The following is a 72,089-nucleotide window of genomic DNA, read 5'->3' as shown; positions in this document are numbered from 1 at the left end:
ACATGTCGCCGAGGTTAACACGTGAGGAGCGGATAGAAATTGTGTTGATGTCTGGTGAACGCAGTAACCGGGTCATTGCAGCAGATTTCAATGCAAGACACCCTACGAGACCACCCATCTCCCATGCTAGAGTTAACAAACTGCTTGCTAAGTTTCGTGAAACTGGTTCAGTGTTGGATTTGCCAAAATGTGGACGCATGAAATCTGTCTCTAATGAAGAAACATCAGTGGCTGTCCTAGCTTCATTCAGCAAGAGCCCACAGCGTAGCACTCGCCGCATGTCACTGGAGAGAGGCATTAGTCAAACATCCCTTCAGCGGATATTAGCTACTCACAAATGGCATCCTTACAAACTCCAGCTACTGCAGCATCTCAACGAGGATGACCCAGATCGGCGCACTGAATTTGCAGAATGGGCAAAACAAAAATTGGAACAGGACCCTCAGTTTACGCAGAAGATTTTGTTCAGTGATGAGGCAAACTTTTATGTGAATGGTGAAGTTAACAAACAAAACCACCGCTATTGGTCTGACACTAACCCACATTAGATAGATCCCTCCAAGACTGTTGGAACAAAAAAATTGATGGTATGGTGTGGTATATGGGGTACAAAGATAGTGGGGCCATTCTTCATCAATGGAAACCTCAAGGGCACTGGATATGCGAAATTGCTACATGATGATTTGTTTTCCTCTTTATGCACTGAAGCTGGCACGTTCCCTGAGTTTTTCCAGCAAGATGGTGCACCACCACATTATGGGTGTCAGGTCCGAGCATTCCTAGATGAACAGTTTCCTGGAAAGTGGATTGGTCGTCATGGGCCAGTTGAATGGCCCCCAAGGTCTCCTGATCTGACCCCCTTAGACTTTTATCTTTGGGGTCATCTGAAGGCAATTGTCTATGCTGTGAAGATACGAGATGTGCAGCACCTGAAACTACGGATACTGGAAGCCTGTGCTAGCATTTCTCCTGCGGTGTTGCTATCAGTGTGTGAAGAGTGGGAGAAGAGGGTTGCATTGAGATTCCAACACAATGGGCAGCACATTGAACACATTTTATAAGTGGTCAGAAACTTGTAAATAACTCATGAAAGAATAAAGTTGTGGAATTCCCAATAAGTTTGATGTGTCACATGACCCTCTTCCTATTGAAAAAACAAAAGTTGAATTCAAAATGGCGACTTCAAAATGGCCGCCATGGTCACCACCCATCTTGAAAAGTTTCCCCCCTCCACAAACAGGAAGTTAATATCACCAATCATTCCCATTTTATTAAGGTGTATCCATATAAATGGCCCACCCTGTAGTTCCGTTACTATTCCCCCCACATATTTCTTTATAGTGTCTCGTAAGGGGATGACCTTCATATTTTCTACGGATGTTGTAAATATGTTCCCCTATCCTCTTACTCAATGTTCTTTTTGTGCGTCCTATGTATATTTTTTTGCATGGGCATGTTATTGCATATATGACCCCCTGGCTTTTGCAGGTGATATAGTCTCGTATGCTATATGTAACCAGAATTCCTGTCTTTTCATGTTTTATTTGCATACTTGTATGTTGTTTCCTAGTGATTTTTAATTTTTTACACCCCCCGCATGTTCCACATGGAAAAAAGCCTGCTTGGGGTGTCACTTTTTTTCCTCTTTCAATCTGACTCTTTTTTTATTATTCTGACTCTCACTTTTTTTGCGGACACATTTGTTTGTCGGGGGCCACTAAGCTACCCACATTTCTTGCCTTCGTGTATATGAATTTTGGATTATTTGGAACGTGTTGCCCTATAATTTTATCTTCTTTCAAAGTCTCCTAATGTTTTTTGATGATCTTCCTCAATATTCCGGTATGACAGTTGTATTGTGTATCCTTATTGCCATTCTCCTGTTTTTTTATGTGTTTCTTCATTAAATCTTGTCTGTTTAGTTTCCCTACTGATTCTTTTTGTTTTATAAATTTTTCCTTATTATAACCTCTCTGTTCGAATCTTTGTTGTAGTTTATCTGCCTCTATTTGATATTCCTCCTTTTTGGTGAAGTTCCTTCTAATCCTCATAAATTGGCTTTTTGGAATATTTTCCAGCCATTGAGGAAGATGGCAGCTGTCCCATGAGATGAAGCTATTTACATCTGCAGGCTTATTGTATGTTTTTGTCTGCAATTGTCCTTCTTCAATGTGGATTGTTAAATCTAAAAAATTGATTTCCTTGTTATTAAATGTTGGTGTGAATTCTAAATAAAATTAATTTTTATTTATTTCATTAAAAAAATATTTTTAATTCATCAGATTGAAAGAGGAAAAAAAGTGACACCCGAAGCAGGCTTTTTTCTGTGTGGAACATGCGGGGGGTGTAAAAAATTTAAATTTACTAGGAAACAACATACCAGTATGCAAATAAAAAATGAAAAGACAGGAAATCTGGTTACATATAGCATACAAGACTATATCACCTGCAAAAAAGTACAGTTGCAAGAAAAAGTATGTGAACCCTTTGGAATAATATGTAGTGATAGGCAGTTCGCATTGTTCGCCCGCCAACATATGCATGCTGCCATCTTTTTTCACAAGTCCGGCGAGGCACAGGAAAGCCCTTACTTGTGCCTGTGCACAAGCCGGTCTGAAAACAAGTGCGGTCAGCAGGAGCAGGCAGTTCCAAGAACAACCACCGGGGGCCTTCATGGGGGCTGTTCTCGGAACTGCCTGCTCCCGGTGACCGCATTTGTTTTCAGACCGGCTCGCGGCACAGGCACAGGTAAGGACTTACCTGTGCCTCGCCGGACTTGTGAAAAAAGATGGCAGCCCACATTTGTTCGCGGGCGAACAATGCGAACTGGCCATCACTGATAATATGGATCTGATCTTCATCTAAGTCACAATAGGCAATCACAGTCTGCTTAAACTAATAACACACAAAGAATTAAATGTTACCCTGTTTTTATTGAACACACCATGTAAACATTCATAGTGCAGGTGGAAAAAGTATGTGAACCCTTGGATTTAATAACTGGTTGAACCTCCTTTGGCAGCGATAACTTCAACCAAACATTTCCTGTAGTTGCAGATCAGACATGCACAACGGTCAGGAGTTATTCTTGACCATTCCTCTTTACAGAACTGTTTCAGTTCAGCAATATTCTTGGGATGTCTGGTGTGAATCGCTTTCTTGAGGTCATGCCACAGCATCTCAATCGGGTTGAGGTCAGGACTCTTACTTGGCCACTCCAGAAGGCGTATTTTCTTTTGTGTAAGCGATTCTGTTGTTGATTTACTTCTATGCTTTGGGTTGTTGTCCTGTTGCAACACCCATCTTCTGTTGAGCTTCAACAGGTGGACAGATGGCCTTAAGGTCTCCTACAAAATGTCTTGATAAACTTGGGAATTCATTTTTCCTTCGATGATAGCAATCCGTCCAGGCCCTGATGCAGCAATGCAGCCCCAAACCATGATGCCCCCACCACCATACTTCACAGTTGGGATGAGGTTTTGATGTTGGTGTGCTGTACCTCTTTTTCTCCACACATAGTGTTGTGTGTTTCTTCCAAACAACTCAACTTTGGTTTCATCTGTCCACAGAATATTTTGCCAATACTGCTGTGGAACATCCAGGTGCTCTTGTGCAAACTGTAAACGTGCAGAAATGTTTTTTTGGACAGCAGTGGCTTCCTCTGTGGTATCCTCCCATAAAATCCATTCTTGTTTAGTGTTTTACGTATCGTAGATTTGCTAACAGGGATGTTAGCATATGCCAGAGACTTTTGTAAGTCTTTAGCTGACACTCTAGGATTCTTCTTCACCTCATTGAGCAGTCTGCGCTGTGCAGGACGGCCACTCCTAGGGAGAGTAGCAGCAGTGCTGAACTTTCTCCATTTATAGACAATTTGTCTTACCGTGGACTGATGAACAGCAAGGCTTTTGGAGATACTTTTATAACCCTTTCCAGCTTTATGCAAATCAACAATTCTTAATCATAGGTCTTCTGAGAGCTCTTTTGTGCGAGGCATCATTCACATCAGGCAATTCTTCTTGTGAAAAGCAAACCCAGAACTGGTGTGTGTTTTTGTTTTATAGGGCAGGGCAGCTGTAACCAACACCTCCAATCTTATCTCAATGATTGGATTCCAGTTGGCTGACACCTCACTCCAATAAGCTCTTGGTGATGTCATTAGTCTAGGGGTTCACATACTTTTCCCACCTGCACTGATAATTTTTACATGGTGTGTTCAATAAAAACATGGTAACATTTAATTCTTTGTGTGTTATTAGTTTAAGCAGACTGTGATTGTCTATTGTTGTGACTTAGATGAAGATCAGATCACATTTTATGACCAATTTGTGCAAAAATCCATATCATTCCAAAGGGTTCATATACTTTATCTTGCAACTGTATACATAGGACGCACAAAAAGAACATTGAGTAAGAGGATAGGGGGACATATTTACAACATCCGTAGAAAATATGAAGGTCATCCCCTTTCGAGACACTATCAAGAAAAACATGGGGCAAATAGTAACGGAACTACATTCAGTGGAATAGAGATAGTTAAAAAAGACAAAAGGGGGGGGGGATTTCATCAAAAAAATGTCCTGAGCAGAGACCCGCTGGATCTTCAATCTGAATACATTAATACCACTAGGACTGAACTTAGAAATTGAATTGTTTGTATTTGAATGAATGAATGAATGAAAGTGAATATAAGATATGAGGGGGTTAAATGATGGAGGAGAAACTAACCTATATAAGCAGGATTAGGAGACTGAATCGGTATCCCTGACGAAGAATAACGTTTTATTAGAAACGCGTTGGGGTATTTTTGGTCCTTCTGACTATCCGTAACTCAAACTGTGACGTCACACAGGGCTCCGTGTGAGCGCGAGCAGGAAAGTTTGAATGAGAGCTGTGCCACCGGCCGGGGCAAGCTCAGTGAAAACAATAACAACAGCAACACTAATTGGGCATAGCCTCCCGAATCCCCCTCATGTCGATGTGAAAGCAAGAAGAAAAAAAATGCGAACATACATACAGAGGTTGAAGCGCCAGTGTAATAAAGTAGAACTAATTAACAATGATGTATTTATGATAAATAGCCAATTAAATGTGTTAATATGTGGTGAGTACGGTTGCTTGCTTTCTTGATTGGTATTCTAACATTCAAATTTCCATAAAGCTAGCTTGCTCTGCAATAATGGTGAACATGGACAAAATCCTAGTGGAGTAGGGTTTAGCAACTTTTGACCCCTTCCTGACATGTATCTTACATGTTAAACCTACAAAAAAAACTCTCTGTCAAACTAGACAGCTACAATTACCACTTGTACAGTCTCCAAAATAGACTAAAACAAGCAAGTGGAAGTAATGTATCAAAATATAATTTTATTATAAAATATAAAGTATGGGGAAAAGACAGGATGGTATACAGTATACAGAGAAGCAAAGGGCCTAGCGACACCAAATCATACACCTTTCAACCTATGCATGATAAAACACAGGGTGGTATAGCCAGTAAACCGGGGCATTAGCTCCGGGACAACCGGTATTGCGTAACACAAAATAATCACCACAATGGGGCTATATGCAGTTAGTGCAGAAAATCATACCTGGTTGACCATGAGCTATCCCACACATCCCAAAATACAGAGGCAACAAAACTGACCAGTATAAACAATGAACCCTCAAATAAAGTCAGTATCTAGATCTCAAAAAAGTGGCAAAAATAAACCTGAAATGTCAGGGACCCACTATGGATGTACAGTGGGATGCGAAAGTTTGGGCAACCTTGTTAATTGTCATGATTTTCCTGTATAAATCGTTGGTTGTTACGATAAAAAATGTCAGTTAAATATATCATATAGGAGACACACACAGTGATATTTGAGAAGGGAAATGAAGTTTATTGGATTTACAGAAAGTGTGCTATAATTGTTTTAAAAAAATTAGGCAGGTGCATAAATTTGGGCACTGTTGTCATTTTATTGATTGCAAAACCTTTAGAACTAATTATTGGAACTCAAATTGGCTTGGTAAGCTCAGTGACCCCTGACCTACATACACAGGTGAACCCAATTATAAGAAAGAGTATTTAAGGGGGTCAATTGTAAGTTTCCCTCCTCTTTTAATTTTCCCTGAAGAGTAGCGACATAGGGGTCTCAAAACAACTCTCAAATGACCTGAAGACAAAGATTGTTCACCATCATGGTTTAGGGGAAGGCTACAGAAAGCTGTCTGAGAGATTTCAGCTGTCTGTTTCCACAGTTAGGAACATATTGAGGAAATGGAAGACCACAGGCTCAGTTCAAGTTAAGGCTCGAAGTGGCAGACCAAGAAAAATCTCGGATAGACAGAAGCGACGAATGGTGAGAACGGTGTGAGTCAACCCACAGACCAGCACCAAAGACCTACAACATCATCTTGCTGCAGATGGAGTCACTGTGCATCGTTCAACCATTCGGCGCACTTTAAACAAGGAGATGCTGTATGCGAGAGTGATGCAGAGGAAGCCTTTTCTCCACCCACAGCACAAAAAGTGCCGCTTGAGGTGGGCTAAAGCACATTTGGACAAGCCAGCTTCATTTTGGAATAAGGTGCTGTGGACTGATGAAACTAAAATTGAGTTATTTGGCCATAACAAGGGGCGTTATGCATGGAGGAAAAAGAACACAGCATTCCAAGAAAAACACCTGCTACCTACAGAAAAATATGGTGGTGGTTCCATCATGCTGTGGGGCTGGGTGGCCAGTGCAGGGACTGGGAATCTTGTCAAAGTTGAGGGACGCATGGATTCCACTCAGTATCAGCAGATTCTGGAGACCAATGTCCAGGAATCAGTGACAAAGCTGAAGCTGCGCCGGGGCTGGATCTTTTAACAAGACAACGACCCTAAACTCTGCTCAAAATCCACTAAGGCATTTATGCAGAGGAACAAGTACAACGTTCTGGAATGGCCATCTCAGTCCCCAGACCTGAATATGATTGAAAATCTGTGATGTGACTTAAAGAGAGCTGTCCATGCTCGGAAGCCATCAAACCTGAATGAACTAAAGATGTTTTGTAAAGAGGAATGGTCCAAAATACCTTCAACCAGAATCCAGACTCTCATTGGAACCTACGGGAAGCGTTTAGAGGCTGTAATTTCTGCAAAAGGAGGATCTACTAAATATTGATTTCATTTCTTTTTTGTGGTGCCCAAATTTATGCACCTGCCTAATTTTGTTTAAACAATTATAGCACACTTTCTGTAAATCCAATAAACTTCATTTCACTTCTCAAATATTACTGTGTGTGTCTCCTATATGATATATTTAACTGACATTTTTTATCGTAACAACCAATGATTTATACAGGAAAATCATGACGATTAACAAGGTTGCCCAAACTTTCTCATCCCACTGTAAATAGAAGTGCCATATGGGGATGCCAGGCTGTACTAAACACAGGACTTACCTGAAGACATGGTGAATATGATGGATGCCAGACCCTAAGCGCGAGACCTCGACGCGCGTTTCACCTCAGCGGCTTCGTCGGGAGGTGAGATCTAGATACTGACTTTATTTGAGGGTTCATTGTTTATACTGGTCAGTTTTGTTGCCTATGTATTTTGGGATGTGTGGGATAGCTCATGGTCAACCAGGTATGATTTTCTGCACTAACTGCATATAGCCCCATTGTGGTGATTATATAGTGTTACGCAATACCGGATGTCCCGGAGCTAATGCCCCGTTTTACTGGCTATACCACCCTGTGTTTTATCATGCATAGGTTGATAGGTTTATGATTTGGTGTCGCTAGGCCCTTTGCTTCTCTGTATACTGTATACCATCCTGTCTTTTTCCTACTTTATATTTTATAATAAAATGATATTTTGATACATTACTTCCACTTGCTTGTTTTAATGTATCTTACATGAGCAGTGATTCGGGAAGTGAGTTCCTAGCACATGAAGCACATATACGGTACACTGTTCAGGCTGGCACAGGAGCTGTGTTGCACAATCAGAAGTGCTCTTCTTTTACTGACTTTCAGGCCAATGCTGTATTTGCCTATACTGCTAAGAACTCTGATGCTGGTGGATTAACCTCTTAGATGCCATTGTCAATGCTGACTGCCACATGTAAGGAGTTTAAAGAAGGGAGCTCACTCATTCAAACTATCAGGTCCCTACAATGTGATTTGTGGGGGCCTATGTTTGCCACGGCACCCAGAAGCTTAACAAAGGCCAGGCTGGGTCTTATAGACAACTGTCAGTGTTAAACTATAGTTTCAATGAAGTACAAAACAGCATATATTGCATTGAAAAAGTGATTAGAGCTTCAAATGTTGAAGTCTTATAGTGGAACTAAATTAAAAAGTTTAAAAAAAATTAAAAAGTGTTTTAAAGAAAAAAAATAATTACGTTTTGAGTGCAACAAAAGCCTCTTTTCCTCATTAAGCCATTTACTGTTATAAAAAAAACAATTGTGATGTAGTCCCCCCAAAAATCATAATATCAAGTAATCAAAAACTCATATCTAATATGGTACTAATGAAAATTTCAACTTGTCATCAAAAAACAAGTCCTTCACCAGAAAAAAAATCTAAAGTCAGAAAATAATATATCAAGCAATAAAGAAATCTTACATACTCAAAATGGTACCAATGAAAACAACAGGGTCACTTATTGTTTTTTTTTTTTTTTACTGTACTGATACCTCAAGGTCTCTGCAAATGTGATGTGGTGCCTGAAAATCATTCCACCAAAATCCGCGCTCCAAAAGCCAAAATACTCTTCTTCCCTTCTGAGCCCTGCCATGCACGCATACAGCAGATTATGTCCACAATTATGGCATTTCCGTACCCAGTAGAACCCGCCCAGGAATTCTAGTAGTGTGGTGTGAGCCTCGGATAGCATGAACTTGGCACAAAATAGTGTGCACTGCAATGCCATATCTGTTGAAAAATTGCAAATGTCAGTTTGCATGGTTCGCACTGCATTAATTCCTGAAAATTACCTGTCATGTCAAAATGCTCATTCCACACCTTATTACCTTGAGGTGCTGAGTTTCCAAAATGGGGTTACTTTTCAGGGATTAAATTAAATTTTTCACCCAGAGCATTTACATTTGTCAGCACGAGGAGTGTAAATCCCCACATTGGGCCTTTAAAATGTGCATGGTGCTTTTGTACTCTCTCATATGTTCAGGCAAAAGAATAGGGCCACATGTAGGGTGTTTCCAAAACCAGAAAACATAGCATGAAAATAAGACAGCTTACTTTTTACACTGGCACACCATATTGCGCACTAAAATGCCATATCTGTGGAAAAATTTCAATTATTACTTTGCACCATCTGCTGGGCATTAATTTTTGCAAAACACCTGTGGGGTATAACTGCTCACTACACCCCTTGGTAAATTTTGTAAGGGGTGTGATTTCCAAAAAGGGGTCACTTCTTTGCTGTTTCCTTTTTTAAATTTACATTTGCAAAATAATGCCAACATAAAATAGACATATGGGGAAATGTATTTAATAACTATTTTGGGCGTATCTGTCTTAGGCCTCATGCACACGGTCGTTGTTTTGGTCCGCATCCAAGCCGCAGTTTTGGTGGCTCTGATGCGGACCTATTCACTTCAATGGGGCTGCAAAAGATGCGGACAGCACTCCGCATCCGTTGCTGTGCATCTGTTGCTGTGCATCCGTTGCTCCGTTCTGTGGCCCCGCAAAAAAATATAACCTGTCCGATACTTGTCCGCGCTTTGCGGACAAGAATAGGCAGTTATATTAAAGGCTGTCGGTGCCGTTCCGCAAATTGCAGAACGCACACGGACGCCATCCGTGTTTTACGAATTCACAATTTTCAGACCGCAAAACACACAACGGTCATGTGCATGAGGCCTTAAAAGCAGAGAAATTAGAATTTAGAAAATTGCTATTTTTTCCAAATATTAAACATATCGACACAAACTTACCACTAATATGAAGCCAGATGGGGGAGCAAAAGAGTTTATTGTTCAAACTGTTGGCAGAGGAGTGACAGATTTGGAAAGTTCAAGGTGTCATCTACGTGGCTGTATGAAGCCCTTACTGCTCTTCCATCTCTGACTTCCCTCGTCCCCCACACACACTCACCTGGCTCCAAGGTGGCACTGGTGTTCAAGACCAGAGCCTACTTCAGTTTTATACATGATTGGGTGGTAAGTAGAGTTGAGCAGACACCTGGATGTTCGGGTTCGACGAGTTCGGCCGAACTTGAAAAAAAGTTAGGGTTCGGGACCCGAACTTGACCCGAACTTGACCCTGAACCCGAACCCCATTGAAGTCAATGGGGACCCGAACTTTTGGGCACTAAAATGGCTCTAAAATAGCCCTGGAAAGGGCTAGAGGGCTGCAAAAGGCATCAAAATGTGCTTAAGACCATGGCAACTGTTCTGCAAACAAATGTGGATAGGGAAATGACTTAAAATAACATAAAATACAGAAAGATTAAAAATAACAATCTGGATCTAAGAGTAGGAGGTTGAGGAGGCGGTGGATGGGTGGATGTGGCGGTGTAGGTTGACGTGGCAGTGTAGGTGGAAGCGGCGGTGAAGGAGGAATAGGTAGCCAACACTGATTTGTGTTATTTTTTATTTTTAAATTGGGGTATCCCCCCCAAAATATTGGGACATATAACAAAATAAAACAAAGAATAAGTGCACTTGAGTACAAGAATGGATGGTTGAGGCTGGTATAAATGTCTATTCTGCACAAGGTACGAACAAGTCCTGTGGGATCTATGACTGGTTCATTTTAATAAACGTAAGCTTGTCCACATTGGCTGTGGCCTGTGATAATGCTCTCTGCCGTGCTAAACACACATTCACACTATACACTGGCTGCAGGGCAGGTCAGCACCTCCATGGCTGACAAAGCTTTTCCACATTTTGGCCAGCCTAACCCTGCCTACTCAGGTGCTGGCGGTGCCCCAGCTGCGTTGGCGACCTCTTCCTCCTCCTCTGCCTTCGCCTTGTGCTTCCACTATGCCCCCGCTGTCAGGTGGGAATGCCATCATCAGCGTGCGCTTGTAGTCGCGCATCTTCCGATCAGTAACAGATGTTTTCACTAAATTTAGTTCCCTGTCAGCAATGCAGAGCAGGGGTTCATTCACGGCAAAAGGGGGTTCATGTCACCCAGCAATAGAACAGAGGATTTTGAGAGAATGAGGCCCATGTCACCCAGGCACAGCAGGGGTTCATTCACGGCAAAAGGGGGTTCATGTAACCCAGCAATAGAACAGAGGATTTTGGGAGATTTAGGCCTCCTGTCACCCAGGCACAGCAGGGGTTTATTCACGGCAAAAGGTGGTTCATGTCACCCAGCAATAGAACAGAGGATTTTGAGAGATTTAGGCCCCTGTCACCCAGGCACAGCAGGGGTTCATTCACGGCAAAAGTGGGTTCTTGTCACCCAGCAATAGAACAGAGGATTTTGAGAGATTTAGGCCCCTGTCAGCAATGCAGAGCAGGGGTTCATTCACGGCAAAAAGGGGTTCATGTCACCCAGCAATAGAACAGAGGATTTTGAGAGATTTAGGCCCATGTCACCCAGGCACAGCAGGGGTTCATTCACGGCGAAAGTGGGTTCTTGTCACCCAGCAATAGAACAGAGGATTTTGAGAGAACGAGGCCCATGTCACCCAGGCACAGCAGGAGTTTGTTTACGCCAAAAATGGTAAAATGTCACCCGACAATTGAAAATAAGAATTTTTTCAATTTAGGGCACTAAAATTGGCACTTTTTTTGCATTAAAATGGCTCTAAAATAGTCCTTGAAAAGGCTAGAGGGATGTAAAAGGCAGTAAAATGTGCTTAAGAGCATGGCAACTGCTCTGCAAACAAATGTGGATAGGGAAATAACTTAAAATAAAATAAAATAACTAAAAATTACTAATTATTAACCTGCAACTCAGAGAATGAGGTGGATATGGAGTCGGAGAATGAGGAGGCGGTGAATGTGGTGTTGTAGGTGGAGGCAGCAATGGAGGAGGAGGAGGTAGCCAACAATGTTTTTTTTATTTTATTGGGGTAGGTAGTTCCCAAAATATTGGGACAAATAAAAATAAATAAAACAAAGAATCATTGCACTTGACTTAAGTACAAGAATGTATGTTTGATGGTGGTATAAATGTCTATTCTGCACAAGGTACAGACAAGTATTGTGGGATCCATGCCTGGTTCATTTTAATAAAACGTGAGCTTGTCCACATTGGCTGTGGACAGGCGGCTGCGCTTGTCTGTGATGACGCCTCCTGCCATGCTAAACACACGTTCAGATAATACACTGGCTGCAGGGCAGGCCAGCACCTCCAAGGCGTAAAGGGCAAGCTCAGACCCATCATTCAGTTCGTGTAGGCGTGTGCACACATACTGCTCCACCATGGTGAAATGCTGCCTCCTGCTAAGACGTTCCATATCAGCTGGTGGTGCTGGTAGTTGTGGCGTGCTGACAAAGCTTTTTCACATTTCGGCCTTGCTAACCCTGCCTTCTGAGGTGCTGGCAGTGCCCCAGCTGCGTTGGCGACCTCGTCCTCTGCCTTTGCCTTGTGCTTCCACTGTGCCCCCGCTGTCATGTGGGAATGCCACCAGCAGCGCGTCTACCAGCGTGCGCTTGTACTCGCGCATCTAACGATCATGCTCCAGTGATGGAATTAAGGATGGTACGTTGTCCTTGTAACGGGGATCCAGCAGCGTGGCAACCCAGTAATCAGCACAAGTTAGAATGTGGGCAACTCGGCGGTCGTTGCGGAGTCACTGCAGCATGTAATCGCTCATGTGTGCCAGGCTGCCCAGAGGCAACGAAAAGCTGTCCCCTGTGGGAGGTGTATCGTCTGTGTCCTCTGTATCCCCTCATCCATGCACCAGTGATGGCCATGAGCTGGTCTGGGTGCCACCCTGCTGTGAACATGGTTCCTCCTCCTGCATCTCCTCCTCCTCATCCTCCAGAACTGTGCCCTGGCTGTACAATTGTGTACCTTTTGGTTTGTGGGTGCAGGAACCCACCCTCGGAGCCACTTGGGAATGACTGGCCGGAAATCCTACGAAATGATCCCTCTTCCTCCTCCTCCTCCTGTGCCACATCCTCTTCCATCATCGCCATGAGCGTTTTTTCAAGGAGGCATAGAAGTGGGATAGTAATGCTGAGAACGGCGTTATCGGCACTGGCCATGTTGGTGGAGTACTCGAAACAGCGCAACAAGGAACACAGGTCTCGCATGGAGGCCCAGTCATTGGTGATGAAGTGGTGCTGCTCCGCCGAGCGACTCACCCGTGTGTGCTGCAGCTGAAACTCCACTATCGCCTGCTGCTCGCACAGTCTGGCCAGCATGTGCAAGGTGGAGTTCCACCTTGTGGGCACATCGCATATGAGACGGTGAGCGGGAAGGCCAAAGTTACGCTGCAGCGCTGACAGGCGAGCAGCAGCAGGGTGAGAACACCGAAAGCGCGAACAGACTGCCCGCACTTTATGCAGCAGCTCTGACATGTCGGGGTAATTTTTAAGGAATCTCTGCACCACCAAATTCAGCACATGCGCCACGCAAGGGATGTGCGTCAAACCGGCTAGTCCCAGAGCTGCTACGAGATTTCGCCCATTATCGCACACCAGCAGGCCGGGCTTGAGGCTGACTGGCACAAACCACTCATCGGTCTGTTGTTCAAGACCCGTCCACAGCTCCTGACGGTGTGGGGTTTGTCCCCCAAACAGATACGTTTTAAAACTGCTTACTGTCGTTTACCCCTGGCTATGCTGAAGTTGGTGGTGAAGGTGTTTGCTGACCAGATGAGGAGCTGGTAGAGGATGAGGAAGCAGAGTAGGAGGAGGAAACAACAGGAGGCAAACTGAAGCGCCCTGCAATCCTCGGTGGTGGAAGGACATGCGCCAAACTGCTATCCGCCTCATGCCCAGCCGCCACTGCATTTACCCAGTGTGCTGTTATGGAGATATAACGTCCCTGACCGTGCTTACTGGTCCACGTATCCGTAGTCAGGTGCACCTTGCCACAGATAGCGTTGCGCAGTGCACACCTAATTTTCTCCCCTACTTGGTTGTGAAGAGAAGGGATGGCTCACCTTGAAAAGTAGTAGCGGCTGGGCACGACATACTGTGGGACAGCCACCGCCATAAGGCCTTTAAAACTATCTGTCTCCACCAGACGGAATGACAGCATTTCAAAGGCAAGTAATTTAGAAATGCTGGCATTCAGGGCTAGGGATCGTGGGTGGGTAGGGGGGTACTTCCTCTTCCTCTCCAGCGTTTAGAATATGGAGAGCTGAACGCTTCCGTGTGACATTGTGGAGATGCTTGGTGACCCAGCTGTTGGTGTTGCTGACAGATCCTCTGTTTGTGGGGTGCCAGGTGTCACTGTCACTCCAGAGGTAGATGAAGAGGCCGCGACTGCATCAGAAGAGGAAGCAGGAGGGGCCTGAGCCCTTTCTTGGTTTTGAAGGTGCTTACTCCACTGCAGCCCGTGTCTCGCATGTAGATGCCTGGTCATGCAGGTTGTGCTAAGGTTCAGAACGTTAATGCCTCGCTTCAGGCTCTGATAGCACAGCGTGCAAACCACTCGCGTCTTGTCATCAGCACATTGTGTGAAGAAGTGCCATGCCAGGGAACTCCTTGAAGCTGCCTTTGGTGTGCTCGGTCCCTGGTGACGGTGGCCAGTAGCAGGCGAACTGTTTTGGAGACGGCTGCTCTGCTTTTGCACCCTGCTCCCTCTTTTGCTACGCTGTTGGCTCAGTCTCACCACTGCCTCTTCCTCCGAACTCTAAAAGTCAGTGGCACGACCTTCATTCCATGTGGGCTTTAGGACCTCATCCTCCCCTGCATCGTCTTCTACCCAGTCTTCCTCCCTGACCTCCTTTTCGGTCTGCACACTGCAGAAAGACGCAGCAGTTGGCACCTGTGTTTCGTCAGAGACGTGCTGAGGTTGTATTCCCATGTCCTCATCAGAAAACATAAGTGGTTGTGCGTCAGTGCATTCTATGTCTTCCACCCCTGGGGAAGGGCTAGGTGGATGCCCTTGGGAAACCCTGCCAGCAGAGTTTTCAAACAGCATAAGAGACTGCTGCATGACTTGAGGCTCAGACAGGTTCCCCAATATGCACGGGGGTGATGTGACAGACTGAAGAGCATGGGTTTCAGGCGCCACCTGTGCGCTTTCTGCAGAAGACTGGGTGGGAGATAATGTGAACGTGCTGGATCCACTTTCGGCCACCCAATTGACTAGCGCCTGTCACGGCGGGGAGTGGGGGAAACCCCCCACCGTGCGGTGTCAGAGGGTAAAGGGGAATCAGCCTGGCCAAAAGGAGTAATAAGGGAGCAGGTCACCTCCTATCGCGTCCCTAATCCTCTCCCTGACTACTCACTGTATGAGCGGACCCCGATGGTAGGATACTTAAAGACCCTAAGTTGCCCTGGTAATCCCTCACCAAGGAGCATTGAAGAGACGACCTGTTCATCCCAGTAATGGAGGAACAGGAGTCTCTATCTGAGGCCAGGCTGCAAGGAGAGGGGAACACATACAGCTATAGAGATGGCAGGTAAGCGAGACTAGTAACACACTTACAGTACCTGCCACAGACACACTGACTGGAACCCGTGCACAAGTGCTAGTGTCCACACCAACATTAAAAGGACAAAGCACACACCACAACCACACAGGAACCCAGGATACCCATAGCTGCAATAAACGTGAGACACCATAAAGACATCTAACATCTATGACCACAAGGGTGGCCCTCACTGGACAGTTGGAATATGAAGACCAGGAGGATAGCTCCAGCATACACCAAGGCTGCGTACCCCCCAGCTTCAGGCATCCAGCAGAGGCTAAATAGCCCAAGTAGCCACAACCACACACACATAAACCCAGTGTTAACAAAACACTAGGAAGGGACTTAACCCTTCCAACACCAGACAAGTGAAGAAAGCCACTTAAAGGGGAAGTGCACACACAAGCATAGAAAGCTACACGTTGCCGCAGGCAACAACATGCGTGGCAACCATGTCAGGGCAATCACCCAGAAGGCCGAGACACTGTCACCACATGCTCACACAGCAACACGTTGCCGCGGGCAATCGTAAGTGTAGCAACAGTGTCACAGCGCACACCATAGGCCGTGACAGCGCCTGTACTTGCTCAGGCCTTACCATACTTATAACGGCATTAGGCCCGACCAAATATCGCTGTAGATTCTGGCGGCTACTGGGACTTGAGGTACTAGGTTCAGTAGGACGTGTAGCTGTGGCAGAACGGCCACGTCCTCTCCCTGCACCAGAGGCTCCACCAACGCCACCACCACGACCATGACCGCGTCCCTTATTAGATGTTTGCCTCATAGTTAGCATTCACCAAGCAAAGAAAAAAGTGGTTAAGTCTGTTAAAAATAATTAACCGCCAATAAAAGCCCTTATGTAGGGTATTGCACTAAAAATCTTTTTTTAAACTCTATATGACAGTGCTATTTGTGGCCTAAATTTCACAGTAACTTATGCACCTCTAATCCCAGATGTGCAGTATATGAGAGGGTTTTTTTTTAACCCCAGTAAGCAAAAGCTGTATTTGTGGCCTAAATTTCACAGTAATTTATGCAAGTCTAATCCCAGATGTGCAGTATATGAGAGGGTTTTTTAACCCCAGTAAGCAAAAAGCAGTATTTGTGGCCTAAATTTCACAGTCACTTATGCACCTCTAATCCCAGCTGTGCTGTATATCAGAGGGTTTTTCAACCCCAGTAAGCAAAAAGCCGTATTTGTGGCCTAAATTCCACAGTCACTTATGCATGTCTAATCCCATATGTGCAGTATATGAAACAGAGGGGTTTGTTTCACCCAGTATGCCAAAGCTGTATTTCTGACCTAAATGTGACACTCACTTATGCACCTATAATCCTAGATGTGCACTATATGAAGCAGATGGGTTTTTTTTTCACCCCAGTAAGCAAAAAGCCGTATTTGTTGCCTAAATTTCACAGTCACTTATGCACATCTAATCCCAGATGTGCAGTATATCAGAGGGTTTTTTTAACCCCAGTAAGCAAAAAGCTGTATTTCTGGCCTAAATGTGACACTCACTTATGCACCTATAATCCTAGATGTGCACTATATGAAACAGATATTATTTTTTTCACCCCAGTATGCCCAGTAAGCAAAAAGCCGTATTTGTGGCCTAAATTTCGCAGTCACTTATTCAGGTCTAAACCCAGATCTGCAGTATATCAGAGGGTTTTTTAACCCCAGTAAGCAAAAAGCTATATTTCTGGCCTAAATTTCACACTCACTTATGCACCTATAATCCTAGATGTGCACTATATGAAACAGATGGGGTTTTTTTTCACCCCAGTAAGCAAAAAAACGTATTTGTGGCCTACAATTCACAGTCACTTATGCACGTCTAATCCCAGATGTGCAGTATATGAAACAGAGGGGTTTTTCACCCAGTATGCCCCAGTATGCCAAAGTTGTATTTCTGAACTAAATGTGACACTCACTTATGCACCTATAATTCTAGATGTGCACTATATGAAACAGATGTTTTTTTTTCACCCCAGTAAGCAAAAAGACGTATTTGTGGCCTAAATTTCACAGTCACTTATGCAAGTCTAATCCCAGTTGTGCAGTATATCAGATGGTTTCTTAACCCCAGTAAGCAAAAAGCTGTATTTCTGACCTAAATGTGACACTCACTTATGCACCTATAATCCTAGATGTGCACTATATGAAACTTTCTTTTTTTTTACCCCAGTATGCCCAGTAAGCAAAAAGCCGTATTTCTAGCCTAAATTTCACAGTCACTTATGCAGTGATAATCCTAGATGTGCTCTATATGAAAAAAAGTTTTTTTTTTAACCCCAGTGTCCTTAAGCAGTATTTCTGGACTTGCAGACATGCAGATATCCTGTGCTGGTGCACTATCGTTGCATAAAATGGCTGCCGATTATGTATTGATATTGACTAACTGAAGGAAAAAAAGTTTGTTTTCAGTAGTAGTTGGCTCAGGGCAGGCTTAAAACAATTGTGCACTGCACCCACAAAACACATTTGCTGTAGATCGCTGAGTAAAGAAGCAGTTCTTCATAAGATTTCTCCCTGATCTCTCCCTCACAGCAGCTGCAGCCTATCCCTACACTAATCCGAGCAGAGTGACGGGCGGCGCTACGTGACTCCAGCTTAAATAGAGGCTGGGTCACATGCTGCAGTTGGCCAATCACAGCCATGCCAATAGTAGGCAAGGCTGTAATGGCCTTTTGGAGCAAGTAGTATGACGCTTGTTGATTGGCTGCTTTGCAGCTATTCAAAAAGCGCCATAAAAATCGCCGAACACCGAACCCGAATTTTTACATAAATGTTCGGGTCCGGGTGCCGAAAAACCTAAAGTTCGGTACGAACCCGAACTTTATAGTTCGGGTTCGCTAAACTCTAGCAACCAATAATTATTTCTAGGGCATCACAATTGATGATCAGCAATAACTGATTTATCATTGAGTTTATTTTATTGTTACTATTGACCAATTATCAACTTGATTGTTCAGAAATGAATGAATCATGAGGGTAATTACTGAGTGTCAATTTGATTTTGATGAGCTGTATTGAGGCCTAATGAACAGGATAGCTTGAGCTGTTAATACGTCTCTCGACTAGAACATGTTTAACCACCTCAGCCCCTATAGCTTAAACACCCTTAATGACCAGGCCACTTTTTACACTTCTGACCTACCGTTTCACCGTTTATTGCTCGGTCATGCAACTTACCACCCAAATGAATTTTACCTCCTTTTCTTCTCACTAATAGAGCTTTCATTTGGTGGTATTTCATTGCTGCTGACATTTTTACTTTTTTTGTTATTAATCGAAATTTAACAATTTTTTTGCAAAAAAATGACACTTTTCACTTTCAGGTGTAAAATTTTGCAAAAAAAACGACATCCATATATAAATTTTTCTCTAAATTTATTGTTCTACATGTCTTTGATAAAAAAAAAAAATGTTTGGTTAAAAAAAAAATGGTTTGGGTAAAAGTTATAGCGTTTACAAACTATGGTACAAAAATGTGAATTTCCGCTTTTTGAAGCAGCTGTATAACTACCCCACAAGTGACCCCATTTTGGAAAGAAGACACCCCAAGGTATTTCGTGATGGGCATAGTAAGTTCATAGAAGTTTTTATTTTTTGTCACAAGTTAGTGGAATATGAGACTTTGTAAGAAAAAAAAAAAAAAAAATCATCATTTTCCACTAACTTGTGACAAAAAATAAAAAATTCTAGGAACTCGCCATGCCCCTCATGGAATACCTTGGGGTGTCTTCTTTCCAAAATGGGGTCACTTGTGGGGTAATTATACTGCCCTGGCATTCTAGGGTCCCAAATGTGTGGTAAGTAGTTTGAAATCAAAATCTGTAAAAAATGGCCGGTGAAATCCGAAAGGTGCTCTTTGGAATATGGGCCCCTTTGCCCACCTAGGCTGCAAAAAAGTGTCACACATCTGGTATCTTCGTACTCAGGAGAAGTTGGGCAATGTGTTTTGGGGTGTCATTTTACATATACCCATGATGGACGAGATAAATATCTTGGTCAAATGCCAACTTTGTATAAAAAAATGGGAAAAGTTGTCTTTTGCCAAGATATTTCTCTCACCCAGCATGGGTATATGTAAAATGACACCCCAAAACACATTGCCCAACTTCTCCTGAGTACGTAGATACCAGATGTGTGACACTTTTTTGCAGCCTAGGTGGGCAAAGGGGCCCACATTCCAAAGAGCACCTTTTGGATTTCACCGGTCATTTTTTACACATTTTGATTTCAAACTTCTTACCACACATTTGGGCCCCTAGAATGCCAGGGCAGTATAACTACCCCACAAGTGACCCCATTTTGGAAAGAAGACACCCCAAGATATTCCGTGAGGGGCATGGCGAGTTCCTAGAATTTTTTATTTTTTGTCACAAGTTAGCGGAAAATGATGATTTATTTATTTATTTTTTTCTTACAAAGTCTCATATTCCACTAACTTGTGACAAAAAATAAAAACTTCTATGAACTCACTATGCCCATCAGCGAATACCTTGGGGTGTCTTCTTTCCAAAATGGGGTCACTTGTGGGGTAGTTATACTGCCCTGGCATTCTAGAGGCCCATATGTGTGGTAAGTAGTTTGAAATCAAAATCTGTAAAAAATGGCCGGTGAAATCCGAAAGGTGCTCTTTGGAATATGGGCCCCTTTGCCCACCTAGGCTGCAAAAAAGTGTCACACATCTGGTATCTTCGTACTCAGGAGAAGTTGGGCAATGTGTTTTGCGGTGTCATTTTACATATACCCATGCTGGGTGAGATAAATATCTTGGTCAAATGCCAACTTTGTATAAAAAAAAAGGGAAAAGTTGTCTTTTGCCAAGATATTTCTCTCACCAGACTTCTTACCACACATTTGGGCCCCTAGAATGCCAGGGCAGTATAACTACCCCACAAGTGACCCCATTTTGGAAAGAAGACACCCCAAGGTATTTCGTGATGGGCATAGTAAGTTCATGGAAGTTTTTATTTTTTGTCACAAGTTAGTGGAATATGAGACTTTGTAAGAAAAAAAAAAAAATCATCATTTTCCACTAACTTGTGACCAAAAATAAAAAAATTCTAGGAACTCGCCATGCCCCTCACGGAATACCTTGGGGTGTCTTCTTTCCAAAATGGAGTCACTTGTGAGGTAGTTATACTGCCCTGGCATTCTAGGGGCCCAAATGTGTGGTAAGTAGTTTGAAATCAAAATGTGTAAAAAATGGCCGGTGAAATCCGAAAGGTGCTCTTTGGATTGTGGCCCCCTTTGCCCACCTAGGCTGCAAAAAAGTGTCACACATGTGGTATCTCCGTACTCAGGAGAAGTTGGGCAATGTGTTTTGGTGTGTCATTTTACATATACCCATGCTGGGTGAGAGAAATATCTCGGCAAAAGACAACTTTTCCAATTTTTTTATACAAAGTTGGCATTTGACCAAGATATTTCTCTCACCCAGCATGGGTATATGTAAAATGACACCCCTAAACACATTCCCCAACATCTCCTGAGTACGGTGATACCACATGTGTGACACTTTTTTGCAGCCTAGATGCGCAAAGGTGCCTAAATTCCTTTTAGGAGGGCATTTTTAGACATTTGGATACCAGACTTCTTCTCACGCTTTGGGGCCCCTAAAATGCCAGGGCAGTATAAATACCCCACATGTGACCCCATTTTGGAAAGAAGACACCCCAAGGTATTCAATGAGGGGCATGGCGAGTTCATAGAAAAAAAAAATTTTGGGCACAAGTTAGCGGAAATTGATTTTTTTTGGTTTTTTCTCACAAAGTCTCCCTTTCCGCTAACTTGGGACAAAAATTTCAATCTTTCATGGACTCAATATGCCCCTCAGCGAATACCTTGGGGTGTCTTCTTTCCAAAATGGTGTTATTTGTGGGGTGTTTGTACTGCCCTGGCATTTGAGGGTCGCCGCAATCATTACATGTATGGCCAGCATTAGGAGTTTCTGCTATTCTCCTTATATTGAGCTTACGGGTAATGAGATTTTTTTTTTCCGTTCAGCCTCTGGGCTGAAAGAAGAAAATGAACGGCACAGATTTCTTCATTCGCATCGATCAATGTGGATGAAAAAATCTCTGCCAAAAAAAGAAAAAGGAGGGGAAAGGCGTCTGCCAGGACATAGGAGCTCCGCCCAACATCCATACCCACTTAGCTCGTATGCCCTGGCAAACCAGATTTATCTATTCACATCAATCGATGTGGATGAATAAATCATTGCCGGGATTTTTTTTTTTTTTTATATATATATACAAAGTGTTTGCCAAAGCATATGAACACCGCCACCTCCTCAGCTCATATGCCTCGGCAAACGTATCTTTTACTGCAGAGGAGAAATCTCGTCTTGCAGCGCCGCATACACCGACTTGTGTGTAATCTGACAGCAGCGCAATGCTTCTGTCAGAATGCACATCAGTGCTGCAGCTGGTTCATCGGTTGGTCCACCTGGAAGGTAAAAAAAAAAAAAAAAAAAAAGAAAAAACCAGGCCGCAACACAATAAATTTTATTAACTTTATAATAACTTTTGAACAGAACATATAAACTTTTTTTTAACTTTTTGAACTGAAGATAACTTTTTTGCTTACCTTTTTTTTATTTATTTTCTATTTTTTTACCTTTTATAGGACAAACCTCTCCTTCCCCATGGGACAATGTGCAAAGCGCAAATCGCCCAAAGATGTGGCGAAGTACATTATGCACTTTATCCCAGGTGAAAGGAGAGGTTTGCAGTAGCTGTGAGTGTAAGGGCCCTAATAGCCCTGTGTGCCTGTCCTGTGAGATGCAATCCCTATGCTAAGTGTACCTGGGTGGTCAGGACAGTCAGGACAGAAATAGCGGGTGTCACGCCATATTCCACTCCTGCTACAGACACAACATCTTTTTCGGGGTGACGGTTGGGTTGAGGTACCAGGAACGACACTGGGAAAATGTCGCTCGTGTAGACGGCTAACTACACTGGTGGATGGGGCCACAGAACCTTCTGGATACAAGAGGTTCTCGATGATCTCTTCCTGAAATTTGAGGAAGGATCGTGTTCTCCCAGCCTTACTGTAGAGAACAAAACTATTGTACAGAGCCAATTGAATTAAATATACAGACACCTTCTTATACCAGCGTCTGGTGCGTCGGGAAACTAAATACGGAGACAACATTTGGTCATTGAAGTCCACCCCTCCCATGAGCAAATTATAGTCGTGGACACAGAGGGGCTTTTCAATGACACGGGTTGCTCGCTCAATTTGGATTGTCGTGTCTGCGTGAATAGAGGAGAGCATGTAAACGTCACGCTTGTCTCTCCATTTCACCGCGAGCAGTTCTTCGTTACACAAGGCAGCCCTCTCCCCCTTGCAAGACGGGTGGTAACGAGCCGTTGGGGGAAGCCCACGTGACTAGTTCGCGCGGTGCCACAGGCGCAAATCTGTTCTAGAAACAAATGCCTAAAGAGGGCCACACTTGTGTAGAAATTGTCCACATAAAGATGGTACCCCTTGCCAAATAAGGGTGACACCAAGTCCCAGACTGTCTTCCCACTGCTCCCCAGGTAGTCAGGGCAACCGACCGGCTCCAGGGTCTGATCTTTTCCCTCATAGATCCGAAATTTGTGGGTATAGCCTGTGGCCCTTTCACAGAGCTTATACAATTTGACCCCATACCGGGCACGCTTGCTTGGGATGTATTGTTTGAAGCCAAGGCGCCCGGTAAAATGTATTAGGGACTCGTCTATGCAGATGTTTTGCTCGGGGGTATACAAATCTGCAAATTTCTGGTTGAAGTGGTCTATGAGGGGCTGAATTTTGTGGAGCCGGTCAAAAGCTGGGTGGCCTCTGGGACTGGAGGTGGTGTTGTCGCTAAAATGCAGGAAACGCAGGATGGCCTCAAATCGTGCCCTGGACATAGCAGCAGAGAACATGGGCATGTGATGAATCGGGTTCGTGGACCAATATGACCGCAATTCATGCTTTTTAGTTAGACCCATGTTGAGGAGAAGGCCCAGAAAAATTTTAATTTCGGAAACTTGGACTGGTTTCCACCGGAAAGGCTGGGCATAATAGCTTCCCGGGTTGGCGGATATAAATTGTGTGGCATACCGGTTTGTCTCTGCCACGACTAAGTCCAAGAGCTCCGTAGTCAAGAACAGCTCAAAAAATCCCAGGGCCGAACCGATCTGAGCCGTCTCAACCCGAACTCCAGACTGGGCGGTGAAAGGGGGAACTAATGGTGCGGCTGAAGTTGGTGACTGCCAATCAGGGTTTGCCAGCACCTCAGGGATTCTAGGGGCTCTACGGGCCTGTCTGTGCGGTGGCTGCGACGGGGTAACTACTGCACGTGCCACCGTACCAGCTTCAACTGCCCTTCTGGTGCTCGCCACTTCACCATGTTGTACGGCAGTGCTGGTACTAGGTCCAGGGAGGGCTGCGCTGCTGGTGTATGCCTCACCACGTGATCCGACAGCGCCAGCCCCACTCTGCTGCTCTTGAAGCGGATCCTGCGTAACCTGTGGTCTAGCGACACGGGGCCGGGTACGCCTGGTGCTATCAGGGACCTCCACCTCCTCGTCCGAACTTTGGGTCAGAGTGCCACTGCTTTCTACAGGTTCATATTCTGACCCGCTAGATTCGTCAGATGAGGGTTCCCATTCCTCATCCGACTGGGTCAGAATCCTGTAGGCCTCTTCAGAAGAATACCCCCTGTTTGACATTTGGACTACTAAATTTAGGGGTATTCCCTGAGACTACCCAAGAAAAAAAGCAAGCCTGTCTTACAAAGGGGAGGCTAGCGAAGTACCGGAGGCCGCTGCGGTTGATAAAAAATATCAAAACTGATTTTTTTTTTTATCGCCGCAGCGCTTGGAAAGTGATTGTGCAGTGATCAAAAAAATATATATTTTTTGTCACTGCGGTGGGGCGGGTGTGGGTGAACGCACGTGTGGGCGACCGATCAGGCCTGATCAGGCAAACACTGCGTTTTGGATGGAGGGCGAACTAAGGTGACACTAATACTATTATAGATCTGACTGTGATCAGTTTTGATCACTTACAGATACTATAAATGTACAAATGCTGATTAGCGATACGCTAAACAGCGAATAAGTGACTGCGGTGCGGTGGGCTGGGCGCTAAACAATCGCTAAACCACCTAACCAAGGGGCCTAAACTATCCCTAAAACCTAACAGTCAATACCAGTGGAAAAAAAAAATGACAGTTTACACTGATCACTTTTTTCCTTTCACTAGTGATTGACAGGGGCGATCAAAGGGGTGATCAAAGGGTTAATTGGGGTGCAGGGGGTGATCTGGGGCTAAAGTGTAGTGTTGGTGCTACTCACTGTGAAGCCTGCTCCTCTGCTGGATCCAACCGACGAAAAGGACCAGCAGAGGAGCAGACAAGCCATATAACAGATCATATTTACTAATATGATCTGTTATATGGCTTGTGATTAGTTTTTTTGAAAATCGCCAACCTGCCAGCCAATGATCGTTGCTGGCAGGCTGGTGACGAACTTGTCCTCTAACTTTTGCCGGCCCGCGATGCGCATGCGCGGGCCGGCTTTGAGCGAAATCTCGCGTCTCGCGAGATGACGCGTATATGCGTGACTCTGCGCAGCGCTGCCGCCTCCGGAACGCGATCCTGCGTTAGGCGGTCCGGAGGCGGTTAAAGGGAGTCTGTCACTAGTGATGGCCCGAATTTTTCGCCGGCGAATAGTTCCCGGCGAACATAGCTTGTTCGCGTTCGCCGCGGCGGGCGAACATATGCAATGTTCGGTCCGCCCCCTATACATCATCATTGAGTAAACTTTGACCCTGTACCTCACAGTCAGCAGACACATTCCAGCCAATCAGCAGCAGACCCTCCCTCCCAGACCCTCCCACCTCCTAAACAGCATCCATTTTAGATTCATTCGGAATCTGCATTCTCAGTGAGAGGAGGGACAGTGCTGCTGCTGCTAATTCAATAGGGAAAGCGTTAGCTAGGGCAGTGTTCTGTGTCCACAGACTCATCTGCTGTAAGGACAGCATCCTGACAGCACCCCAAAAAGCCCTTTTCAGGGCTGGTACATCAGTCTGCTTTTTTTATATATATATATATATATATATATAAAAAAAGAAAAAAAGAAAAAAAGGGATGGCAGCACCGTCACAATGAAATATAGAAGAAAGGGTGCACAGGCCCAATGTGGATAAAAGCCAATCCAACGAATTGTATAAGATGAAAAAGGGCAGCACTCCACTGGATAAAAATAAAACAAACTTTATTTACCCATAAGGCTGTAGCGACGTTTCGGCTCTTACACAGGAGCCTTCCTCAAGCAGTTGCCTGCCCGTGTGTGAGAGGCTGCAGGCTCAGTCACAGACAGTACTGTGTGCACACCATTCATACAGGGTGTGACAGAAAATACCTTGCAGATAAAAAAAATATATATTTAATCTTTTTCTGTGATCTAATCACAGTTGCAAGCCAGTGTGTGTCAGGCCCACACAGACTGTATTGTGGCCACTGGCTAGTGGCTAGGCCTCCACTTATACCGTTACAGGGTGTCACTCACTCACAAATACCTCGCAGATAAAAAAAAAAATTCTATTTAATATTTTTCTGTGATCTAATCACATTTGCAAGCCCGTGTGTGTCAGGCCCACACAGACTGTATTGTGGCTAGTGGCTAGTGGCTAGGCCTCCACTTATACCGTTACAGGGTGTCACTCACGTGTGTGACAGTAAATTGCACGGCGCAGACGCAGTGACCGTGGCGTGGATTCAAACAAAGGGGAGGGAGACAGCGTTTTTTTAACCATCTCCCTGTTCGAAAAATCAATTTCATAAATGGACCCCAGATTGGTGACGTAACAGGGATTAAACTGATGAGAAGAGAGAACTACAGAAAATACCACTCATATCGGGTGGGACAGTAAATTGCACGGCACAGATGCAGTGACCGTGGATTCAAACAAAGAAGAGGGAGCTAGCGTTTTTTTAACCATCTCCCTGTTCGAAAAATCAATTCAATTCACCTTTCCGGGACCCTTGGTGTTGTACGTGGCTGGGTGGAGGAAGAAACCTTCAATGACATCAACGGGACATGGCTAGCTTGGTATCTAACCTTGTACAAATGGGGAGTTTGCGTTTGGGCAAATGGACTGTTTGCGGTTGTTTGCGGTGCATTAATAGGGGAGTTTGGTCTGTCAATGTCTGTGAAGCGGGCGTAACCCTTACACTACCTGATCGATACAACATCATACCTGATCGTATACACACACTGGATGTTTTAAACCACGTTGTTCAAAAAAAAATTGGATTGTTAGGTGATTTATGCCCTTTATGGATTAAAATCCAACTCAACTATGTAATTTTCCATGGGAGTTTTGCCATGGATCCCCCTCCGGCATGCCACAGTCCAGGTGTTAGTCCCCTTGAAAAAATTTTCCATCACTACTGTGGCTAGAAAGAGTCCCTGTGGGTTTTAAAATTCGCCTGCCTATTGAAGTCTATGGCGGTTCGCCCGTTCACGAACATTTGCAGAAATTCGCGAACGGAAAATGTAATGTTCGCGACATCTCTATCTGTCACCACAATTTGCCCTTATAGACCACTTACATAGCACTATAGCATAACTATAGATCAGTCATATGGTACCTTTGTCTTTTTGTTTGGATGTTCACCAGGGGCAAAAACAGAGTTCTATTCATATGTAAATGAGGGCTCGCAAGTGCCCAGGGGCTGCGTTTGGGCTGTAAATGCCCAGGCCGCTCTGCCTTCTTCTCACATAACCCCTCCCCAGCCTGTTGCTTGGCCCGCCCTGTAAGCCTCTTACGTCATCCAGTGTACCGGCCGATATCCCGCCCGATCATGCGCACTGCATGGAATGATGCTGCTGCCCACAATGGTCATCACAGTGCGCATGCGCGGGCGGGATATCGGCCAGTTCACTGGAAGACGTAAGAGGCTTACAGGGCAGGCCAAGCAACAGGCTGGGGAGGGGTTATGTGAGAAGAAGGAAGAGCGGCCTGGGCACTTACAGCCCGAACGCCGCCCCTGGGCACTTGCGAGCCCTCATTTACATATGAATAAAACTCAGTTTTTGCCCCTGGTGAACATCCAAACAAAAAGACAAAGGTACCATTTGACTGATCTAAAGTTATGCTATAGTGCTATGTAAGTGGTCTATAAGGGCAAATTGTGGTGACAGACTCCCTTTAATCATTGGGAAATATTTAGTTTGTTTAAAAATAACAGATTTTATTATGGTCAAAGTGTTACTAAAAGAACACAAAATAAACCATGCTCAAAGGAATGAAAGATGAGATAATATGTTTAAATATGTAAGAATCATATTCAAAATAGTGTAAAAATACACAGGGCATCAATGCAGAGCAATTTTGTTTACACATCTGACATGCATACATATCAATAAATTTTTTTTTTTTTTTGTAAAAATCCTTCTGTAGATGAGTCACGTTCTTGGATAACTTGGTTCAGTGAGTCTGATTAATCCTCTCAGCAGACTTCAAATCTCATTAATGCCTTGGAAAGGCTTTCTGTCTGCCAAAAGATCAGTGCCTCTAGAATATTGTAGAGAAAGGATGATATTTCTATCTGATGTTGCATTTTAAATGCTGGAAATTAAACCTGTACATATGGCAAAACCTATGAGCCCTGCGGTGTCTTCATCAGAGGAAAACATACACTTCCTGTTTATTAATAATCCAAACTTAAGGACCCAGCTGTTCTTGGAAGATCTTGGGATTTCTTCAGGTCTTCTAGATTTCTATAACTGAATCAATTTTAAATGTTTGTACTTGGTATGATTAAACCAACAAGTCTTCATGATGTGCAGAATTAATAAGGATACAAATGTGAAGAAATAAGTGTTCTGAATTCAGTCAGTCTAGCGTTTTTTTAAATGAAAATATGTAGCAAAAAGGAATATATACTTCATATGTGTGTGTGTATATATATATTATTGACCTGGAGAGCCCTTTGATCAGCAGAATGGAGGGGCAACAGAGCTTTTCTGCAATACTAGAGACAGCAACTCTCACGGTCCCTCAGGTGACTGATGTCAGGATATCAAGGAGAGCAGCCCCTGACGAAGCAAGCGAAGGCGAAACCCGGGTCGGGCATGCGATTCTGAACATCATTTTATACTTTTATATGCATGAGACTTTTTATCTATGTGAGTATAATAAAACCAATTGTTTAATGAATTGTTGCGGTATCTCACTATGTTCAGCCCTCTAATTTAACATCCAGGAGGTGAGAAATCTGAATGTGAAGGGAACCTTAAATCCAGTGATCAAGTGCATCTAAAGATACTATCCACCTACCTTATTCATCCACGCTCCTATGGAAAGCGTTTGAGCTGCGCAGTCTTTTTTTGTATAAAGGATATCAAGGAGCCTGGCTGAACGTGGAGGATTCTCTTGATTTAGTGTTGATAGAGTTAATGACCACTTCCCTTGTCTCAGCTGTTGCTCAGTGGTCATCACTTCTACCCTTTATAGTCTGACCCCAACTCTCTGACTATGCGGTATAGATTGCTTCATTTGGTTTTGGAAAGAGTTAGAGTGTGGTTCTCCCTGAGTTCTTGCTCATCCTTCTACAACCGAAGCTAAGTGTCTCGCTTGTTTGTATTTTGTCTTTTCCCCTTGGTTGTTGTTACTAGGCCTCAGGGAGACCCAAAAAAGCCAATATCTTTAGGGCTTTTTTGGGTTTCCAGGGCTTCCAGGTTCCTGTGTATGGGCATTTCTATCTTCAAGTGGTGCTCATACGGGTTAGGAGTCAGGGCCAGGAGTAGGGTTCTCTAGATGGTGACCCTTTCCCTTCCCTAGCGTTGAGGCCTAGTGGCTTTTCCTTCCCCCCCTTGTTATCAGTGTGGTGTTTACTCCTTTACCTCATTGGTAACATAATCTACCGCCATAACCGCCATTTTTTTTAAGGTAAGTGCAGCTATGGATTCTATGTCTGCACTGGTCGAACAGATCCAGAGGCTGTCTTTGGAGGTAGCAGACCTCCACGCGACAGTCTTACAGATTCAGAAACCACAGGTGGCTGCCCTGAACCGAAGGTGGCTCTACCTGAGAGATTTTCTGGAGGTAGTGACAATTTCATCTGGTTCAGGGAGTCATGTAAATTATACTTTAAACTGTGTCCATACACTTCTGGGAAAAAGAGTCAACTTGTGGGTATGATAATTTCTTTGCTTAAAGATGACGCCCGGTCGTGGGCTTTTTCTCTGCCGACCAGATCACTGTCTCTCCAGTCGGTAGATTAATTTTTTAGAGCCTTGGGTCTTATTTACGATGACACGGATCGTATCTCTTAGGCCGAAACCAAGTTACGTGGTTTATGACAGGGAGAGCGCTAAATTCAGGAGATGGGCTATTGATACGGAGTGGAATGATCCTGCACTCCGTAGCCAATTCTTTCAGGGTCTATCTGAGAGGCTGCTGGACGCGTTGACCTTTCATGAAAATCCTGAGTCATTGGAAGCAGCTATGTCCCTTGCTGTACTACTTGATAGATGCCTGAGGGAGAGATCCTCAAAATATACTGTCAAACAAGGTTGCGGCTTCCTTTGACACTTATGGTAAAGGAATACCTGTGGTTGTGCGTTGTGATGTGCCTGTGTAGGTAGGGGGGCTACTCCTGAGACTGCTGGCAAGATCTTTGGTCATATGAAGGGAGTCTGTTTTTGTTGTGGAAAGAAGGGACATTTTGTGAATATTTGCCCGTACATTAAGTGTCAAGGTGAAAACAAAAGAAAAATGTTTAATCCCCAAATAACTATTGGTGGTGTGGGTGGGGAGCAAGAAAACTTACTTTTGTCATTTACTGGTAGTACATGATTTCTCCTGTCTGCCAAGGTGGCGCTACAGTCCAAAACGGTGGAAATCAAGGTATTTATCGATAGTGGGGCAGAGGTTAACCTGATTGATTGACAGTTTGTACGCTTTCATGGGTTGACTACTAGTGCACTAGAATAAAGCATTTCTGTCTTTGCAATTGATTCTGCACCTCTTACTCAAAAATTCCTTTTGCAGGTGGTAAATGATATCCATTTAAGAGTGGGTGATTTCCATCAGGAATCTATCTCATGTTATGTGTTGGAGGGTCTGTCTGCTCCAATGTTTTTGGGCTTACCATGGTTAAGCAAACATAACCCTACCATCAACTGGAAAGCGAGACAGATTCTTAATTGGAGTGATTTTTGTATGGACAGCTGTCTTAATACGTCTTTCTCTGTGGTCACCACTAGAATTGTACACTCGTTCATTTCCGAATTTTCTGATGTGTTTTCTGAGAGTGGTAACCAGGAGTTATCCCCGCATCGGGAGTATGACTGCCCCGTCAATCTTATTCCTGGAGCTAAACTGGCCAATTCTCGGTTGTATAATCTTTCGTAGCCTGAAAGAAAGGCTATGCGAGAGTATATCACCGAGAGCTTGGCAAAGGGTCATATCAGACCATCCAAATCCCCAGTGGCTGCTGGGTTTTTCTTTGTAAAAAAAAAAGATGGTAGACCATGTCTGGACTTCCGTGAGCTCAACCGTATTACCGTCCGTGATCCTTTGATTCCGGATTTGTCTAATCAAATAGTCAGCGCCAAGGTGTTCTCTAAATTGGATCTGAGGGGGGCATATAATTCGGTAAGGATCAAAGAGGAAGACTAATGGAAGACGACCTTTAATACCCCTGAGGATCAATTTTAGAATCTGGTCATGCCTTTTGGGTTAACCAATGCTCCAGCGTTTTTTCAACACTTTGTCAATGACATCTTTCATCATCTGGTAGGGATATTTGTTGTTGTATATCTGGATGACATACTAATTTATTCTCCAGACATGGAGACTTATCAGGATCATGTGAGACAGGTGTTACAGATCCTAACAGAGAATACATTGTATGCTAAGATGGAAAAATGTGTTTTTGCTTTTCAGGAAGTGCAATTCCTGGGTTACCTGCTCTCATCCTCAAGTTTTCGTATGGATCCCAAGAAAGTCTGTGCAGTGTTGGACTGGGATCGACCTGAAAATCTGAAAGCGCTTATGTGGTTTTTGGGATTCACCAACTACTACCGTAAATTAATCTTGAACTATTTGACTGTGGTTAAACCTTTAACAGACATGACTAGGAAGGCGGCCAATTTCTCTGTTTGGTCTGAAGCGGCATTACAAGCCTTTTCTGCTGTGAAGGAATGTTTTGCTTCAGCCCCTATTCTGGTACAACCAGACGTGTCTTAGCCATTCATTGTAGAGGTTGACCCATCCGAAGTAGGGGTGGGAGCAGTTTTGTCACGAGGTCCTTCAACTAGTAAATGGCGCCCATATGCTTTTTTCTCTAAAAACTCTTGACTGCTGAAAGAAATTATGATGTGGGTAATAGGGAATTGCTGGCCATTTTGAAGAATAGAGCCATTGGTTGGAAGGAGCAATTCATCCTATTACGGTAATTACTGATCACAAAAATCTGGCTTACATTGAATCAGGTAAATGACTGAATCCAAGGCAGGCCAGATGGTCGCTGTTTTTCACCAGATTTAACTTCATTGTCACCTACCACCCTGGGGTAAAGAATGTCAAGGCAGATACTTTGTCGTGCAGCTTTCCTAGGGGGGGGGTGATTCTAAAGATCCTAGTCCTATTTTGTCTGAAGGGGTAGTCATATCTGCCCTATATCCTGATCTTGAGGCTAAGGTGTTGGAGGCCAAGGAGGATGCACGGGACTATTGTCCTCCAGGGAAATTGTTTGTTCCCTCAGACTTACGTCACAAGGTATTTGAGGAACATCACTTTACTGTCTTGGCTGGACACCCTGGGAGTAGATCCACTGTCGATATCATTTCGCGCAGATTTTGGTGGCTGGGGTTGAATATGTGTTGTGGCGAAACCAACCTCGCCACTGGGTTTTGGAGAGGACTGGCTGCTGGCCTCTTGCCCCTGGATTATGGGCCATATACTAACTTTTGAACCCCTGGTCTGATTCATGCCATTTTTTAATATGTTGTTCCCCTGAATGGATTGATTGAGAATATGTAATTTTTATGTGAATGTGATGTATGGTTTTAGAGTTATGAAAGTTGGGTAGAAAGTATGTTTAACTGTATGTATAATTGAGTCTCCTCTCAGGATAAGGGGAGGGAATATGCTGGGTGTGTTTCTATTGTGCCATTGTCCCATTGTGTGTTTAAAGGGTGATGTCTGCTCTGTTGTCTGCACATGTGTATTGGCGATCTCCCTTTGTCCTCAGAGATAATTGGATTGCTCTTCAGGTTGTCTGGACAGAGAGGAGGAAACCATGATGCATTGTGGGGATATGTTGTCCTATGTCCCAGTCTTCATTCTGGTCCTCTGGGGGCGTGAACGATTGGTTGCTGTAGTTACATTGTATGTGTTGTTAATTACTGATTGGTTGTATTTCAAACCCCTGTGGGCAGTACTATGTTTGTTTTTTGTGAATAAAAGAGGCTGTACTTCAAGTACAGTCAGTCCACTGCTTGACCCTCAACACGGAGCCTTGTCTCGTTATTGGGGGGATTCACTGTATGCTGTTAGAAGACCGATTGCCAGGATTGTATGCTTTTCCTGTTCGTCTGCTAGCAGCTATTCGTGAGGTTCCAGTTTGGAGTGCTACTTTGTATCCAGTTCGGGAGTTGGTGTTCTGCAAGTAGCTGTGCCTGTCTCTCAGAAAGGGGCTTATCGCCTAAACGGATTTTAACCCCTTGTCTGCTGAAATGGTCCGTTACATTGGTGGCAGCAGCGGGATCGTTCCTACATCCAGAAGGACAGCTATAGGAGACACCATTTCAGTGGATTCTACAATTTAAGGACAACGCATGTCTCAGTACAGCGACCCTAAAACCACCAGGATGGAACCAGCAGTGTTATACGAGGAGGAGGACCTGGATGGCCGGGATGCATTAAGGAAAGGCATCTGGTACCAGGCCCTGGATAATCTACAATACCAGCGGGGTGAGAGTCTCCCCAGTGAAGAGCAGCGGTTGCAGAAGCAAGTGGCCCTGCGGATGCCCTTCCTGGGAGAGCAGCCTCTGGAGGAATGGGTGAAGGAACTAGAGCACCGGGTATGGCAGGAGCTATGGCTGGAGGATGCCTACCAGGCGCTTTGGTGGTATATGGCACAGTATATACCCTGGACAGCCGAACATGACAAGCCAGAGGGAGAGGAGTTTTATGGTCCTGGCTTGTTATGGGAGTCCTTTGCAGAGCCTGACTTCGGGAGCCCTGCACAGTCCAGACTTCAGGACATTTTTTTTGAGAGGGAGGCTAGGCATGAGTGGGATGACCCCCATGAGGTAGAGCAAGACCTGGCTCACCTAGCAACCCTGGAGTGGGAACTGGAGCAGGACTACCGAGATCTCTTCCACTCCATTGAGAAGGCTCAGCAGGACGGTAAGGTGACAGACCCAGATCCAGACCCATTCAGCTGGGCAGATATTGTAGAGTGTTACTGGGAAGGACCCCAGGTGGCCGGTAGAGATGGGACCGAGGTCTCTCCACCGGTCCTGCAGGGAATTGGGAGCCCAGTCTCCATTCCCCAGCGGCAGTGTGAAGTGCAGGGAGAGGAGAGCAGCGTCCTCCCTCTCCAGCAGCAGGCTGAGTTACAGGGGGCAGAGGTAGTTGTCCCTGCCCCCCAGCAGCAGAGTGATATGCCGGGAAGGCAGTGTGAAATGCAGGGAGAGGAGAGCAGCGTCCTCCCTCTCCAGCGGCTGGCTGAGTTACAGGGGGCAGAGGTAGTTGTTCCTGCCCCCCAGCAGCAGCATGATTTTTTGGGAATAGAGAGCCCAGTCTCCTTTCCCCAGCAGCAGGACACTGTATTGGGAGCAGAGACAGTCGGTCCTGTCCCCCAGCAGCAGCATGATTTTTTGGGAATAGAGAGCCCAGTCTCCTTTCCCCAGCAGCAGGACACTGTATTGGGAGCGGAGACGGTCGGTCGCCCTCCCCAGCGGCAGGAAGTATGTATGGGAGAGGAGCTTGTTACCCCCTCTCCCCAGCGGCAGCTTAACGCACCAGGGGGAGACAGTAAGCCCCACAACAGTGCAGATGGGACCGTGGTCTCTGCACTTACAGCACAGGGGGTAGAGACAGTCGGTCTCCCCCTCCAACAACCAGGCTCCAACCAGGCTTCTTCCGTGGTAGCACTGGCACCAGGGCAGAGTACCGCTGATACCTGCCCACAAAGCAATCCCCACTCCAAGCCAGGGAGCAACACAGAGACCGGGAGTACCAGCTTCCAACATAACCTTGGTGGACTCACTGGACAGAGACAGGCTACTAAAGTCAACAGGTCCAGTATTTGGTTGTGGGTGGGCTGCCAGACTAACTCAGGTACCTACCGGCGTGAGGTCAGGTATCTGGTTAGTCTTCCCTGGGGGGGGGGAGATGTGTGGCGAAACCAACCTCGCCACTGGGTTTTGGAGATGACTGGCTGCTGGCCTCTTGCCCCTGGATTATGGGCCTATATACTAACTTTTGAACCCCTGGTCTGATTCATGCCATTTTTTAATATGTTGTTCCCCTGAATGGATTGATTGAGAATATGTAATTTTTATGTGAATGTGATGTATGGTTTTAGAGTTATGAAAGTTGGGTAGAAAGTATGTTTAACTGTATGTATAATTGAGTCTCCTCTCAGGATAAGGGGAGGGAATATGCTGGGTGTGTTTCTATTGTGCCATTGTCCCATTGTGTGTTTAAAGGGTGATGTCTGTTCTGTTGTCTGCACATGTGTATTGGCGATCTCCCTTTGTCCTCAGAGATAATTGGATTGCTCTTCAGGTTGTCTGGACAGAGAGGAGGAAACCATGATGCATTGTGGGGATATGTTGTCCTATGTTCCAGTCTTCATTCTGGTCCTCTGGGGGCGTGAACGATTGGTTGCTGTAGTTACATTGTATGTGTTGTTAATTACTGATTGGTTGTATTTCAAACCCCTGTGGGCAGTACTATGTTTGTTTTTTGTGAATAAAAGAGGCTGTACTTCAAGTACAGTCAGTCCACTGCTTGACCCTCAACACGGAGCCTTGTCTCGTTATTGGGGGGATTCACTGTATGCTGTTAGAGGACCGATTGCCAGGATTGTAAGCTGATTCCTGTTCGTCTGCTAGCAGCTATTCGTGACGTTCCAGTTTAGAGTGCTACTTTGTATCCAGTTCGGGAGGTTGGTGTCCTGCAGTAGCTGTGCCTGTCTCTCAGAAAGGGGCTTATCGCCTAAACGGATTTTAACCCCTTGTCTGCATAAACGGTCCGTTACACGTGTGTTGAGGACTATGTGTCAGCCTGTTGTACCTGTGCTCGTGCTAAGGTGACACATACTCGGCCTCCTGGATCTCTTCTTCTGTTACCCATCCCGTCCAGACTAGTGATGAGTGGCATAGGCAATATTCGCAATATTTTGTGAATTTTTGACCGAATATTCGCCATAAATTTGCAATTTGAGAATTTGTGATCTCCAGTCATTATTTACTTGATTTAGAAAATCGGCAATGTCATTTATTCGCGAAAAAATTCGCGATTAGAATATTTGCGATCAACGCTAAGGGGTAGGCAACTTTCCTATTGGTTGCTAGGGCTGTTGCTAAGTGCCAAAATACAAGATAAATTTGCGTTTAGAATATTCGCGATCAACACTATTTGCGAATACGAATATATAGCACTATATTCTAAATATTCGCGAATTCTCAAAGTGGCGACATTAGTGAGTAAAATTCATGATTTGAAAAAACGTGATCCTGGTGGTAGTTGATCAGTTTATCAAAATGACGCATTTTATAGTGTTGCCTGCTCTACCTAATGACAAAACTCCTGCACAGGTGTTTTTTCAATAACATTGTGAAACTACATTGCATTCCCTGTGATGTGGTGTCTGATCGGGGGGCTTTTCATCCTCACTCGAACCAACAGACGGAGCGCACCATTTAGAATCTGGAGAATTACTTGAGATGTTTTGTTTCGGAGAACCAGGAGGAGTGGTCTTCATTCTTGTCGTTAGCTGAGTTTGCCATTAATAACCGTAGACAAGAGTCCACTGATAGGTCGCCGTTTTTTGGGGAATATGGATTCCATCTGCAGTTTGGCACATTTTCTGGTTCTCAAACTTCCGGTATTCCTGAGGATGAGCGATTTTCCTTTTCTTTGTCTTCGATTTGGCGAAAAATTCTAAATAATTGAAAATTGGAGGGCACTCAATTATCAGGAGGTCAATTGGAGATTTGACACATTTATTTGAATAAAAACCTTATTTATTAGAATAGAAAAAGTTATAGTATATAAAAATAGCAATGGATGCTAAGCAGTCTTGACAAAACACCAGACTATAATCTCGATAGTACTAATACCCTATTTCAGGAAAATCCTTCTGTGGATCCTTGTGTGGATGGTCCACGCGGATATCAGTGCTTCCCCCTTGATATGGGGTAGGATTTATTGCTTTAATGAGCACTATCTTCCACCTAGAGCATTGACCCAGTATTAATCACAGAGGATTGTAATAATTAATATACAGTATGGCACAGATAAATAGACAAAAAAATAAAATAAAATACAATAATAAGGTTGTAATAATAAGGATGGCAATTTATAGATTGGGAAACACAGCAGAATGAGAATTAGATGTCTATTCTGGATTCTTCCAAATAATCACGTGGATAACCAGTCCCACTATATTGCAATATAGTAATTCTGCCAAAGTGTCAGTAAGATGCAAAATAGGTTAAATATGGAATAAAAATAGAATCCTCCTACAATGCAGTACATTGATCCCCCTCAGTGGAGGTCAACCAATACCTCCTTAGTTCACTTGATTATCAGGGGTATATATATGTACTGTCCAGACCTCTCCTACGATCTACCCGTGTTAAATTGCCGCAGTTAAGTTGTGATATCGTTCTGGTATAGTCATTCATCAGAAAATACTGCCACTTAAATCAATAGATCTATAGATCTGTATATTTGCCACAAGTGCTACGTTACCCTCCGATGGACTTGTAGGATAGTGTCGGCTTGTGTGTATCCGGCAGTGCTTGCAATAGTATGCGATCCGGTCGGCATCCCACGTGGTGTCCCACGTGTGCTGGGATCGCCGTTCTTTTCTTTACAGCACAAACTGTGATTCAGGGATGCTCGTCCTCAATCGTGGTCAGGTAGCTCCCCTGGTACATTCCAATAGTTCAAATTAGCAGTAGGTCCAGCTAATATGCACTGGCTTGAATTCATATACTGTCTTTTAATACCAAACGCGTTTTGAGACTACGGTCCCTTCTTCAGTGGTAGACAGTATACTAATGCTCGTACCTTTTTATAGCAAAGCTGGCATTACGGGGAGGAAAAAGCTCAGAGAGGCATAATATATGGAATGGATTCCAATGGATCGGCAGGTGATCATACTCCGGAATCATTTTGCAGAGACTATGCGTCTCTCATGTGGCTCTTATGCGATATGCATTCCATATAGAAAGACATAATAAATTAATGGAATGGACATATATTGATATTTGTCCATATGTTACATCCAGATGGTCAGAAAAATAATAAAATACGTATAAAAATATATATAAAAAATTATAATTAATAATGAATAATAAAAATAAATATTGTTAGGGATCATCTCTTTTCAGGGGGTCACACTCACAGATATCTTCACATACACGGTTATAGTGTCCAAACTCTTGCTTTATTTCAGACACTTTAGCAAAGCACAGGTTACGAAGTCGCAGCTTCAACTTATCACGTGTGACATCCACACAAAATAACAAACCCTTGCCCGGCTAGGCTCTAACTAAACACATAAGCGTATCCCTGGCTCACCTAGAGAGCCCTGTCCACACATGGAACACAAATGCGGCTTTCCTCAGCCATTCAGTCCAGCAACCTCAGGCTGTGGCACTTCAATACCTTTTGGGGGATTGTGGCCCAGTAGTCCTCCTGACTCTGGCCTCGTGATCCTTGTTTCACAGGCGTCACTGCGTCCCCCAAAGTTCAGGCTATTGCCTAGCCTTGTGGACCCTCAGCCCACCCGGCTGAGACCACTCACACAGAGCATCACTAGGACTCTGCTTCACAAAACACTCCAGAGTGAGACACAACCAATTCCAGAAACCAGATTAAATGGAATCCCTGGACATTGCCTGTTCTTAGAAAAAACCCTCCCTGGACTAGCTGGAACCAGCTATTCTAACTATTTTCGTGTCCACCAGCTAACTTAGTGGCCACCAATCTAGGGGCCTTTACTCCACCGGAGCCCCTTGGTGACACGCTCCCGCTGCAAACAACACCCCTTTTATTATGCTTCCCCGGGACTTTACTGCACATCTCAATGTTTACATTGCCACAATATATAAATATATAATGCAAAATATACTGTATATTAAAAGCTTGATATACTGGATACTGACAATTCCACAGACAGTTATGGCTGTGGTACTAATCCTGTCCCTAAAATTCTTGTTTATTACAGTAGATACTATGAAAAAAAGGCTATTGGGGATGCTACATCCCTAATGTGAATAATTAATTAATTGATCGATAAAAAAATTACTGTGTATTTCATAAATAGCCGTATTATTACTAGCTTTCCTATATCTCGATAATATTATAAAACCAATAATAAATATAGTGAAATATGAAAGGTAAAAATTTAAAACTCCATATTTGTAGACATATAGTAAAAAATACATAATTATACTGAATGAATATGAATAAATATTGGATTTGGTGCCCTAGTGTATGTTATTAGTGGTTTAGGGGTCAGTAAGGGGTCTATAACTTTGTCTCAACAGATGATGCCATTGTTTATTTATGATCTTCTCTATTGTCCTGTATTGTGCATGGAATGGAAGTATAATTCTCAAGTTGCTTTCTTGTGTAGTGTCTCTTTCCTTAGTTTTTTTTATTAACAATTTTTATTGTTTTTTCAAAAAGTTGTACATATCCATTAGTGATGAGCTGGAGGTGCCATATTCGATTTTGCGAATATTCGATTGAATATTCGTCTTGTATTTGTCGAAATCGAATATTTGTCATTATTCCATTTATCACGAATAATATGCGATTTAATTAATCGCGTATTGCGATTGTTTTTTTGACATTATAAGGCAACTTTCGACTAATTGACTATGGCTAGGCTAATATGTGTATTTTACGAAAATTCGTAATATTGCTCTAACTTCGTCTTTTAGAATATTCGTAATATTCTAAAAGACGAAGTTAGAGCAATATTACGAATATTCTAAAAGACGAAGTTAGAGCAATAATATTCCACTTTGGCATACTGCTCCCCGACAAGCGTCCCCGTAACCATGGGAACGCCTGTGGATTAGAATATACCATCGGATCTGAGTTTTTACGATCAGGGAAAACTCAGATGGTATTTTCTAACCCACAGGCGTTCCCATGGTGACGGGGACGCTTGTCCGGGAGGTGTATACTGAAGTTGATTAAATAACGATTTTGTCATGCGGTCGGGCAGTGCCGGGCACACGTATTAACCATTACGATTTTTCTGTTGTAATATTCGTGAACTCGAATGTTATAACCGAGATTATTGTTTTAGATTAGAATAGGACAAATATTCTAAAATTGAATATACAGCAATATATTCTTTATTTTGAATATTCCGGTCCATCTGAAAACGTGATTCCTTCCATCTTCAATTTAGTTGCTTGTGGGCCAATGGCTCATTGACCCACAAGCAAGAAGCAGGGAGGAATCATATATTTTCAGATGAAAAAAAATTTCGCAAATATATAGAACTATATTCAAAATATTCGCGAAATCTCGAAGTTGCGATACTCGAGATAAAAATTTGTTATTCAAATATTCGTGCTCAACACTAATATCCATACAAATAGTAGTCAAAATACAGTTTTTGCATATGAAAAGCATGGTTGGCAGATATGCATGTTGACCGGTGAAGGCTAGCTAGGACAGGTCTTGGATGAATACAGTTCAAGAAAAGAACGATATTGGGGGCTAATACAAATTGGCTGTTGTCAAAAGGTTTCCACAGATGTGGATTTTGCAATAATTGTAGAATCACCAATTTCCCGAAAAAGACTACGGAAATTCACTCATCCCAAAACTCTTTCCATTTTAAAATCAGGGATAGTTTGTCATGCAATTAATTCTATGGAAGTGATATATTTTGGAATGCCCATGTAGAAAGCAGTACATTGGACAGACGAAAAGAACATTGAAAAAACGTATAGCCGAACACATTAATAATATCAAAAAAGGATTTGAAAATCACTCAGTCTCACAACATTATAAATGATTCCACAATCAAGACCCAAGCACACTTAAGTTCGCAGCCCTAGAAAAAAATAGGAGGTCATGGCGAGGGGGGGAATTCTATTGCAAAAATGTCCAGAGCAGAGGCAAGGAAGATTTATGAATTTGATACATTGGCCTCCACGGGACATAATACAGAGATGGAATTGTTTGGCTTTTTATAAATCAAATTCCACTTGACGGGGCGGATGCCGATGGGGGATCGGAGGGCGGGGCCAGGCTGTTTACCAGCGTCCCGACCTCACCTTCCATGGCAGCCTCCGTCCTTTACACGACCATCAGCCCTCCATATTAACATTCCTTTATATTAGTATTTCCTTATATGGGTGATTATCCATTACATGTATTTTATTATTTATTCATATTCAATCAGTTTAATTATGTAGTTTTTACTATGTCTACAATATGGATTTTTCAATTTTTACCTTTCATATTTCACTATTTATTATTGGTTTTTATCGAGATATAAGAAAGCTAGTAATAGTACGGCTATTTATGAAATACACTGTCATTTTTTTATCAATTAATTAATTATTCACATTAGGGATGTAGCATCCCCAATAGCCTTTTTTTTGTAAAACAAAACATGCAATGCAACAGCTCTCTGCAAACCAAATAAAGTACAAAAATGCATAATAATTGCTAGTGCTATACTTATAAATTAGAGATGCTTGGCAAATCATTTTGTACAAAATTATTTGAGCCCGTCTGCCGCACGTCATGGCAGTGGCGTAACTATCAGGGAAGCAAGGGGCCCGAGTTCAGAAGGGGCCTGGGAGCAGTCACTGTACTTCGTCACTCGGGCCCCTGTCAGAGCAGCTGACTTCTCCTGCACTTGCTCCGCCTCTCCCCTCCTTAGTTCTTATGATGGACACTAACCAGGAACAGGACGGCCCGATGTGGGCGGAGCTATAATTGCCCCGCCCCCTTTTCTACCCGCGATTCCTGCAGCTTGAACCTTCCATGCCCAGCAAGCTGAAGGCTGAACATCAGTTCGTTACATTGCCTCAACTGCACCAGTGATGTGAGTGGCAGGGGAACTGGGGTTTTATTCAGCTTTCTCAGACTGTGCACATGTGACATGCAGTACAGTAGGAAAGCTGGGTGAATTATATCATGAAATGTCATCCAGCTTCCCTGCTATCCTGCATGGCACAAGTGCAGAGGCATTAGAGTATGCGGGAGAGGCACAGCAGGAAAGCTGGGTGTCTATATATGTGTATTGTATATGTGTGCGTCCATGTATGTGGTGACTGTGTGTATGAGTGCGCCCCTGTATGTGAAGAGTATGTGTATGACTGCGTCCATGTATGTGGAGAGTGTGTATGAGTGCGTCCATGTATGTGTGGAGAGTGCGTGTATGAGTGCGTCCATGTATGTGTCGAGAGTGTGTGTATGACTGTGTCCATGTATGTGGAGAGTGTGTGTATGAGTGCGTCCATGTATGTGGAGAGTGTGTGTATGAATGCATCTATGTATATGGTGAGCGCATGTATGAATGCATCTATGTATATGTTGAGTGCGTGTATGAGTGTGTCCATGTATATGTTGAGTGTGTGTATGAGTGTGTCCATGTATATGTTGAGTGTGTGTGTGTATGAATGTGTCCATGTATGTGGAGAGTGTGTGTATGAATGCATCTATGTATATATTGAGTGTGTGTATGAGTGCATCTATGTATGTGGAGAGTGCGTCCATATATGTGGAGAATGCGTGTATGACTGCGTCCATGTATGTGGAGAGTGTGTGTATGACTGAATCTATGTATGTGGAGAGTGCGTGTATGACTGCGTCCATGTATGTGGAGAGTGCTTGTATGACTGCATCCATGTATGTGGAGAGTGTGTGTATGACTGCGTCCATGTATGTGGAGAGTGCGTGTATGACTGCGTCCATGTATGTGGAGAGTGTGTGTATGACTGCATTCATGTATGTGGAGAGTGTGTGTATGACTGCGTCCATGTACAGTACAGACCAAAAATTTGGACACACCTTCTCATTCAAAGAGTTTTCTTTATTTTCATGACTAGTGTAGGAAGGAGGGGTTTGGATTCCTGGAGAACTGGGCCGACTTCTCTATCGGCTACAGGCTCTATTGTAGGGACGGGCTGCACCTCAATGGGGAAGGGGCAGCTGTGTTGGGGAAGAAGATGGCTAGAAGGTTGGAGGAGTGTTTAAACTAGGGACTGGGGGGGAGGGAAATTACACTATAGAAGGGGAAGATAGTGCAGATAGAGGGGCAAGGTAGTGGGACTGGGGGAGGAATGGAAAGAGGGACAAGAACAGTTCAGAAGGAAAGGTGTAGGGTAAAAAATATACATAAGCCTCTCAAATGTATGTATACTAATGCCAGAAGCCTGACTAATAAAACTGGGGAGCTGGAATTAGTGATGTGTGAGGAGAACTATGACATAGTGGGAATAACTGAGACATGGCTGGATGATAGCTATGACTGGGCAGTTAATGTACAAGGTTACAGTCTGTTTAGAAAGGATCATCAAAACCGGAGAGGGGGAGGGGTTTGCCTTTATGTAAAGTCTTGTCTAAAGCCTACACTCCGTGAAGATATAAGTGAGGGACATGAACATGTGGAGTCACTGTGGGTAGAGATACATGGAGCTAAAAACAACAATAAATTACTAATAGGAGTTTACTATAAACCACCTAATATACCGGAGTCCACAGAAAATCTACTACTAAACGAGATAGACGAGGCGGCAAATCATAATGAGGTGGCTATTATGGGGGACTTCAACTACCCAGATATAGACTGGGAAACTGAAACTTGTATATCTCATAAGGGAAACAGGTTCTTGGCAATAACCAAAGACAATTACCTCTCCCAACTGGTTCAGGACCCGACTAGAGGGACGGCCATACTAGACTTAGTATTAACCAATAGGCCTGACAGAACAACAGACGTGCAGGTTGGTGGACACCTGGGAAATAGTGACCAATAAGTAATAACCTTCCAATTATCATTCAAAAGAGCGTTTCTACAGGGAGGAACAAAAATACCAAACTTCAAAAAAGCTAAATTTAGCCAACTAAGAGAGGCCATAGGCCAAACTAACTGGGACAAAGTCCTCAAAGAAAAAATACTGCCACAAAATGGGATATCTTTAAAAACATCCTAAAATCTTATTGTGAGAGGTACATACCGTATGGGAATAAAAGGTTAAGGAACAAAAAGAAACCAATGTGGATAAACAGAACTGTAAAGAAAGCAATAAATGACAAAAAGAAAGCATATAAATCACTAAAACAGGAGGGTAGCACGGAAGCACTGAAAAACTATAAGGAAAAAAATAGAACATGTAAAAAACAAATAAAAGCGGCCAAAGAGGGTAAAACTAACCCTAAAATGTTCTTCAATTATATAAATGTTAAGAAGTATAAATCTGAAGGTATCGGCCCTTTAAAGAGTAATGAGGGGGGAGTCGCAGAGAGCGACGAGGAGAAAGCAAAGCTGTTAAATATTTTTTTCTCCAATGTATTCACTGAGAAAAATAAACTGTCAGATGACATGCAGAATGTAAAAATAAATTCCCCATTAAAAGTGTTCTGTCTGACCCAGGAAGAAGTACATCAACGACTTAAAAAAAATTAAAATAGACAAATCGCCAGGACTGGATGGCATACACCCCCGTATCCTAAGGGAATTAAGTAATGTCATAGCCAGACCCTTATTTCTGATATTTGCGGACTATATACTGACAGGGAATGTCCCACAGGATTGGCACATGGCAAATGTGGTGCCAATATTCAAAAAGGGTCCAAAAACAGAGCCTGGAAACTATAGGCCGGTAAGTTTAACATCTGTTGTGGGTAAACTGTTTGAAGGTTTTCTGAGAGATGCTATCTTAGAGCATCTCAACAGAAATAAGCAAATAACGCCATATCAGCATGGCTTCGTGAGGGATCGGTCATGCCAAACTAATTTAATCAGTTTCTATGAGGAGGTAAGTTCTAGACTTGACAGCGGCGAATCAATGGATGTCGTATATCTGGACTTCTCCAAAGCATTTGACACTGTACCTCATAAAAGGTTAGTATATAAAATGAGAATGCTCGGACTGGGAGAAAACGTCTGTATGTGGGTAAGTAACTGGCTGAGTGATAGAAAACAGAGGGTGGTTATTAACGGTACACACTCAGATTGGGTCACTGTCACTAGTGGAGTACCTCAGGGGTCAGTATTGGGCCCTATTCTCTTCAATATATTTATTAATGATCTTGTAGAAGGCTTGCATAGTAAAGTATCAATTTTCACAGATGACACTAAACTGTGTAAAGTAATTTACACTGAAGAGGACAGTATACTACTACAGAGGGATCTGGATAGATTGGAGGCTTGGGCAGATAAGTGGCAGATGAGGTTTAACACTGACAAATGTAAAGTTATGCACATGGGAAGGAATAATGCAAGTCACCCGTAAATACTAAATGATAAAACACTCAGTAACACTGACAAGGAAAAGGATCTAGTAATTTTAATAAATAGCTAACTAAGCTGCAAAAAACAGTGTCAGGCAGCTGCTGCCAAGGCCAATAAGATAATGGGTTGCATCAAAGGGGCATAGATGCCCGTGATAAGTACATAGTCCTACCACTTTACAAATCGCTAGTCAGACCATACATGGAGTACTGTGTACAGTTCTGGGCTCCTGTAAGCAAGGCAGACATAGCAGAGCTGGAGAAGGTCCAGAGGAGGGCAACTAAAGTAATCGTTAATTTCTAACGATAATTTGTTTTCCCTTAGTCCTAACAGCAGCACAGATGGGGTTAACTGCCCCTGTGGACTGGTAGGACCGGCGGAATTTTAATGAGCCCAAGAACCAATAAACGATCTTCAGCTCCCTGAAAGGGAGGAGATCACCCCCCAGCCCACCGTGTTTTTAACAAGCATAATGTATCTAGGGTGGGATATTTGTGTGCTGCTGTTAGGACTAAGGGAAAACAAATTATCGTTAGAAATTAACGATTCCCTTACGTCCTACCAGCAGCACAGATGGGGAGATAGCAAGAAGAATCCCCTAGGGAGGGTCCTCATGCCTGGCAGAACTAAGAACAGTCTGCCCAAAAGCCGAAAACTCTGCCATCCTAGCATCTATCCTATAATGGGAGATGAAGGTTGACTCAGAGCTCCAGGAGGCCGCCTTACAGATCAACTCTAAGGGGAGGAGTCTTCTCTCCGCAACCGAGGTGGAGCCCGCCCTAGTAGAATGGGCTCTCACAAACTCAGGAGGATCTAAGGATTGGGAGACGAAAGCTTCCATAATGGCCTCCTTGATCCAGCGACTAATGGTGGCTTTAGACGCTTTACGGCCTTTAGACTTACCGGCAAACAGGATAAGAAGATTCTCATCTATCCTGAACTCTCTAGATCTATCCACATAGATCTGGAGGCATCTTGAAATATCCAGCGGGTCTCTAGCTAGAGTATCAGAGGAGGAGGCTGTAAACAAAACTGGTAAAGAGATTACCTGATTGATATTCTGGAAAGTAGGCACCTTAGGCCTGAAGTAGGGTAAAAACTTCAGGAGTACTCTATCCTGTAGGAAAATAATGTACGGGTGAATTGCAGAGAAAGCCTGCAATTCAGAAATTCTTTTGGCTGAAGCTATAGCCAGAAGAAAGACCATCTTTAGAGTCAAAAATTTGAAATTTACCTCCTCCAAGGGCTCGAAGGAGGGAGATGCTAGCCCCCTAAGCACTACTGAAAGATCCCACTGGGGGATAGGTGTCAGTATAGTAGGCTTTAGTCTTTCAGCTCCCTTCAGGAAGCGTTTAATGAGTGGGTCCCGAGAATGTGGCCTGTTGAGACAGGCCGAGATGGCATAAACCTGTACTTTAAAGGTAGCTGGAGATAGGCCTCTATCTAATCCATCTTGAAGAAATTGAAGTATCGCAGGAAGGGGCGGATCTGCGGACGCCACCTGTCTGGAATCATACCATGCCACGAAGATTCTCATGATCCTGGAGTAGGCCTTCTTTGTAGACTCTGCTCGGGAATGCGACAAAGTTCTCAGGACCGACTCGGAAAGCCCTTCTAAGTTGGGAAGGGACTGATCAACCTCCAGGCTGTCAGGTTGAACCTGTGCAGATCTGGGCAGAGGTGAGTGTCCCACGACACCAGGGTCTGCTCCGGGGGGAGTCTCCAGTATTGTCCCCGACTCATCTGAATGAGCTGGGTAAACCAGGATCTTCTGGGCCAAAACGGTATGATGGCTATTACCGAGGCCTGATCCTGACAGATTTTCATCAATACCCTCGGTATCATGGAAAACGGAGGGAAGATGTAAGCCAGCCTGAATCTCCACGGTATTGACAGAGCATCTATCGCCAGGGGGTTGTCTTCCCTGTAAAGGGAACAGAACCTCAGCACCTTGGCGTTGAACCTGGTTGCCATGAGATCCACTTCTGGCATACCCCATCTGTGAACTAGCTGCCTGAAGATCTCCGGATGCAGAGACCACTCCATGGTCGGTAATCCTCGACTTAAGCGGTCCGCTATCATATTGAGGGAGCCTCGAATATGAACGGCAGATAGATGGGAAAGGTTCGTCTCTGCCCACCGAAGAATTACCCCGATCTCTGACAGAAGGGGCAATGATCTTGTGCCTCCCTGTTTGTTTATATAGAGAACTGCAGTCATATTGTCTGACTGGACTTTCGCTGCTTTGCCCCGGATCTGAGGGGCAAAGTGAAGGAGGGCTAGCCGGATAGCTCGCATCTCGCGAAGATTGGAGGAAAGACGCCGCTCCAGAGGAGACCAAGATCCCTGAATTGGGGATCCGTCCAGGTGAGCGCCCCAGCCTACAAGGGACGCGTCTGTAGTCAATATGACCCAAGCTGGTTGGGTCATAGACTTCCCTGGTGGTAGCTGAAACCACCATCTGAGGGAATTCCGGGTTTGACCGGACAGGGAGCACAGGGAATCTAGCCCCGCAGGGCTGCCGTTCCATAGGTGTAAGACCTCCGACTGAAGAGGACGGAGGTGCCATAGCGCCCAAGGGACTGCATCCGCAGCCGCTGACATGAGCCCCAGCATCTTCATGAGAGTCCGGATAGAGACTCGACGAGGGACATAAAGAACCTTTGCCAGGTCCTGAATCCGCGCTCTCCTTTCTGGAGTCAACCGGAGGGACATCTCCACAGAGTCGACCACGAATCCTAAGTAATGGATTGAAGTCGATGGGCTCACATTCGACTTCTGCCAGTTGATAATCCAGCCTAGGCGGAAGAGAAAAGAGATTGCAACCTGAAGATGGTGGGTAAGGATCGGAACTGAAGAGGCTAAGAAAAGCCAATCGTCCAGATAAGGAATAATAGTCAGTCCTTGAAGTCTCAAAGCTGCCACCACCGATACCACCACCTTGGTGAAGATAAGGGGGGCAGAAGAGATTCCGAAGGGAAGCACGGCGAACTGAAAGTGCCTGCAAACCCCTGAAATCTGGACCGCGATCCTGAGGAGTTTCTGGGACGCGGGATGGATCGGAATGTGAAGATACGCATCCTTGAGGTCCAGAGTAGCCATGACGTCCCCAGGGTTGAGGACATGGCTGACTGACCTTATGGTTTCCATGCGAAACCTTGTTTTCCTTATAAATCGATTGAGAAATCTCAAATCGATGATCATCCGGAGATCTCCCGTCTTTTTGGGAACCAGGAACACTGGTGAATAAATCCCTAGGCCCCTCTCCCCTGCCGGTACCTCCTCTAGGGCTCCCTTGGAAATATAGTCCTGAATGTAAGATTCTAGGACCACTTGTTTGGCAGACCCGAAGTTTCGTGTGGCGATGAATCTCTCTGGGGGGAGAGAGATAAGATCTACCCGGTACCCGACGGAAACTATGTCCTGGACCCAGGGGTCTGCAATCAACCGGCTCCAAGAGTCTTTGAAATGGGTAAGACCCCCCACGGGAATCTGGGGGAGGGGCACGGGAAAATCTAGGGGGGATACTGCAGGGGCGGCAGGGCTTATCCAAGAGCCTCGAAGAGGCCATAGTCAGGAGGGTTTTGCCTCCCTGGTGGGTTTGCGGGAGCGTCTCGAATATTTACGAGACGGTCCCCCCCAATCTCTGCGCCTAGACTGCTGCCCAGGATGACCTCCGCCCTTCTTCTCCTGCCTGGGGCGTCCCCGAAAGGGCTGCTGGGGGAGGCTCTTCCCCTTTTTATCGGAGAGCCCCTCCATTATCTTGTCCAATTCGGACCCGAATAGCCTATCCGGTTCGAAGGGGAGCCCACAAAGGTTAAACTTGGATGCGTTATCCGCGATCCACGGTTTCAGCCAAAGTGGTCTGTGGGCAGCTGAAACTAGGGCCATAGTTTTGGCGGCCAGCTTCAGCTGCATCTGGGAGGAATCGACTAGAAAGTCCATAGCCAGATTGGCTGACTTGAAGGCTGCCAGGATGTCGTCTCTTGATACGCTCTGATCCATATCCGTCTGGATTTGATTGAGCTTGGAGCGTAGATAGGCGGCTACCTCAGTGGCCGCAATTGAAGTAGATGCGGAGGCAGCGGCCGCCGCGTAACTCCTCCTAAGGGTGCACTCTGCCCTCCGGTCTAGAGGGTCCTGCAGACTAGACCCATCGTCTGCAGGGACTAGAGTGCGCCGGGACAACTTGGCTATAGCCATGTCCACCTTGGGAACGGAACCCCACGGTTCCACCAAGGGTTTAGCCATCGGGTACATGAGTCTGAATTTTCTGGTAAGCACTGGACCCTTCTCAGGCTTTTTCCACTCTGTGCGCATCACAGAGAGGAGGGTCTCATCCGCTCTAAAGACACACTGTGTCCGACCGGCGGGATCGGAGGACTCCCCCATGTCAATATCCTGGTCCCCCGACCTGATGGACTTGAGTAACTTCTGCGTCTTTTCTGGAGGGAAAAAGCAAGAAGTAGATTCTTCTTCCTCAGAAGAAGAAGACCCCACAGAACAGGGGGTAGGTCTTTCGACCGGTGCGACCACCTCCATGGGAGTCTGAGAGGGACCTGGTAGCCTCTCATTAAGCAGCCGAACTACTCCCTTGATGGAATCATCCACGTATGTCTTTGTCCACTGGAACATTTCCTGCATCGTGGGTTCCGTTTGATGCCGTGCGACAACTCTCACATCTGGAGTAAGGACAGCTGTCATCTAAGGGTGTGTTACATTCGTAACATGCCAAATGCTTCCTCTTGGCCCCAGCCTTCCGCTGATCCAGTTCCTTAGGGGAAGCCATAGTCTGTAATGGAAAGAAACAAAACAGCTCATAACACCTACAATATCAGGAGGTGGAGAAAACCAGACCTTAAGGGGGCCCACCAGCACTAGAAGAAATAGAGCTGAAAGAAGAGGAACTACAAAACCCAAGAAAAGCAATACTGCAAGAATATCACAAAGCACAGGGAGCTTTGGAGCTAACTTGTGAAAGCAACGCAACCAGAGCACAGACTGATGGGCTCTGGGCGCTTAAAAGGAGGAAGCCCCGCCCACTGGGCGGGTCCTGAAACAAAATCAGCCCAAAGAAAAAACCAGAGCCTATACTGGCTCTACTTATACTAAAATGTCTCCCCAGATTAATCCTAAGTCCAGGATGTCTTTATAGGGAGCTAGTTTAAAAGAAATGGTGAGTTTTATACCTCCGGAAGTGACGTAGCGCACCTAGAGCGCGTCACTTCTGGAAAATGGCGGCGCCCATAGCGCCGCACACATGCGGTAACGGAGGGACGGAGCACAGTATACAGATGAGAGAGAAGAGGGGAGGGGACACCCCCCTCCCCGACGGTACCCCAGACAGAAATCGCCGTGATCAGGCCTAAAATAAAGGCACTAAGATCCATAGAAAAGGCGAGCTAAGCTTAAGGAGGAAAAAGAGCCCCTAAGCAATCTTCAGCTCCCTGAGGGGGAGCGACACGCCAGTCCACCTGTCCAGAGGACAGAAAAAAACACGGTGGGCTGCGGGGTGATCTCCTCCCTTTCCGGGAGCTGAAGATCGTTTATTGGTTCTTGGGCTCATTAAAATTCCGCCGGTCCTACCAGTCCACAGGGGCAGTTAACCCCATCTGTGCTGCTGGTAGGACGTAAGGGAATAACTGGAATGGGGCAACTACAGTACCCTGAAAGATTATCAAAATTAGGATTATTCACTTTAGAAAAAAGACGACTTAGGGGAGATCTAATTAATATGTATAAATATATCAGGGGTCAGTACAGAGATCTATCCCATCATCTATTTATCCCCAGCACTGTGACTGTGATGAGGGGATATCGTCTGAGTCTGGAGGAAAGAAGGTTTGTACACAAACATAGAAAAGGATTCTTTACGGTAAGAGCACTGAGACTATGGAACTCTCTTCCTGAGGAGGTGGTGATGGAGAGTACAATAAAGGAATTCAAGAGGGGCCTGGATGTATTTCTGGAGTGTAATAATATTACAGGCTATAGCTACTAGAGAGGGGTCGTTGATCCAGGGAGTTATTCTGATTGCCTGATTGGAGTCGGGAAGTAATTTTTTATTCCCCTAAAGTGGGGAAAATTGGCTTCTACCAGTTTTTTGTTTTTTTTTGCCTTTCTCTGGATCAACTTGAAGGATGACAGGCCGAACTGGATGGACAAATGTCTTTTTTCAGCCTTATGTATTATGTTACTATGTTACTATTAGAGGCGAGTGCCTGCTACTGATCTGACCATCAAAAAAATTATAGTTAAGGGCCTGCTGGTGAGCTGACCCTCTAAAACATTAGTAGTGAGGGCAGCCTAATAATCATTTTGATATGATGGAGGAGGAGGAGGTGGACTAAAAAGAGGAAGATTGAACCATATACCCTTTTTTTGTGGTGGAAGGGGGCATGGGAATACAGTGTATTCAATACACCATAAAAGCCACATTTAAAGTGCCTTCATGATCAGCTGCTTTACTCTGGTGGAGTAGAGAAGTCATGGGCAATACAGGCCTTGTTCATTTTGATAAGTATCAACCGGTCAGCATTCTCAGTTGACAGGCGAATGCGCTTATCAGTTATTATGCCCCCAAGCAGCACTAAATACCCGCTCTGACAAAACACTGGTGGCAGGGTAGGCCAGCACCTCCAAGGCGTAGAGCGCCAGTTCTTTCCATTGGACTCCCAATAGTTGTAAGGCACAGAGGGATCATTGAGGACGCTGACACTGTCTGCTACGTACTCCTTCACCATCTTCCAAAATTTTTCCCTCCTTGTGACAGTAGGCCATGCATCAGGGTAAGCATGCTGGCGGGTGTCATGAAACTGTCCCAGGCCTTGGAGAGTGTTGTTCTGTCTCTGTTGGAACTGTTGGGTGTTCCCCTTGTCTTCCCTCCTCGGTTGCCCAAGAAACTATTTTTCCACAAGGACCTTCTGGCATTGTACCATTTTGCTAGTCCTCTCCACCACAGGAATGAGAGATGAATTTCTCTTTGTAGCAGGTGTTGAGAAAGGTGAACAACCAGTAATCAGTGTTGGCCAAAAGGCGTATAACGCGAGGGTCACGGGAAAGGCAGAACAACATAAAGTCAGCCATGTGTGCCAGAGTCCCAACAGACAAGACTTCGCTGTCCTCATCAGGAGGATGACTCTCAATCTCCTCATCCTCTTCCTCCTATTCAGGCCCATCCACGCTGAACAGATGGAATAAACCTGCTATGGGTACTACCCTCTGTAGCGGAGGCAACCGTCTAATGCTTCTCCTCCTCCTTCTCATGATCATCCAATTCGCGCTGAGAAGACGAACGGAGGATGGTCTGGCTATCAACCTGTGTACTGTCTTCCCCCATTTCCACCTCTTCCACATGCAAAGCATCCCACTGCTGTGTCTACTGAAAAGCTTGCTGCTCACAATGAAGTGGGATGGTTACGCTGATAATAGCGGCATTGCCGCTCACCATCTGTGTTGATTCCTCAAAGTTGCGTAAAACCTCACAGAGGTCAGACATCCATGCCCTCTCGTCGCTTGTGAAGAGCGAAATTGCAAGTGCTGCTGCAGCGCTGCCAGACCGGCGGCAGCTGTAGATGACTTTCGGAAATGGGCACACACATGGCGCACCTTCACTAGTAGCTCAGGCAAATTGGGGTAGGTTTTGAGAAACCGCTGAACCACTAGGTTTAACACGTGGACTAGGCATGGTATGTGTGTGAGCTCAGCCCGGTCCTTTATCCCCTGCCACAGCTCTGCGGCAGTGTGCTGTTTGTCACCTAAGCAAATAAGTTTCAGCACGGCCTGTTGCTGCTAACCAACTGCAGTGCTACACTGCCTTCAGCTACTGACTGATGGCTGACTGGTGCTGAAAGATGAGAATTCAGAGGTGTAAGTGGAGAAGGAGGTGGAGGAGGAAAAGGGGGGGTTGCAGTCGCTAGTGTAGGTGGTGACGGAAATCCTGATGAAAGTAGGGCCCGCAATCCTTGGCGTCGGTAGCTTCTGTGCCATCCCAGGGTATAACTTGCTCCCGGCCTCCACAACGTTCACCCAGTGTGCCGTCAGGGAGATGTAGTGTCCCTGGCCACAAGCACTTGTCCATGTGTCAGTCGTTAATTGGACCTTCCCAATAACTGCGTTGGTCAGGGTTTGGGTGATGTCACTAGACGCATGCTGGTGTAAGGCGTGGATGGCACACCGGGCAAAATAGTGGCGGCTGGGTACTGAGTAATAAGGGACGGCCGCCATCAGGCTGTGGAAAGCCTCAGTGTCCACATGCCTAAATGGCAACATTTTCAGTGCCAGCAATTTGGAAAGGTGCGCATTTAGTGCTATGGCCTGTGGGTGGGTGGCTGGGTATTTGTGCTTTTGTTCAAAGGCCTGGGGTATAGACATCTGTATGCTGCGCTGGGACACAGAAGTGGATGTGCTAGCTGATGGTGCTTGCGAAAGTCCAGGTGCAAGAAGTGAGGTATCCGGGCCTGTGTCTTGTGTTTTGCCTCCCTGGTGGGTTTGCGGGAGCGTCTCGAATATTTACGAGACGGTCCCCCCCAATCTCTGCGCCTAGACTGCTGCCCAGGATGACCTCCGCCCTTCTTCTCCTGCCTGGGGCGTCCCCGAAAGGGCTGCTGGGGGAGGCTCTTCCCCTTTTTATCGGAGAGCCCCTCCATTATCTTGTCCAATTCGGACCCGAATAGCCTATCCGGTTCGAAGGGGAGCCCACAAAGGTTAAACTTGGATGCGTTATCCGCGATCCACGGTTTCAGCCAAAGTGGTCTGTGGGCAGCTGAAACTAGGGCCATAGTTTTGGCGGCCAGCTTCAGCTGCATCTGGGAGGAATCGACTAGAAAGTCCATAGCCAGATTGGCTGACTTGAAGGCTGCCAGGATGTCGTCTCTTGATACGCTCTGATCCATATCCGTCTGGATTTGATTGAGCTTGGAGCGTAGATAGGCGGCTACCTCAGTGGCCGCAATTGAAGTAGATGCGGAGGCAGCGGCCGCCGCGTAACTCCTCCTAAGGGTGCACTCTGCCCTCCGGTCTAGAGGGTCCTGCAGACTAGACCCATCGTCTGCAGGGACTAGAGTGCGCCGGGACAACTTGGCTATAGCCATGTCCACCTTGGGAACGGAACCCCACGGTTCCACCAAGGGTTTAGCCATCGGGTACATGAGTCTGAATTTTCTGGTAAGCACTGGACCCTTCTCAGGCTTTTTCCACTCTGTGCGCATCACAGAGAGGAGGGTCTCATCCGCTCTAAAGACACACTGTGTCCGACCGGCGGGATCGGAGGACTCCCCCATGTCAATATCCTGGTCCCCCGACCTGATGGACTTGAGTAACTTCTGCGTCTTTTCTGGAGGGAAAAAGCAAGAAGTAGATTCTTCTTCCTCAGAAGAAGAAGACCCCACAGAACAGGGGGTAGGTCTTTCGACCGGTGCGACCACCTCCATGGGAGTCTGAGAGGGACCTGGTAGCCTCTCATTAAGCAGCCGAACTACTCCCTTGATGGAATCATCCACGTATGTCTTTGTCCACTGGAACATTTCCTGCATCGTGGGTTCCGTTTGATGCCGTGCGACAACTCTCACATCTGGAGTAAGGACAGCTGTCATCTAAGGGTGTGTTACATTCGTAACATGCCAAATGCTTCCTCTTGGCCCCAGCCTTCCGCTGATCCAGTTCCTTAGGGGAAGCCATAGTCTGTAATGGAAAGAAACAAAACAGCTCATAACACCTACAATATCAGGAGGTGGAGAAAACCAGACCTTAAGGGGGCCCACCAGCACTAGAAGAAATAGAGCTCAAAGGCCTGGGGTATAGACATCTGTATGCTGCGCTGGGACACAGAAGTGGATGTGCTAGCTGATGGTGCTTGCGAAAGTCCAGGTGCAAGAAGTGAGGTATCCGGGCCTGTGTCTTGAACAGAGGATTGGCCAGCACGTAACACAGTGGAAGAGGAGGCAGTGGTGTGACCCGCAGAAACTGATTGTGGACCCAGGCGTTCGGCCCACCTACTAGGGTGCTTTGATGCCATGTGACGGATCATGCTACTGGTGGTGAGGTCGCTAGTATTCATGCCAGTGCTCATTTTGGTACGGCACAGGTTGCAAATGACTATTCTTTTATCATCTGCACTTTCATCAAAAAAGTGCCAGACTGCGGAACACCTACCCATTCACAAGGGAAATTTCTGCAAGGGGGTGCTCCGGGGAACAGTTGTGGGCCTGTTAGGTGTGGCCCGCCTTCTCCCTTTTGCCACCCCACTGCCTAACATAGCCTGTTGCGGTGATTCAGATCCCTCCCCCTCTGTACTGCTGTCCTCGTTAGGCTTGCCACCTTCCCAGGTTGGGTCAGTGATTTCATCGTCCACCACCTCCTCTTCCACTTCCTCACTCTGGTCATCCTCCTGACTTGTTGACCTAATAACAACCTCACTTATTGACAACTGTGTCTCATCCTCATCATTAACCTCTTGAGACACTAATTTCCGTTGACTTATTGGCAATTGTGTCTCATCATCATCCTCCACCTCGGATAACACTATTTGCCATTTCCCACCGCCATCTTCTTCTGACTGTGGATACTCAAGAGTATGGGGATCAGGGCACAAGATCTCCTCATGTCCCTCTTCAAGGGGGCTTGGCGAGAGGCCCAAATGAAGGATGAGTGTGTTTCTTGTGCTCTGACAGAAGGCACAGTTTAACTGCGCCCAGGGCCACGGCCTCTGCGTGCATCATCAGAAGCATGGCCGCTTTCCCCTCTCTTACTGCTCGCCTTGAGAATATTAAACGGGTGCAATGCGGTAGGTGAACGTATTGCACCCGCACTGAATCCCGATCCCATTCATTTCAATGGGGCTGTTCAGATGAGCGGTGATTTTCACGCATCACTTGTGCGTTGCGTGAAAATCGCAGCATGCTCTATATTCTGCGTTTTTCACGCAATGTAGGCCCCATAGAAGTGAATGGGGTTGCGTGAAAATCGCAAGCATCCGCAAGCAAGTGCGGATGCGGTGCGATTTTCACGCACGGTTGCTAGGAGACTATCGGGATGGAGACCCGATCATTATTATTTTCCCTTATAACATGGTTATAAGGGAAAATAATAGCATTCTGAATACAGAATGCATAGTAAAATAGCGCTGGAGGGGTTAAAAAAAAATACAAAAAATGTAACTCACCTTAGTCCACTTGATCGCGCAGACCGGCATCTCTTTCTGTCTCCTTTGCTGAACAGGACCTGTGGTGAGCATTCATTACAGGTCAAGGACCTGTGGTGACGTCACTCCGGTCATCACATGATCTTTTACCATGGTGATGGATCATGTGATGACCGGAGTGACGTCACCAAAGGTCCTGTTCATGTAATGAATGCTCACCACAGGTCCTGTTCAGCAAAGGAGACAGAAGGAGATGCCGGTCTGCGAGATCAAGTGGACTAAGGTGAGTTAAATTTTTATTTTTATTTTTTAACCCCTCCAGCGCTGTTTTACTATGCATTCTGTATTCAGAATGCTATTATTTTCCCTTATAACCATGTTATAAGGGAAAATAATACAATCTACAGAACACTGATCCCAAACCCGAACTTCTGTGAAGAAGTTCGGGTTTGGGTAGCAAACATGCGCGATTTTTCTCACACAAGTGCAAAACGCATTACAATGTTTTGCACTCGCGCGGAAAAATCGCTGGTGTTCCCGTAATGCACCCGCACATTTTCCCGCAATGCCCGTGTGAACCCAGCCTAAGTGCAGAACTTTGACTCATGAAACATTCATCAGGTGGATCAGCACAGCCAATTGAGACGTTTCAGCACATGGACACACACCCTATCCTATAAGTAAACCCGATCTGGCCGCCATTTTACATTCTGTTTTTTGCCAGTATAGGGAGAGGTTGCTGTGTGAAGCAGGGACAGACTGTTAGAGAGTATAGAGACACCAAACACTGGCTAATAGGGTCACAAAAGTCCTTTTAAGGACTAGTATAGGTGTGCTATCAATAGGTGTAATATACTTATAATATAAATTCTAAATAGAAAGTATATTATAGTGCATTTGTATTGTGCAGCAGTTGTGTGCGGTTCTGCTGCGAAACTACAGCTACACAAAAGGCCAAACGCTATTGGAACAACAAATTGCAACTCGTGTGCTATACCAGTTGACCCCCAAAAAATCTGATTAAGGCAGGGGTGTAATATACCTATAATATAATTTCTATATAGTGCATTTGTATTGTGCAGCATTTGTGTGCGGTTCTGCTGAGATGCCGCAGCTATACAGACAGACAAATGCCATTGAAACAACTAATTGCAACTGGTGTGATATACCAGTTGCCCCCCAAAAAAAATGATTGAAGCAGGGGTGTGTGATACCTAGAATATAATTTATATATAGTGCATTTGTATTGTGCAGCATTTATGTGCGGTTCTGCTGAGATACCGCAGCTATACAGATGGACAAATGCTATTGGAACAACTAATTGCAACTGGTGTGATATACTAGTTGCCCCCCAAAAAATCTGAGTCAAGGGTGTGATTTACCTATAATATAATTTCTATATAGTGCATTTGTATTGTGCAGCATTTGTGTGTGGTTCTGCTGAGATACCGCAGCTATAGAAACAGTCAAACACCATTGGAACAACTAATTGCAACTGGTGTGATATACGAGTTGCCCCCAAAAATCTGATTGATGCAGGGGTGTGATATACCTATAATATAATTTCTATATAGTGCATTTGTATAGTGCAGCATTTGTGTGCGGTTCTGCTGAGATACCGCAGCTATACAGAGGGACAAACACCATTGGAAGAACTAATTACAACTGGTGTGATATAACAGTTGCCCCCAAAAAAATCTAATTGAGGCAGGAGTGCGAAATACCTAGAATATAATTTCTATATAGTGCATTTGTATTGTGCAGCATTTGTGTGCAGTTCTGCTGAGATACCACAGGCCCGCAACTATACAGACAGACAAACACCATTGGAACAACTAATTACAACTGGTGTGATATACCAGTTGCCCCCAAGAAAATCTGATTGAGGTAGGGGTGAGATATACCTATAATATAATTTCTATATAGTACATTTGAATAGTGCAGCATTTGTGTGCGGTTCTGCGGAGTAGTGATTGACGAACATCGGCCGGGACGATTCGCAAACGCGATCAATTGTTCGCGAACTGCAAGTCCCCATTCACTTTAATGGCAGGCTAACCTGAAAAATCTTCAGGTCATTAGTGCAGCCACCAAACACATACTTACAAGAAGTGCAGAAGTGCACAAATTGTACCACAACATGGACAGTGACATACCAGAGGGGGATCAATGGCAAAAATTCCCACAAAAAATATGTATTTTAATCAGGGGCCATTTTTGTGTGTCTTAAAGGGAAACTGTCAAAAATGTGTCCTGCTTGAGCCTAGAAAGTTTTTATTTTAGGCCACAGGAGTACAGGCCCCAAAAATTAGGCATTCACCTGACAGAAAACATCAAGTGATTATGTGGCTTGAGTTATATTAGACGGCCATTCAAAATCAATTTTACTGCAGGCCAGTGTAGTACAGGCCCAAAACATTAGGCATTCACCGGACAAAAAAGAACAAGTAATTATGTGGCTGCAGGTATATTAGACGGTCATTGGATATCAATTTTACTGCAGGCCAGTACAAATAGATGTCAAATACATATGTTTAAAAGAACAAAATATATAAAATTGGATTAAAAACATGGCTAACAAAATCCCCCTCTTTTAAAAAAAAACTAATGATAATAGTTGAAATTTGATAACACATGGTCGTCACAGGTGTTGAATTCCTCCGAGGTTACAAACATTAGGCATTTAACAGACAGAAAAGGCCTTTTATGCCACTGTAATTACCTAAGACAGGGACCATTATTTGTTTTGGCTGGTGACGGATATTTGTGGGCTTTCATGAGGAAATTCAATAAAACGTGGTCGTCAAAGGTGTTGAATTCCTCCGAGATCCATGTCTCATTAATTTTTAGAAATGTGAGGTGGTCCACACATAAGCTAGGCAAGTGCACTTATTGATCATGATTCCCCCTGCTGCGCGGAACGTCCTTTCAGTCAGGACACTCGATAAGGGGCAAGTCAAAACTTCCATGGCAAATTGTGCCAGCTCTGGCCACAGGTCAAGCCTGCACACCCAGTAGTCCAGGGGTTCCTCGCTTCTCAGAGCGTCCACATCGGCCGTTATCCCAATGTAGTCAGACACCTGTCGGTCTAGGTGTTCCCTGAGGCTGGACCCGGATGTGACCAACACATCTTTAAACCGCCCCCTCTTCTTCCATGTGCTGTAGGATTGGTACTCACAACTGTTTCTTTGTGGGTGGAAATTCCTCTGCCTGCGCCCGTAATAGCATAATGCAGCATCTCTCGCAGCAAGGCATGGAAATGCTGCATTCTGACAGCCCTCTGTGCTGGTAACATGTCCGCCATTTTGTGTTTGTACCGGGAATCAAAGTACGTTGCCACCCAGTACTGGTCCTTTCCCTTTATGCTTTTTATACGGGGGTCCCTCTTCAAACATTGGAGCATGAAGGCCACCATTTGCAGTAAATTGGAAGCTCTAATGCGGCCTGGCTCATGCTCATCACCCAGGAGACTGTCGTTCTCGGTCTCCTCCTCTCATCCACGGACAACACCACGGATCCCAGAAAAGTTTAAAGCCTGCTCTTCTTGCTCCTCCTCCTCCTCCCCCCCTCCCAGGCACCATCCTCCTCTGACTCCTATTCAGACTCCTTCTGACTTGTCTCAGTTGGAGTAGCTCCCCCTGGGAATTCATTAAGCATTGCAACTTCCTTATCTTCTTGCTGCTGCACCTCGAAGGCGTAAGGCACGATGTCACTGATGGCGCCCTGGCTGCAACTTACCAGTTTGGTGATCTCATCAAATGGCCGCAGAAGTATGCATGCATCGCGCATAAGCAGCCACTGGCGCGGTGAAAAAAATAAAAAAATCCACAGAATTTGTCCTGCCGCAGAGTTCGTACAGGTAGTCGATAACTGCACGTTTCTGCTGGAGAAGCCTATCAAGCATATACAAGGTGGAGTTCCAGCATGTTGGGCAGTCACAAATCAGACGTCTGACGGGCAAGTGGTGTCGCCACTGAAGGTCAGCAAGCCGAGCCATGGCCGTGTAAGATCTTCTAAAATGGCCAGAGATTTTCCTGGCCTGCCAAAAGACGCCCTGGACCCCGGGGTATTTGGCAACGAATCGCTGCACGACTAAGTTCAGGACGTGTGCCATACACGGCATGTGTGTCATTTTGCCCTGCTTCAGCGCGCTTAGCAGATTAGCACTAGGGTGTTTCCGTATTTGACATGATAATTCTTCAGGTGTGCTCACCCCCGGTGCCGATAAATATAGAAAAGAAAAAGTCCAGTGGGAGCACCAACCAGAGTGCGGGTGCACGGTCCAACGCAGGGCAGCGGCAAACCCCAATAATATAAAGAACGAAGAGTAGGACTGCACTCCAAATATGTGGTAAAAACAGCAGTGGTTTATTCACCCATAATATGGCAAGTCTTGCGACGTTTCGGCTCACAAGAGCCTTCCTCAAGCATGGTAACAGTGAAAGTGAAACAATATAAAGGCATTTACAAAGTGTCCAACCCATAGGGGTGTGGTTACAATCAATTGCAATTACATACATCTGATACAAATCAATAAAGTGCATGTGCATAAAGTGACAAGTGCTACACAATGTATAGTTTAAGGGATGCCTTCCCTTCAGTGGGAATTAAAATGTGTACAGTACTTTGTATAAGTTAAATTCACAATTATATAAGTGACATACTGAATGTGGATCACAGAAATACGACCTTCGGTGGCGATGGGGCCCACATATACCATCGCGTTCGTTGCGCGTCTCCAACTCTTCATTGCGCATGTTCACACTGACCTCATCATGTGAGTCATAGTGCAAAAGTCACGCGCATGCGTTCTATGTGATCGACGTAAAGGCACCATTTTACTTAAGGGAAACCATCCCTATAGTTCCATTCATGTGATATATATGACTGTTGTATGAATAAGATAATTTTATATAAACGCGACCGCTGTAGGGATCTCCTACATACACCAGCATCTGGACCGGGATCCCGACCTTACGGGCAAGACACCAGACCAGAAAGCCACGAGTGTCATAGGAGAACATTTCCATGATCTCCGCCGACAATCAAAGCCCAAATGCTAGTAATTTTAGCAGTCATAGAGGGATGATCAATCTATCATATCAACAGTCATATCATGTAAATATAGAACTGCAAACATATATCTAGAGTAACGCATAGGCATAAAGACGCTGATATCCGCATTGGGCCGCATTGTCTCCAAAAGGTCAAAATTCAGGGATCCACATCCAATATAGTGAAAATGTACAAAGCCTAAAGGCAAAAAGAAAAAATGTTTTAGTTTCCAAGTAAATTGTTACAATTATATAATGGTCTTTCACAGTTATCTTGCACCAATATACTGATATGAAAAGGACACGAACGCATATATGCAACTGGACTAAAAATGACCCGCAAATCCACAAAACTCTCACCTGAACTCGATATTAAGACCCTTAGGGTGCAAGCTGTCCAGATCATAAATCCAGCGTAACTCTCTTTTTTTCAAGAGAGTTAGCCGGTCCCCGCCTCTTCTGGTGAGCCTGACCTGATCTACGATCCAGCATCTTAAATCCCGCTCGGAATGTCCTAGGGATCCAAAATGTCTGGATACTGGTAGATCAGTACGTTTCTTCCTTATTGAATTCCTGTGGTTATTTAACCTAACTTTTAGTTCTGTGGAAGTTTCCCCAACATATAATAGATTACAGGGGCAGGCCAACACATAAATCACATATGACGAGGAACAGTTCAGATGGAATTTTATGGGATACTCTTTATTTGTCAACGGATGTACAAAAATTCTGGCTTTACAGATATAACGACAATTAACCGCGCCGAGGCACGGGTACCACCCGAGACCCGGCTGCGCCAATGTCCGCTGCACACTGATTTTTTTCGGACCTGTATCTGCCCTGACCAAATGGTCTTTAAGATTTTTGTTTTTAGGGTACGATAGAAGGGGAGGGAATTTGAATTCTGGTACATCTACAATAGACCTGCTTAAGATACTCCAATTATCCCTAAGGATACGACCTATCTCCAGACTACATTCAGAGTAGGTGGACATAAATGGTATCCTCTGTTTTTTTTTGGGAATAATTGATGTTATTTCGGTGTTCATATCTAAAATTTTATTTTTATGTGTATCTAGCAGTTTACGGGGATAGCCCCGGTCCCTAAATTTGCCTGCCATCGTTTCCAATGTATTTAACAATTCGGTGTGGTCAGAGACAATACGTTTCGTACGTAGAAATTGTGAATGAGGAAGGTGTTTCACTAGGCTACGCGGGTGATTGCTTTCATACCGCAGGATAGTATTCCTATCGGTCGACTTCACATACAATCCTGTACCAATCATGCCATCAACCAATTTCACATTGGTGTCCAAGAATGACAATTGCGTATTGGAGCATGATATGGTCTTTTGAAGATCAGGATCTATGCTATTAAGGTATGTATGGAACTCCCTTAATTGTGATTCCGAACCAGACCACAGGAGGAAGACGTCATCTATGTATCGCCACCACCTGATCACATGTTGAAAGTGGTGGGATACATAGATAAAGTCCTCCTCCATGTGTCGCATGTAGATATTTGCGTACGTTGGGGCCACATTAGACCCCATCGCCACGCCACGTTTCTGATTATAAAAGGTATCTTGAAACAAGAAGTAGTTGTTTTCAAGAATCAGTCTCAGCAAAATGTTTATAAAACACTTTGCATTCTGTGTTATGGGCGAGTCATCCAGATATTTGTTGACTGCACCAATGCCCTTCTCATGTCCTATTGACGTGTATAAGGACACAACGTCAAAGGACACGAGAGTCACAGTCTGCATCTCGCTGACATCCACTGCCCTCAGTTGTTGTAGGAAATCGCCTGTATCTTTTATATAGGACTTTCCAGCCATTGAAAATTCTCTGAGTATCCTGTCAAGAAAGATGGATATTCTGCTAAAAACTGAATCAGAGCCAGATACGATGGGGCGACCGGGGGGGGTCCACAAGGCTTTTGTGGACCTTGGGTAATATATATATAACGGGAGTAATGGGAGTTGTTATCGTCAGATACTCCCTTAATCCCTCATCTATAATACCCCCGGCCACCGCATCGGATAGACTCCTATTGATAATAGCCATAATGCGAAATTTCGGGTCACCTTGCAATACACCATATACATTTGTATCATTCAATTGTCGTTGGATTTCTCTGATATAGTTTTGTGTATCAAGAACAACCACCCCGCCGCCCTTATCGGCCGGTTTGATAGTTAACTGGGGGTTGTTCTTAAGTTGAGATAGGGCCTCAATTTCGCCAGTAGTCAGATTGGGATTGCTTACTCTCGCTGTATCCCCGTATAGGGATTTCAGCATACTGACATCTCGTTGAACTGCAGAAATGTAGGCCTCTATCGCAGGTTCATCTACATTCGGAAAAAAGGCACTTTTATTAGATAAACTTAATCCTTTAAGTGAAAATTCGCTAGGGCATGTTTGTGCATTTACAGTACGTCCCTTAAAATATACTTTCAGTTTAAGAGAACGAAAAAAATCAATTAAGTCCATCTCTAAGGCTACTTTCACACTAGCGTTCTGCTGTCCGCTCGTGAGCTCCGTTTGAAGGGGCTCACGAGCGGAGCAGAACGCTTCCGTCCAGCCCTGATGCAGTCTGAATGGATGCGGATCCGCTCAGACTGCATCAGTCTGGCGGCGTTCAGCCTCCGCTCCGCTCGCCTCCGCACGGCCAGGCGGACAGCTGAACGCTGCTTGCAGCGTTCGGGTGTCCGCCTGGCCGTGCGGAGGCGAGCGGATCCGTCCACACTTACAATGTAAGTCAATGGGGACGGATCCGCTTGAAGATGACACAATGTGGCTCAATCTTCAAGCGGATCCGTTCCCCATTGACTTTCAATGTAAAGTCTGAACGGATCCGCTCAGGCTACTTTCACACTTAGAAAATTTTCTAAGTTTTAATGCAGACGGATCCGTTCTGAACGGATGCGAACGTCTGCATTATCGGAGCGGATCCGTCTGATGAAACATCAGACGGATCTGCTCCGAACGCTAGTGTGAAAGTAGCCTAAGTCAAACCAGTTTACCTTGGTGCTCGGGCAGAACGTGAGACCCTTGGACAGGACACTCAGCTGGGGGCTTCGGTCAGTTCAACTGAGGATAGGTTGAAGACTATTGTCTCTTTCTCTGTGATGGCGTCTTTGTTGATTGTAGTCTGGTTCTGTTTTACCGCTGTTTTCCCTTGTCTTCGATACCGGCGGCCTCCTCTCCTGGTTCTTGTTCTTTTCTTTTCTTTGTCTCTGAATCCACCCCTAAAAAAGCTTGGTCTTTATCTGTGGGCGATTGCGTATAATTCCTCCTTTTCCTATTATCAAGGTTGAAGCTCGTGGATGGCTGGTCAGTTTGCCAGGTGTATATATCACCTCGCTTGTAATCCTCTACATCACGTGACCATTTACTCCTTTTCCCTTCCTCCAATTCCATCTGAAATTTATTAAGTTGATTTTTGACTTCCTCTTTATATTGAATAAAATCATCAGCAGGTGATTGTATCTGCAATGTCCGTTCTACCTCTGACAGTTCTTCAGAGAGTGAGGCCACTTCTATTTGCAGAAACTCGATGTTTAATAAAATATAATCAAGTGAATACCTGTTAGATAACATCTCAAAACGTTTGCAAAATAAATCATTATTTGGAAAAAGATTTGGCCGTAAATTTGAGCGCATTCCTCTCCGAATTTTCTTATCTTTGTGATATTGTCCCAAAGTGGTCATATGTAATTTCATTGCGATGAGACGCCTGGATAAAGCGACATACTTGCGTTTGAGTTCCTTAACGGTTGGAGCTTGCAGAAATGAGGCATCACTCTCAATTCCCCGCATAATGCGTTCCACCTCCTCGACAGTATGGGTGCCGCCATAGGGTGTTTCCGTATTTGACATGATAATTCTTCAGGTGTGCTCACCCCCGGTGCCGATAAATATAGAAAAGAAAAAGTCCAGTGGGAGCACCAACCAGAGTGCGGGTGCACGGTCCAACGCAGGGCAGCGGCAAACCCCAATAATATAAAGAACGAAGAGTAGGACTGCACTCCAAATATGTGGTAAAAACAGCAGTGGTTTATTCAGTGTATAAGAAGTTACAGCCAGCTCACCTCTGTGTCCTGCATGGTGGTGCACGGGGCGGACTCAAGCTAGTCCTGGTTGAAGGTAGAAGAAATGAAAAAATGCTCCAGCACCGCAATGGATGAAGTGAAATCCCGGTCTTTATTGACACCAATATTCAGGCATGTACAGCAGTCATATAACTGGCACCCTCCGGTTCCCAAGATCCAAGATCTACGCGTTTCGAACAGTCGTGTTCTTATTCATGAATAAGAACACGACTGTTCGAAACGCGTAGATCTTGGATCTTGGGAACCGGAGGGTGCCAGTTATATGACTGCTGTACATGCCTGAATATTGGTGTCAATAAAGACCGGGATTTCACTTCATCCATTGCGGTGCTGGAGCATTTTTTCAGTGGTTTATTCACCCATAATATGGCAAGTCTTGCGACGTTTCGGCTCACAAGAGCCTTCCTCAAGCATGGTAACAGTGAAAGTGAAACAATATAAAGGCATTTACAAAGTGTCCAACCCATAGGGGTGTGGTTACAATCAATTGCAATTACATACATCTGATACAAATCAATAAAGTGCATGTGCATAAAGTGACAAGTGCTACACAATGTATAGATTAAGGGATGCCTTCCCTTCAGTGGGAATTAAAATGTGTACAGTACTTTGTATAAGTTAAATTCACAATTATATAAGTGACATACTGAATGTGGATCACAGAAATACGACCTTCGGTGGCGATGGGGCCCACATATACCATCGCGTTCGTTGCGCGTCTCCAACTCTTCATTGCGCATGTTCACACTGACCTCATCATGTGAGTCATAGTGCAAAAGTCAGGCGCATGCGTTCTATGTGATCGACGTAAAGGCACCATTTTACTTAAGGGAAACCATCCCTATAGTTCCATTCATGTGATATATATGACTGTTGTATGAATAAGATAATTTTATATAAACGCGACCGCTGTAGGGATCTCCTACATACACCAGCATCTGGACCGGGATCCCGACCTTACGGGCAAGACACCAGACCAGAAAGCCACGAGTGTCATAGGAGAACATTTCCATGATCTCCGCCGACAATCAAAGCCCAAATGCTGGTAATTTTAGCAGTCATAGAGGGATGATCAATCTATCATATCAACAGTCATATCATGTAAATATAGAACTGCAAACATATATCTAGAGTAACGCATAGGCATAAAGACGCTGATATCCGCATTGGGCCGCATTCAGAGGTGTAAGTGGAGAAGGAGGTGGAGGAGGAAAAGGGGGGGTTGCAGTCGCTAGTGTAGGTGGTGACGGAAATCCTGATGAAAGTAGGGCCCGCAATCCTTGGCGTCGGTAGCTTCTGTGCCATCCCAGGGTATAACTTGCTCCCGGCCTCCACAACGTTCAATGTTAAAAAGGCGTGCACTGTGGAGGTCACTGTTAAAGGGTCTGATACTGTGGAGGTCTCTGTTAAAGGGTCTGATACTGTGGAGGTCTCTGTTAAAGGGGCGGGCACTGTGGAAGTCACTGTTAAAGAAGCGGGCACTGTAAAGGTCACTTTCATAGGGGCGGCCACTATGAAGGTCACTGTTAAAGGGGTGGTCAATGTTAAAGAGGCAGGCACTGTGGAGGTCATTGTTAAAGGGGCGCTCACTAGTAAAGGGATGGGCAAAGTAGAGGTCACTGATAAAGGGACAGGCAGTGCGGAGGTCACTGTTAAAGGGGCAGGCACTGTGGAAGTCACTGTTAAAGGGGTGGGTACTGTGGAGGTCACTGTTAAAGGGTGGCCACTGTGAAGGTCACTGTTAAAGCGGGGTTTAATGTTAAAGGGGCGGGCACTGTGGAGGTCACTGTTAAAGAGGCAGGCACTGTGGAAGTCACTGTTAAAGGGGTGGGCACTGTGTTGGTCACTGTTAAAGTGACGGGCACTGTGAAGGTCACTGTTAAAGGGGCAGCCACTATGAAGGTCACTGTTAAAGGGGTGGTTAATGTTAAAGGGGCGTGCACTGTGGAGGTCCCTGTTAATGGATCAGACTCTGTGAATGTCACTGTAAAAGAGGAGATCAGTGTTAAAGGGGCGGGCACTGTGGAGGTCACTGTTAAAGGGTCTGATACTGTGGAGGTCTCTGTTAAAGGGGCAGGCACTGTGCAAGTCACTGTTAAAGAAGCGGGCACTGTAAAGGTCACTTTCATAGGGGCGGCCACTATGAAGGTCACTGTTAAAGGGGTGGTCAATGTTAAAGGGGCAGGCACTGTGGAGGTCATTGTTAAAGGGGCGCTCACTAATAAAGGGATGGGCAAGGTAGAGGTCACTGTTAAAGGGACAGGCAGTGCGGAGGTCACTGTTAAAGGGGCAGGCACTGTGGAAGTCACTGTTAAAGGGGTGGGTACTGTGGAGGTCACTGTTAAAGGATGGCCACTGTGAAGGTCACTATTAAAGCGGGGGTCAATGTTAAAGGGGCAGGCACTGTGGAGGTCATTGTTAAAGGGGCGCTCACTAATAAAGGGATGGGCAAGGTAGAGGTCACTGTTAAAGGGGCGGGCACTGTGGAGGTCACTGTTAAAGGGCCAGGCACTGTGGAAGTCACTGTTAAAGGAGTGGGCACTGTGTTGGTCACTGTTAAAGTGGCGGGCACTGTGAAGGTCACTGTTAAAGGGGCAGCCACTATGAAGGTCACTGTTAAAGAGGTGGTTAATGTTAAAGGGGCGTGCACTGTGGAGGTCCCTGTTAAAGGATCAGACTCTGTGAATGTCACTGTTAAAGAGGAGATCACTGTTAAAGGGAAGGGCAGTGTAGAGGTCACTGTTAAAGGGGCAGGCAATGTACAGGTAACTGTTAAAGATGCGGTCACTGTTAAAAGGGGCGGGCACTGTGAAGGTCACTGTTAAAGGGACGGGCACTGTGGAGGTCAATGTTAAAGGGGCGGCCACTATGGAGTTCACTGTTAAAGGGACAGGCACTGTGGAGATCACTGTTAAAGGGGCGGGCCCTGTGGAGGTCATTGTTAAAGAGGAATGTACTATAGAGGTCATTGTTATGGGGGAAACTGTTGATATCTTTTTACAACACACGGAAACATAAAATTAAATAGATAAAATATACCCATGCAAAGCCGGATCCTTCTGCTAGTCTCTTGTATGTATAAAAATTTGTTTCTTTCTGTCTGTCTGGACATCTGTCTGTCTGTCTGGACGTTCTTCATGCGTGACCAAACGACTGGACCGATCTTCTCCAAATTTGGCACACAGGTACATCATGTGTCCGGGAAGGTTTTAGACCGAGTCTCAGCTCTCTAAGACTTACTGTTCCTGAGATATTCCAAAAAAATGACCTGCATTAGCCAATAGAAGCCTGCAAGTCTTTCACTCATATCACAACTGCCATACGCACGATCACAGGTCCCTTATCAGCCAATAGAAGCTCGCAAGTCCTACTCCGGGTTGCCATAACAACTGATCACAGGTTTTAGCAGTTCGCAGGTCCTTTTATATTCATTCATATGACGTATGACGGCACAACTGCACTGCTACATGCATGGGGGGCAGGGGCCACTATTAAATGGACGGGCGCTGTGGAGTTCACTGTTAAAGGGGCGGCCACTGTGGAGGTCACTGTTAAAGGGGAAGGAAATGTAGAGGTCACTGTTAAAGGGGCAGGCACTTTGAAAGTCACTGTTAAAGGGGCGGGCACTGTGAAGGTCACTGTTAAAGGGGTGGTCAATGTTGAAGGGGCGGGCACTGTGGAGGTCTCTGTTAAAGGGGTGGGCACTGTGGAAGTCACTGTTAAAGGGGCGGGCACTGTGAAGGTCACTGTTAAAGGGGTGGTCAATGTTGAAGGGGCGGCTCTGTGGAGTTCATTGTTAAAGGGCTGAGCAATATGGAGGTCACTGTTAAATGGGCAGGCACTGTGGGGGCCATTGTTAAAGGGGCAGACACTGTGGAGGTCACTGTTAAAGAGGTGGTCAATGTTGAAGGGGCGGCTCTGTGGAGTTCATTGTTAAAGGGCTGAGCAATATGGAGGTCACTGTTAAATGGGCAGGCACTGTGGGGGCCATTGTTAAAGGGGCAGACACTGTGGAGGTCACTGTTAAAGAGGTGGTCAATGTTGAAGGGGCGGCTCTGTGGAGTTCATTGTTAAAGGGTTGGGCAATATGGAGGTCATTGTTAAATTGGCAGGCACTGTGGGGGCCATTGTTAAAGGGGCAGACACTGTGGAGGTCACTGTTAAAGGGGCAAGCACTGTGAAGGTCACTGTTAAAGGGGCGGTCACTATTAAAAGGATGAGCAATGTTGAGGTCACTGTTATGGGAGCGGGCACTGTGGAGGTCACTGTTAAAGGGGCGGTTACTGTGGAGTTCACTGTTAAAGGGGCAGGTTCTGTGGAGTTCACTGTTAAAGGGGCGGTCACTGTTAAAGGGGCGGCCATTGTGGAGGTCAATGTTAAAGGGGGGTCACTGTTATAGGGGTGGGCACTGTCGAGATCACTGTTAAAGGGGTGGACACTGTGGCAGTCACTATTAAAGGGGAAAGCACTGTGGAGATCTCTTTTAAAGGGGCGGGCACTGGGGAGGTCATTGTTAAAGGAGCAGGTACTATAGAGGCCATTGTTATAGGGGAAACTGTTGATATCTTTTTGCGACACACGGAAATATTAAATGAAATAGATGAAACATACCCGTGTGAAGCTGGGTCGTTCTGCTAGTCTCATATATGTAAAAATGAGTTTCTGTCTGGATATCTGCCTGTCTGTCTGTCTGAACGTTCTTTATGCGCAACCAAACTACTGGACCGATCTTCACCAAATTTGGCAAACAGGTACAAGCCTTTCACTTAAATCCGAACTGTCATTCAAAAGGTCAAATATCCCTTATTAACCAATAGAAGCTCGCAGTTCCTACTTCAGCTTTCCATAACAACTGATCACAGGTTTTAGCAGTTTGCAGGTCTTTAAATATTCAGTCATATGAGGTTTGTCAGTCAATATAAGTTCATATTTAATTTATCCAGGTTTTCATAACAACATAATTAGGACCAACCCATACCTCAAATATCATAAAGCAATAAATCATGGGGGCCTAGAAAACTATTGAGCAACTCCTACAAAAGAGCTAACTAATAGCCCCAAATAAATACTCAGAAAATGTAATATAAAATATATTTAATTAAAATATAATTAAACAAATACATGGGTGAAAACAAAAAGTGGTGGAGCAAAAGCCCAATAAGGACACCTCCACCAAAAGACCCCTGGTTTCAGAGACCACCCGGGAGCAATTACAGGTCAAATGCCCATGGGATACATGAAAAAAATGCTATAAATAACAAATATATTTAGCCTAGTCCAATACAGAGCATAGACATAAACCCTGCAATATATGGAAGACACTAGTGGAAATAATTAGAGATGGCCTTGCGGTTCGAGGCGAACTTTGCGTGTTCGCGAATCAACGAACATGCAAACATATGGAGATATTCACGTCCGCCATATTCTTTTATATTGTAAAGAACTTTGACCCATGACACATCCATCAGGTGGTACAGGACAGCCAATTAAAAAGTTTCAGCCCATGGATTTACCCCCTACCTTATAAATAGGCCCGATCTGGCCGCCATTTTACATTCAGTCTTTTGCCAGTGTAGGGAAAGGTTGCTGTGTGGAGCAGGGACAGACTGTTAGGGACAAAAACGCTATCAAATAGGGCCACAAAAGTCCTTTTAAGGACTTGTATAGGTGTACTATTGGTAGGTGTGCAGTACAGAGGGGTGTAATACACTTATAAGATGCTTTCATAACATAGACAGCGTATTATAGTGGATTTGTATTGTGCAGCAGTGGTGAGCGGTTCTGCAGCGATACTGCAGCTACACAAACGCAAACGCAATTAGAAAAAATAATTTCTACTGGTGTGATATACCAGTCGCCCCCCAAAAAACTGATTGAAGCGGGGTGTTATATACCAATAATATACTTTCTATATAGTGCATTTGGGCACTGCAGCATTTGTTTGCTGTTTTGCTGCGTTCCCTCTGCTACACACAGTGACAAGCGTTATTGGAAAAAATAATTATAACTGGTGTGATATACCAGTTGCCCCCCAAAAAAACTGATTGAAGCAGGTGTTATATACCAATATACTTTATTTATAGTGCATTTGGGAAGTATAGTGCAGTTGTGCATGCGTGTACGCGAAAATTATATTGCCGATATTTTGCATGGGAAAAAAAAAATGAATGGAGATCGCAAATTTTAATAATACATCTGGTATGTCACTGTCCATGTTGTGGGACTATTTGTGCACTTCTAGTAATTTTTTCTTGGCTGAAAATATGAGCTCAGGGTTTTTCAGGTTCGCCTGCCATTAAAATGAATAGGACCCGCCACAAACTTGCGGTTCGCAAACATTTTATCGCGTTCGCTCAATCGCGTTTGTGAACCATCCTGGCAGATGTTCGTCCATCACTAGAAATAATGCCCCATATCCAAGATACATAGAAGAGACAACACACAACAGGACATGGATATGACGACCACATG

This window comes from Bufo bufo, chromosome 2, assembly GCF_905171765.1.
Source record: "Bufo bufo chromosome 2, aBufBuf1.1, whole genome shotgun sequence".
Taxonomy (NCBI): domain Eukaryota; kingdom Metazoa; phylum Chordata; class Amphibia; order Anura; family Bufonidae; genus Bufo; species Bufo bufo.
This window is presented reverse-complemented; position numbering follows the sequence as displayed.